The 72,089-nt window shown below is 41.5% G+C and overlaps 1 protein-coding gene and 1 long non-coding RNA gene across 2 annotated transcripts; one reads left to right on the forward strand and one right to left on the reverse strand.

Moving 5' to 3' along the window:
- Positions 1-11,845: 11,845 nt before the first annotated feature.
- On the reverse strand, positions 11,846-14,478 carry MSC (musculin). The gene is made up of 2 exons (XM_043601190.1): positions 13,966-14,478; positions 11,846-13,042 (listed from the first exon to the last, which is right to left on the reverse strand). Exons 1-2 carry the CDS (start codon positions 14,476-14,478, stop codon positions 12,956-12,958), a joined length of 600 nt encoding a protein of 199 aa, XP_043457125.1. The 3' UTR covers positions 11,846-12,955.
- A 16-nt stretch (positions 14,479-14,494) lies between these two features.
- Positions 14,495-45,316, forward strand: LOC122495482. The gene is made up of 3 exons (XR_006300473.1): positions 14,495-14,605; positions 15,308-15,367; positions 42,942-45,316. It is a non-coding gene; the product is annotated as an uncharacterized LOC122495482 (long non-coding RNA).
- Positions 45,317-72,089: the final 26,773 nt, after the last annotated feature.

Here is a 72,089-nt window from a genome sequence, read left to right on the forward strand (position 1 = left end):
CTTTTTCTGTGTTAATTGAGATGATCATGTGAATTTTTGCCCTTGATTCTTATACTGTAATGTATTACATTAATTGATTTGCTTATGTGAAAATCACTTTCCATTCCTAGGCATCTATTTTTAACACTTTTTTTTTTAGTGAAGACATATATAAAGTTCTGTAAGAATGTAAATGAAGTAGAATTGATTCTGCAGGTCAGAAAAGAAGGCATTGGGAGGGTGAAAGGGTCGAGGAGGAAGATAAGCCAGCAAATGACAGATAGCAAATGACCTTGAATGATAAGGATGAAAGCCAAACTTACAAGCAGTCTTTGTCTAATCTCTGATAGATGAGAAGCCATATCCAATTTCCAAAGATCCACCTTCACTTTCCTTATCTGTATAACGAATATATTATTTTGGTTTTGACTCTCATTATTCTAATTTTTTATCATGCTCATATCATAAACTTTTCCAGTGGAGTTATGCAGTTTGCAGGCTATAAATTTTAATTGTTGCATAGCAGCCCATAGACAGGTAATCACAGTACGCATTTAGATTCGTCTTTCTTTTTCATTATTATTAGCATACTCTGATGAGAACAAAGTAGATTATTTATGAGACGCCTTCTAGATGTAACATGTTGTGGCTTTCTAAATCTATGAAATCTATGCCACTGGTTCCTTCTTAATTCTACAAAGTCCTAGTCCCTAATCCCGGGTCGTGAGGGAAACTCCCTATCAGGCAATTTCATTAAACATACCTTAATTCTTGTATGACTGAATTCATACTGTCTCTTGCTCTGTCCTTGCGAAGATGGAAAATAGTGAATTACCTGTTCCTAGTGGAAAGTTGTGTCTTTCTCAACTCACTCAAACAAGTATCCATTATGCACATCTAAAACTGATTGGCTATTCCAGTCAGAGGAGGGAAACCATGGCAGGACACTTGTGAGAAAGTGCCACAGTCACAGCTTTTCGGGTTCTCCCCACCTCAGTTTTTCCCCTTCAGCTTTTTTTTTCTCTGATCTTCACAATGGCCACTTCCTGCCTCCATTGCAGGGCCCTCCCAGAGTGTGTAATCCTGTGAGCTAAAAATCCCAGGTGAGGGTAGATCTAGCCTCTTTTCAGCTCAGCACACATACATTCGACATTCTGCAAATCATCTTCATTAGAAGCTAAAGAGGAAAACAAGACCAAAAAGAAAAGATCTCTTTATAGATGAGTGCCTCTCTCTGGGTGGTTTTTGGCTAGCATTGCTGGCCAGGTACGCAGAGCCCGGCCCCTTTCTTCACTCCCATACTATTTTAAGCACTCAGAACTGGGTATAACTGTGGTTCATCTACTATCCCAAGTTAACACCCGAAGCTACAGTAAGCTTGTTGGTGAGCACCATTTTCCCACCAGCTTCCTTTCCATCTGGGAGAAGTATTTGGGGAGGCAATAGGATACGATTGGTTAAGGGATCAGATTCTGAGCTAGAGAGAACCAGGTTTAAACTCTGACTCTACCAATTATTCCCCGTGTGGCTCTCCGCAAGTTATAAAAGCTTTGCGAGCCCGTATTTCTTTCTGTAAATTAAAAGAATAACATACTACTGATGGTCTAACGAGAAATTTAAAGGGGGCACCTGGGTGGCTCTGTCGGTTAAACATCTGACTCTTGATTTCAGCTCAGGTCACGATGTCATGGTTCGAGAGTTCAAGCCTGGCTTTGGGCTCTGCACTGACAGTGTGGAGCCTGCTTGGGATTCTCTCTCTCTCTCTTCTCTCTCTCTCTGCTCCTTCCTGCCTCACAATAAATAAATAAATAAATAAACTTAAAAAGAAGAATATTATCTGTAAAGTATACAGCACGAGAGTTAGCATGTTGACGGTATTAATTCGTCTCAATTTTAAAGCTTTTGCCTTTTATTGTACTCATTCAAGTTTCCTTCCCGTCTGGGGGATCCTGAGAACCACCAGATCATGTACAGAGCTGGTGTGTTTCATGAGCAGCAGGAATTAGCATAACTCATAAAGCAGTAATGACTAATGATACCAGTGTCATGGTTGTCCGTGATGACTACGCATCTCAGGTGGCTCCAGAGAATGGACTTTCCCAAATCGTCATCCTTTCACAACAGAAAAATGAGTTCAGCCAAAGAGTAGCAGGAACTATTTTCTGTTGCGAATAATGTATTAAATATTCACTGAGTACTCGCTTTTGTACCAGACAGATGGGGGTTATACTTTCATAAAGATACAGAATGAAAACCCGTGATTCCTGTTCTGAAGACATTTACAACGCAGTGACAGAAAAAAAAAAGAAAAGCCTGCTCATGGAGAACCCAGGCAAGGGCATAGTTTCCTGACTTTGTGTCTCTGTAGTCAAATAGTCCTTGTCTCTCTTTAAGCTTTTAGTTGTTGGTGTTCCCCCCTTCGAATCTGAATCCCTACAACAGGACCAAATTTGATAAGAACCCCCTTAGACCAAAGGGCAGTGTTCCCAAATGAATGGCATGGTTTCTAAATTCTGTACTCTTTTAAACTCGCCCTTTTAAACTTTCATGATATATGATGACTCACGATGACTTTGCTGTTCACTGTCTGGCCCAAGTTAGAAACCCTGTAGTCAACGTTAATTTCTTCCTGTCTCTCCCCACCCACATCCAGTGTATAAACGAGTCAATTTGATTCTAGCAGTAAAGTGTCTCTCGAATGCACCCCTTGGGTCCCCACCTCCACTCTCAATCTGGGATCTCTGTCTGTCTTGCATGTCCTGTCTAGTTCCTACTTCCTTCAGTCCATCCCACACACAACCAGCCAGTGAGGCTTCTAAAAACCTTCTAAAAACCTAGGCTCAGATGAATCACTTCTCAAGGTATGAAAAAGGCATAAAGGTGTGAGTCTAAGGTACCAACAGTATTTCTGAGAAGTCGTGGAGAAAGGTAATGAGTGCCGCAAGACAGTGGTGGGAAAACATCCTACCGAAAAGGGGGAAAAACTTGCTAGGTTCTTGAAACAATAGACTGCATTTTGGTATTTCCCAGGCTTCTAGGCATTTAAAAAAAGTCATCATTTTTTTTTTTTTTCTGAGGATTCTTTTAGTTGCATGTGATGTTTTCCAACTATAATCTTTATTTGGGTCAAATCAAACACGATCATAGAATGCTTACTAAAAGTTCTGACGAATCTCGTTTTATCATTTTTTAATACTAGTGAATATCTGCCTTTAGAAGGAAATAGCTTAAATACCACAACTGCTGTGCTTATTTGATTTCTCTAGCATACTGAAGAAGCCTTTTTGTACACTGGTGAGATGAGTACTTATAATAGAAATGGAGGGTAAGTCTGCAGTGAAGTTTATGGTCAACACTCAAATCACATAGAAACAGCACAGCTCTGTGTAATAAGTCAAAGGACACCTGAGGGGCTTGAGCTCATCTCAGACGCTTAAAAGCAGGTTGACTTTGTCCATCTGCTCAGGCTTTAGGCCTCCGTATTTGTAACATACACTGCGAGCGTCCGAATCGATGCTGTTCAGAAGGCCCGTAAGAAAGAGAACATTTTAGCAATGTAAAGGACTTAAGGCTCCATCTAGCTCAGGTGGCTCGTTTTCAGTGAGAAACTGAAGCTGGAAAAGCAAGTGATTGCCCAGGGCCACCCAACAAGTCAGGTCCTCAGAACAGTCTACTTGTCACCCCAGGCAGACTCCCCAGTGCTTGGCTGGGGCGCATCGAAAGCAGCTGCAGAAAATAGCTGTCATAGTGCCAAATTCTTATCTGCTGGTGTCCTTCAGATTGGGTGGGCTGCATGCCAAGGGGAAACTCAGAGTCTATGAATTCTAATCCTGGACAGTTCTGGTCACAGGGTCTTAAATTTCCCTCCAGAGCAGAAGTTCTGGGACAGATCACAGGGGAATGAAAAGCATGAATGCATCCTGTGGACGCATCTGAATCAGTGCATGCTGTGGGTGCTAGTTTTAACCCCGACTTCTTATTGTGGCCATATCATCAATCTACACATCTTCCATCCGGCTGTCCTGACCACGCGGATACATATTTTACCAATCTATTCTCACACTCCAAGAGGAGCTAGATGTATGGCTTGTCGTTTACATCAGTACCTTGAAGATTTAAAAATTCTGAGCTTGCCCAACTTTAGAAGACAACTGAAACAGAATCGTAGGTAAAGTCTCAGATTTAAGGAAGAGGAAGGGACTCTGCATCATCAGGGCTATGTTCCCACCTCCTCAAAGCATGCCAAAGGGACATGCAGATCACCTCAATGTGATGCCCGTGTGGATGCTGATACTAACAGACCAGCATTTGTTGGCTAATTACTATGCCAGGCCCTGGGCTAAGCGTTTGACATCCACCATCACCTATAATCTTTACCAGCCCATCAGGTAGGTTCTATTATATCTTCATTCTACACGTGAGAAAGCTGAGGCTCAGTGATTTTAGGTCATTTATGAAAGTCCACGCTCTTGACCACCATACTAGACATTAGCCCCGGTTGCCAGACTGGTGTCACTTACGCTTTCTTTCTGGTAAGCCCTACTCTTGTCTTGACCAGTGCCCACCTCACCGGTCAGCATCGTGGGAAACCTTCTGTGCCTCTCCAAGGAGGTGTATTCTGTGCTCCTCCGCCCAGAACGCCACCTTCTGTCATAGCACTGGGCACATTGTATTTCAATTATTGGTGCATTTGTCCATTTCCTCCTTTAGAGCGCTTTGAGGCAAGATGACTTCATTTTATCCAACACTGTGCTGGCTCATAGCGGACGATCAGTATGTTCCCTGGATAAAGAGCTGAGGTGAAAATTTACCTGATAAGATGTTTTTGTTATTTATTGCTGAGGAACGACGACAACAACAACCGCAACAGCAAGCTAAATTTAGTAGCTTAAAACAACAAAAATGTTATCATCTCTCAAGATTCTGAGGGTCAGGAATTAGGACAGGGCCTAGCGAGGATGGCTCACCCTTGCTAGCTGTCCTCAGTAGCTTCTTCACTCTCCACTAAGACACCTCCACAGTTGGCTGTAATGGCTCCCCTGCGATCAGCCCAGCCATCTGGGGCCTCAGGCCTCACTGTCAGCTGGGATCCCAGTTCCCCTGAGCGTAGTCTCAGGGCTTTCCTCTCATGTGGTATCTTCTGGGTTATTGGACTTCTTACATGGAAGCTCAGAATCTCAAATAAGTAAAAACAGAAGCTTCTAGTCCTTAAGGCTTAGACCTGGACCCATCAGTCCTGCCAGTCACTTCTGCCACCTACCATTGGTTGGAGCAAATCACTGGATGGGTAATACACACGCGTGTGGATAACGGAAGCCTGGTTCCTCGAAGGCCATCTTTGATATCTAAGTCCCTCTACTTCAGCAGAGGCAACTCCATCCCTGCCCATGTCTGCAAAGAAATGGATGGCTCGGAGGATGACTGAGTCAGGAAAGAGAATAGCTCAGCCTATGCCTTCACCACAGTTTGAGGGAAAACTTGTAATTAAAGCATATAAAAGTTGGAGATTCCCAGGGAGGTTGTGCACATAAACAGCCAGTGATCTAGGGGCAGGTAAGAGACACCTAAACTGTTCTTTTTAGAAAATTACATATAGCCGATGTCTAGCAACGCACGGGCATCAATATGTATTATAACTAGGGTCTTTCCTCCCCGTACAGCTCTCTCTGTTCTCTGCATGTGTGGTTTAACCACCTTGTCCCCTCAAGCCCCTGATGCCTTGGCTTCCAACTCTTAGAGCACCGCCCTTTGTGATTTAGATGTTCCTTAATTGGATTTAGCTAGAAGAGTTTCTGTTATTTTTTTATTTTTATTTTTTTTACATTTATTCATTTTTGAGAGACACAGAGAGACAGAGCATGAATGGGGAAAGGGAAGAGAGACAGGGAGACACAGAATCCGAAGTAGGATCCAGGCTCTGAGCTGTCAGCACAGAGCCCCATGTGGGGTTCGAACTCACCAACCGTGAGATCATGACCTGAGCTGATGTCGGAGGCTTAACCGACTGAGCCACCCAGGTGCCCTGAGTTTCTGTTATTTTTGCACAATGATAGATAGTCCCTCCCTACTCCTTGGCTCCTGGAACAGTTTTCCTTAAGGATCATCCAAATCCCTTGGACCTCATGTGGCTGAGCTTTTTATTTTATGGGATCCTTTCTTTGCCCTTGAAGAAGTTTGCTTCCAAAGCCTTTGAGTTTTTGTTATTGTGTGTTTGCTTGTTTTTGTTTCTCTTGTACTCAGGTTTTGCATGTCAAGGCATTTAGTTACTTCAGTGATGTGTCCTGTATAAGCTAATCAATATCACAAATAAATATATTTGCCTGCCACTTGGCAAACTTACAGATAGAAGAAAAAAAAAAAAAACCTCTTTGTTGAGGATCAGTGGAAATGATTCCCACATTTCCTTAAATAAATTTCTTCATCAGGACAACACAATGCTATGATTCTAACATAGCCCTCAGAGAATATTAATATATGGGCAAAAGAAATGGGATTTTGCAGTCACGAGTTTGGGGCATCACTTTCTCTTTCAGCTGAAAGCCAGATCCAGCCCTGAGACTAGAAAGGCTTAAAACACAAGGACCTAAAGAGCTGGGAATGGGGCAGAGAGTGGGAAACATTTCAGAAATCCTTCAGAAAGCAACCTATATGACACCAGCTCAGGCATCAGCCCTGCTCTGCTGATTTTCCTGGCAAGATTAAGGCAGTATTGCATAGGGAAAGTCTGCCCCATCTAATTGTATATCTTAACCACTCTAACAAATCTTTCTGATCCTGTGTTTGCTCCTATCTCTAACCTAGACGTGGTCTACGTGTTCCTGTCCTGCTAAGATTGCCTCACCGTCAAGAAAACATGGAATCCTATCTACGAAAAGGGCCTTAGGAATTACCTACGTCAGTGGTTCCCAATTTTTTCTTGTCTCTGGTCTCCTCACATTTTTAAAAATTATTAAAGACCCTGAAAAGCTTTTGTTTATGTGGTTTATATCTGCTGATATTTACTGGGTTTGGAATCAAAACTGAGAGAAAATTTTTTTCATTCATTTGAAAATAATGATAAGCTACTTACAGGTAAACAAGACAAACACATTTTTATAAGCTTATTTATTTGTTTTGAGAGAGAGAGAGTGAGCAGGGGAGGGGCAGAGAGGGAGGGAGAGAGAGAATCCCAAGCAGGCTCTGTGCTGTCAGCATGGAGCTGAACACCAGGCTCAAACTCACAAACATGAGACCTGAGCGGAGACCAAGAGCCAGATGCTTAACCAACAGCTTCCCAGTTTGTTATAGGCACCAATTTGTTATAGGTGCTCCATAACAAACACATTTTTAATGAAAAATAACTATATCTTCCAACACATTTTCATGGGAAGAGTGGCATAGTGTTATATTTTTGCAGATGTCCTTAACATCTGACTTAATAGAAGATGGCTGGATTCCCATTTCTGCCTTCTACATGATTCTGCTGTGATACACTGTTTTGGTCAAAGTAAATGAAGCCTCACACAGATATGTAGTTGTAAAGAGAAGACGTATATTAATGGTCATTTCAGGTTAACGTGGATAGTCTTTGACACCACACCAAGACTCCACCAGTGTAGTTTCTGAAAGGTGGGCTGCAGTGTGAAATCTGAAGTCGTATCAATGAGCTTTTTGTATTCTATTGCATCAAATCCATTGGTCTACCTTGCACAACTACCTGAGTCTGTTTCTTACACCACTGGTGATTTTTGACGCTGAGTGTGATCATCTTTATTTTTCAAGAGGAAACTAAAGAAAAATTTCTTCTTAGTGGCCAAAAAAGAAAGATCCATTAGTTTAGGAAAATTACATGTGGACTAAAACAAGCAAGGTGATAACAGTGGCAAAGGGATGATGGGAAATTTTTCAGATGAGGAATAAGGACACCTGAACTACTGTTAGAGGAAAGAAAATGAAGAATACAATTTTTTTTAAATTAGCATTTATGGAGCATTTCTCAAGTGCCTTATAGAATTATCTCATTTAATCCATTTTCTGTGGGGTAAGATATATTGTTCTTGCCTCAGGAAGAGTGGCAAAGTACCCAAAGAAGCAGAGCTACAAAATTGTGGGATTAGACTGGAACCAGCTACATTTAATACGGTGGTTTGCAATCTTTTAAAAATATTAAAAAAAAAAAAAAAGATCCAAAAAGCATATAAATCTTTTAACAAACTAGGAATGGTCAAAGACAAAAGCCTCTTGCTTCTTGCTCCCCACCCCTCCCCATTTCTACTGCTAATAGTAATAGTCAATACAAGATACCGTATTTTCACCAAACGGAAAATCACTGCTCTTAACTGCTCCATGATCCTCTTTACCACAAGCAATGAAGGACCCCAAAGTTGGTCCATAACCTATCTTGCTGATAATAGAACTAACAAGGGCTGAGATAATTGGAGATAACCACTACAGTAGTGCTAATTGTGTTTACACAATTACATGTGGATTTCAGGTTTCTGGCGACTTTCTAGACCTTCTTAGTGTCATAGACTCACCTTTCACCGTTGTGGGAGAGAGAAGAAAGATAATACAGAGGGCAGATGGAATATAAGAGGAGATTAATGGTGAGTGCAAACAAGTAACCAGTGGCATCGTGGGGGGCCGGGCGCATGGTGGGGGGGGGGGAACCGCCCTCAGGGGGTAAGCAGAACTGCCCAGTGAAAGGAAAGTAGCCAGGTTCTCTGTTATAAAGGGAGGAAATCCATACATTCTAGTGAATTTTCCCAGAAGTTAGGTCTTTGGCAGTGAGAAGACAATTATTAAATTATCTATTTATTGTTCTTCCAAACATAACTAAAATGACTTTCTCAGTTATTGTTTTTTCAAAATCAGTAGCCAAGCTATTTACCTATTGCCTATTAAAATAGGATGTGTATTAGTGTTTTTTATGGAGGGGAATATCTTTAAAAAAACTTATTAAGCATTTATCAAACATGAGGGGAAACTGTACCTATAAAAAAATCTCCTTTGTAAATTGCGATGGTCAATGGCACTATCTGTTGAAGGAGCCATCAGACTAAAGTGAAGTTGTAACTTGAAGTCCAGGGCAAAAGAATACGCACAAAATCAATTCAACATCCACAACCAAGAGAGACGCCTAGGTGTTTCAAGATTACAGTGCCGAAAGCATTTCTTTTAAAATATTCATCTTAGGAAGAGCCTGTGAAAGGGGATTTTTTGTTCTCTTTGATTGAGTCAGTATCACTAATAATAATGCTTTGGTCTCTCAAAAAGCCCCCTGAAGACTATTTTTCAATTTACTCATTTTTATTTGCTATTCAGTACTTTTTGCATTATAGTCCTTACAGCTTTTTCTCTCAACTCTTCTCACACAGCAGCAGAATCGAATTGACATAATCCTTCAGAGAGACGTTCTTTTTTTCTTAATCTTCTCCATAGCCAGCCTCAACTCCTATTTCTTCAACCCAAATTCCTAAAGGAAAATAAAGGAAAAAGAGAATAAGGAAGGCTTTGGGCTCCCTTTCTACTACTCAGAGTGCACGATGGTCATGGTCCATCAATAAAAGACTGTTCCAAGGTGTTTAGACCTCTCCTACAGCCACTGTTGTCCAAGAAGCTTGAGCAATTGATACAGATTCACTGAGACTTACTAGAAATTGATCTCTTTCCTTCTTCTTCTTTTTAAATAACATAATTCTTGGCATTGGACTTTTTAAAGAAACCGTGGAGCAAAAATAATTCTTTTTTTTTTAACGTTTATTTATTTTTGAGGTGGGGTGAGAGGGGCAGAGAGAGAGGGAGACACAGAATCTGAAGCAGGCTCCAGGCTCTGAGTTGTCAGCACAGAGCCCAAAGCAGGGCTGGAACTCACAAATTTGAGATCATGACCCAAGCAGAAGTTGGACGCTTAACCAACGGAGCCACCCAGGCTCCCACGGAGCCCCCCAAAAATAATTCTGAAGATTTTTTTTCTTCCCTGTAAAGTGGCAACAGAAATGAGTTTGCATGGTATGACAGTCTGGACACGTGAATCAGTAAAGAAGGCCACTTCAGTGTGGGGAGTGCTGATAGAGGAAGGGCAGGAAATCTGTGAGTTTGCCCCTGAACTGCCCAGAGAGAATATAGACACAAATATTTAAATTTTGTTTATGAAAATTTGCCCAAATATTTTGTTTATTCAAATGCTTCTTCTTTTCTGTATTTACTACAAACACAGCCTTTTTCTTTCTTTCTTTCTTTCTTTCTTTTTCTTTTCTTTTTTTTTTTTTTAACTTTTTCTGTTTCTGCTTTTGTGGGACACTTCTGTTTTATGGTTGTAATCCAGGCATTTTAAAGCTGGGCCACGAATATTAAAGACTGGAATCCTGAAATGCCCCACCTGTTTAAAGTGTCCCCTTTGCCAAAGCATGTCTCCCCACTTTTTTAAGGAGTCATTAGAACCCGCTTATTAGAAGGGTTGCATAAATATTTTCACATTTATTTCTGATGGCACTCTTCCTAGGTAGGCACTATTATTATCACCATTTTGTAGGTGATAAAACGGAGGCTTAGAGGGGTTGCATATGGTCACTATTCTGTGGGTGGCAGAGCTTCAATTTCTAGTTGGGTTCTGTGGACATTCAAGGTCACCTTAACAACATACCACACTGCCCCCTTCCCTTAAAACGGATCGGATCGAATGTGATGGAAGCTTTGGAAAAGACACTAACAGCTGGCCTCCAGGAGACACCCCACCCCCAAGAAGCGGGCCACCCAGAACTTATCAGGGGGCCTAAGTGCCTTTAAACCACCATACTAGGGTTTCCCATCACTAGTTAGCAAACCTGAGTTTGCTTTTACCAGAGAGCCCCTAATGCCACAGAAACCAAGAAGTGTAATCCTGTGCCAACTTCTGCTGTTGTGGCAGATTAGATCCTGAGGGCCGGGTCCCTCCCCCTGTGAATAAAGCCCAAGAAAATCGTCTCCGAAAGCAGTTATCCAGAGTTTTGGTTTAGTTTAGTTCAAAACAGGAAATCATGCTCCCCTACCTCCCTCTCACCTCCTAAACCCCAGCTGTATTTTCTCTTTCTGGTCCAGAAAACTGCCTTTCGATTTTATTAAATAACGAACATACTCCAAATTGGGCAGTTGTTTAGGTAGTTTTCTCCTTCACACTTTTCCAACTTTTCTAAATGTTCTACAGCGAGAATGCAGCTTTAAAACAGACGGGCGTTAAAAAATAAAATAAAATAAAATAAAATAAAATAAAATAAAATAAAATAAAATAAAATAAAATAAAATGACTGGCGTTTGAAAAACCATATGATGGTTTTCCAGGTTATTATTTCTTGAGAATATTGCAGTGAAAAATGGAAGAAAATAACAAGGAAAATGAGGTGGTGTACATTAAAAGCACTATATAAACATTATTTAGGGGAAGAAAGAAAAGCTCTAACTGAAACACAATTTGGCGCCTTGTATTATGGTTTTATTCTGCCAATTAGACCTGAGACCTACTCCCCACTCCAGTGTGTGGGCTGTAGGGGTTTAAGCTGGAGAAAGCATCCGGGGTGTGTGTGTGTGCGCGCGCGTAAGTGTAAGAAGTGTACCTATATTACCCTGTAGAACATATACCTTTCAAAGTAGCCCTGGCCCCAAAGACTCTTCTGGTGTAACAAGCCTCTGGTTCTTGTCTTCCAGTAACCTCGGCCTCCAGAAGAATCAAATCATAGCAAGTAATGAGAGTTCCATTTGGAAGCGCAGTAATTTAAATGTGATCACCACCCGTTCTGCAGAGAAAGAACCAATGCCAGCGCAGGGAGCCAAGAAAGCACCTTTAAATGAACTTCCGGACCAAACTAGGTAAAAGGCAACAAAGACCACATTCTGCCGCGCCCACGGCCACTCGGTTTTCACAACGCGTTTTATTCATAAAAAAATAAATTTATTTACATTTGCTAGTTGCTGTGGTAGTGCAGCCTCGAGACAGCGGCGCATTTCCCCTGAGCGGGGTCACTGGGTGCGTACAGCCTCAGCGGACCACCCAGCGCACTCCTCCCGCGAGGCAGAGCCTGGACGGTGGGCCGGGGGAGGCGTCCAGAGCATGGAGGCGGCAGGCCCGCTGGGGATGGTCAGGGGCCGGAGGAGGGGTGCTGCAAGGAGGCGTGGGAGGAAGGACTGGACGGAGGCCTGAAGGGGACGCGAGCCTGGTGGGGTGCGGGGTGCGGGGGTGGGAGGCTCTAGTTTAGACGGGAGGCGGGTAGAGACAGAAGCCTGGCTGGGAAGCGGCGGGAGCCTGAAGGGAGTGAAGGGCTTGACTGCAGCCGGGAGGCAGAAGCGCCGGGAGCGCTCCGGGCCAACCCGGGTCAGGTGGTCTGGGAAAGGGCGCCTCCGTCTTTCCCTAGACGGAGCGGGCGTGCCCCTGCCTCCCGGAGGCTGGGGTCCCGTGGGGGTACAAACCTGGCCCAGGTGTGCCACTCCCCTCTCTTTGCAACTTAAAAACATGCCCCGATGTTGGTCTCGCGTGAAGACTGCTGTCTGTAAAGCCACTCATCCAGAGCACGTTCTAACCACTGCCTCACCGTAACATGCCTGTGCTGGGCAGGGCCCCGCCATCGTATACGTCTATCTGGCTCAGTCGGGAAACTAACTCGTAGGCGGTTTGGCAGGACAGCGCGGGGGTCAGTCTACACTGCTAAAGCCCGAGGCTGGATCTGGCTGCGCGTTGTAGAGACAGAAGGAAGGTCTTTTGGAAAAGAAAACTGTCGTCGCCAGGATCCCCAGCAGCCGCAGCCCTTGGCGCCCTGCGATGACGGCCACACGGTCGGCCCTCAGGCTCTGTCCCCAACGCCCGCCTCACGTCCTGCTCACAGTTCGGGTGGGTGGGGGGTGTCGAGGAGGATTTAGCAGAGTCCTATGGCACTTTCCCCCATTCTCTGGGGGTTCTCATGCTCCCTTTTCTCCGTGGCCCCCAAACACACGCGCTTGAACAGTAACTCCAGCAAGTGACTTCGATCTAAGCGGTGGTCCCACATAATCTGTTGGCTGCGGAAACTTCTTTGGTGTCGGTGTCAGGTCGTCCTGAGACCACGAACGGCCATGTCTGTAAAGTCAAAAGAGAATCAGACATCGAAGGAAAAAAAAAATACCGTCTCAAAGCGAAACCGCTCTCTTAAATGAACCCTGGAATACCCCTGGCTTTGAGTAGCTCAGATTTTATCCCTGTTCTGGGAATTTGGGTATCTTTTCTCCAAACTGGGATTTTAATTTTACTGGATTTTGATTGCGTGAGACGTTAAGACTTCCGTCCACGCTTCCTCCTGGACTTTGCCCTCAAGATGATTATGTGAAACTTGCAAAAGTTTGGGATTTTGTGTTTAATTCCCTTCCCCCAGCACGCGCGCGCGCGCGCGCGCACACACACACACACACACACACACACACACACACCATCATCAGCCCTCCACTCTAAGTAGGAACTGGAATAGGTTCTTTCTCAAGCCTGGAAAGTTGGCAGGTTAGAAAGGGACTTTCCAGACAAATCCCTTTTGGGGAAACCTCTGCTATTCTGCAAGAACTTTTTAACATCCAAAGGCTGATTAAATAGAGCTCGGCCTTCCCTCCTTCCTTTCAGTAAGTAGGGCTCCTTAAATGGAACCTGTCTGACTCTTCGATGGAAAAGCTTGGGCGACAGAGACTTGCCATTGAATCTGCAACCGGGTCGTGGACGCAGATGGCATCGAGATTCACCCCGGGAGTAGGATCTAAGCCAACTGCTGTCACAGGGCAAAGTACCAGGTACAAAGATCAGAATGAAGAAGCCCTGAAGGGTGCACGGTTCTTCCCCAGGAAAACGGCCTGGCCCCTCCCTTGACTGGGAGAAACCAAACTGGACTCCTCACTACCCATTCCAGCACCCCCCCTTTCGGGTTCTTGCCAGGGGGCTGACCCTTACTGGCACGCGGGAGCTCGCTCCCTGAGCATTTCCCGGCCTCTCGCCCCGAGCCTCGCGTGCGGCGCCCCTACCAGGTTCACCGGGTGCACGTAGCCGTTCTCGTAGCGGTCCTCCTGCAGCAGCTGCCGCAGGTGCGCGATGTAACTGGAAGCCAGCCGGAGCGTGTCGAGCTTCGAAAGCTTAGTGTCTGGGGGCACCCAAGGCAGACTGGTCTTGAGCCTGGAGAAGGCTTTGCTCAGCACGCGCATCCGGGCGCGCTCGCGGGCGTTGGCGGCGTTGCGCTGCGACTGCTTGCAGTCGGCCGCCGAGCCCTTGGGCGGGAGGGGCTTCTTGCCGCCGCCGCCGCCCCCAGCCACGCGCGGCCGTTTCCTCTTGCAGCCCTCCGCGCCGCCGGCCGCGCCCAGCGCGCACCGCTCTTCCTCGCCGTCGGGGTCTTCCTCCTCGGCCGAGGAGTTGTCACTGGGCGAGATGTAGCTGCGCTCGGCGCCGCGGAGGGGCGGCCTCTTGGAGGCGGGGACCGGGTACCCCCGCTGCAGCCCCCGCAGCTCCATCTCCTCGGGGTCGCTCACCGAGCCGGTGGACATCACCGCGTCCCCCACGCCCACGCGCGTCCGCCTTCCTGCCCCAGGCCAGCCTCGCGGTGTCGGCCTTCCGCTCCCTCTGGCGGAGGCGGGGGGCCAGGCAGCGTTCGGAGCGAGACTGGAGACCCGGGTAGGCAGCCCCGCCGGGGAGCGAGCCGTGCCGCGGACCCGGGAGAGCGCGGGCAGAGGAGTCCGCGCCCCCGCCCAGGCCCCGCGCGCACTAGCGCTAGCTGCGCCTTTTGACAGGACTATTTATTTGTACTCCTCGGGACAAACCACCCGGGCAAAGAAGAGGGGGTTGGAAAGGGGGGGCAAGAGGTGGGGCGGGGGCGTGGAAGGGGTGGGGACCGTTTGTCTGCGCTCAGGATCTGCTGTTGGGGGCAGGGAAGGGGAAGTCTCCGCTGAGCCGCGATTTGGGGCCCCGGGTCCGTGGGACCCTCAGCTTGTCAGTGAGAGATGTGTGTCGGGCAAGTGAAGGAGGGGACCTTGTTCGTACCCACCCCACTTCCACGCCCAACTAGTCTTAGCGGTGGCGGAGATTGCCAGACGCTTTGAATCCCTAGGATCGCGACCTCTGCTTCTCTCCCGGGCTTTTCAGCGGAACTGTTTCCCAAGTTCATAACGCATCATGTAGGACTGCCTATCCTGGGCTTGCCCGACCACAGCTTAAGAGCAAAGCAAGCAAACAGCACTGACAACAGTTAACCTCTCCCTTTTCCGTCCTCCCTTTCCCCTAACGTGGCTTCATGATTTACAAAGCACTTTTAGTACATCGGTTCGGTTCGTTCCATTTTCAAACATCTGTGACTTAAATGTTATCTCCACTTTGCAGAACTTCAAGCTAAGCCACAGAGATAGAGATTTAAGTAAAGGACCCCCAATCACCGGGCTGGTAAGTAGAATACGGACTGGAGATCTGTGTCTAGCATCCCCGGCCCCTCGGTCTTTAGTCGCTAACACGCCTCCCTCACCACACATCACAAGCCGTTATATCCATTATTTTCCACTGTCTTGAGAATTTCATGCTTCGTTTTGTTTGTAATGCCACAATGCGTAAGATAGAAGCTCTTGCCCCAACTCTTTGCGTTGTAGTCTAGGGAATCGATTCCTATTTTAGATTGTGTATTGAAGAGCACACTCCTGGATGCAGAATGCTAAGTCAATGCAATCTCAAAAAAAAAAAAAAAAAAAAGACAAAACAGCATCCAGAATTATGCCAACCAAAAATAAGCCCTCTGCGCACTCCCCTCCCCCAAAGGAAACAAAACAAAACCGTGGCCTCATTATTTTCTAACTCAAAGGACCTTTGCAGTAGGTGCTCTTGGAATGGGTACTTCACTTTGGAAGGAGGCCAGCTACTGAGTGCCTGCTGTGCGCCAGTCACTGGGCTGGGCGCCATACGACTGCCCACGGGAATTAAAAGAAAGCAACAAAACAACAAAATGGTTAAACCACTGCGAGGTTGGGGTATGGTAACTCCGTTTAGCAATGAGGAAATCGAGTCTTCAAACTGGAGTTAGGTGTTTACTTGTCCTTTCCCTGAAAGCTCACAGGCTCCCAAACGGAGCCAAGTGCGAGGAAAGAAATGTGCAGTCAGCCCAGGACGGAGTGGGCAGAAGCCATGGGGCCAGCCTCCCTCCACCAGCAACTCCGCAGAACAAATGCTCCAGGCTTCGTGCCTGAAGTGCCACAACAGGTGGCTGGCCTGGGCTGACTTCATCACTCAGGCATCGTCCACCTTCGTATCCCAGGCCAGGCCTCCCTGGTGGGGGATGTTTCACGCAAGCCCTCCTGGTCGCCCTCATTTGTAGAGGTTTTCTCCCTATACATTTTGTCATTTTGTTAAGGGATGGGGCAGGGGCTCCTCTGGGGATCATTTGAATGAAAATATCGCTCATTTTCCGTTCTCTCTGGGCTGGGAAAAGGCAGAGAGTATCCACAGAATGTAGAGTTCTTCATAGGGGTGCTCGAACTTGAACTTGACTTTAGGTGCCACAGGCCAAGGAGGGAAGAAAAAGTGAGAAGGGGGAGCGAAGGATGTAAAAAGGAGATCGTAAGCTAGATTTCTGCATCACCTATTGGTGACTTGAATTTATCAGTATAAATACATAGACTCACACATTAGAGGCAGGCATATAGGTTTTAAAAATCTGGATTGTTTATACAGGTGCAGAACAAAGTCTTTCTTTAGAAAAGATTAATGGTGGGCAAAGTGCTAGTTTTTCTCTAAACAGTCGCAAAAATCTGTACCCAGTCTCAAAGCTAAGCAGGTCATGGCCAGTTTCTCTTGCTTGTAGGAACTGACTGACCCCAAATGTTCCTGCTTATTTTTTTCATAGCTCTTTCCTTTCCTGTTTCTCTTCTCTTCTTTGTGCCTCTTTATCTTTCCGTCTTTCCATTCTTTTTTCCTTCTTCTTTATCTCTCTTCCTTCTTCCCTCCTTTCCTGTGTTCTCTTTCAAGAAAGGCAGCTATTTTCATCTTCTTTCATTATTCCTTTCCCTCCTTTTCTTTCTAGTCATATTTTTCTTTTACTCTTTTTTTTTCAAGTTGCAGACTCCCAATAAAGATCAGGAAGTGTATCTTCAAATGCATTTCATATTAGTGTATAACTGCAGTTTGCTTTAAACATGTTTGTAATATATGACGTCTGTCACCTCTTTACACTTTGAATATGCTTTTACTTTCCCTTCTCTCTCAATACAACAGCCCCATGAGCTGAACAGTGCAAGTACAATTATCTCTTTTGAAAGCTCAGCTATTCTAATGTTTTGGCAAGTTGTACACTGCAAATGAATCGTAAAGACTTTATTTTTGTATTTTAAAAAATGCATATTGAAAATAATTCCTATATGCCCATGCTTTGCAACATGTTTCCTTTAATTTTTTTTTTAAAGTTTATTTATTTGAGAGACACAGAGAGAGTGCAAGTGGGGGAGGGGCAGGAAGAGAGGGAGAATCTGCTGCAGGCTCAGCACAGAGCATCACCTGGGGCTGGAACTCATGAACCATGAGATCATGATCTCAGCTGAAATCAAGTCCAGTGCTTTTCCAACGGAGCCACCCAGGCACCCTGCTTTGCAACCTTTTAGATTTGTGGCCTGAATATACAAATGTTTATGGTATACATTAATCGTCTTGAAATTCTTTAAGATGTCCTTTTTAAGTAGGCAAGGGAGGCTGGGTGGGCTAAAAGTTACATTATAAAACAAACATTAATACATTTAATAATGTTTTCTAATCCTGGTTTTCCTGCTTATTGGCTGTGTGACCTTTGGCAATTTCCTCTTTCTGAGGCCCAGTTTCCTGATCTATAAAATGAACTATCTGTCTCATAAGGGAGAGGAAGGGTATGAGCAAATGCCTGGGCCAGAGCCTGATACATGGAAGAAGTTCAATAAATGCGAGTTATTTTCATCACTATTAATTGCTTTGTCCAATGTCATATAGCTAATAAGTATCAGGTCAGGAACTGACCCAGGTTTTGTACTCCAGGACTTGTTCTGGGTTTTCGATGGCCCCAGGATGCCATTTGCTTTAACCGCAAGCTTCTAGGGTTTGAAGTACGTGATCCCATTTCCCATAGATCTTGTAGGAGACCTCACTGAGAGAAAATGGATGGGCCTACATTTCTTTCTCCAGGTTCTCTTCCCGTAAAGTCACAGCACTTCTCCAATCCTCACTCTCCTTATTTAAAAACTGGAATAACATTCCTAAATCAGTTATTGAAAGGCTTACATGAAATTGTGGTGTATGTGAAAGCACACTCAGATGTAACACGGAAAAGGCACTTAATATATTAAAATATTTTTAAATGCAATATTTAAATATTTTAAATGGTTTAAAATGTTAAAAATATCTAGGGGTGCTTTGGTGGCTCAGTTGGTTAAGCATCTACCTCTTGGTTTTGGTTCAGGTCCTGAGCTCATGGTCTTAAGATTGAGCCCTGTATAAGACTCCCTGCTGAGCTTGGAACCTGCTTGAGATTCTCTCTCTCCCTCTCTCTCTCCCTCTCTCTCTCGCTGCCCCTCTCCCACTCGTATGTACATGTGCATGAGCTCTCTCTCGCTCAAAATAAATATTTAAAAATGTATTAAAAATATCTAAAACTTAGGTTTTCTAAAAAGGTAGACCAAGGAAGGTTAATAATTAGAGACCAGAGAAAATAGGCCATTTATGGCCACTGCCCCTTCTAACTCTGTTGGAAGACTAGATGCAAAAGTCTGAATTTGGGCTGGTCAAGTGGGTTTAGGGTTTTGGGAGAGGAGCAGTTGCATCTACGTTCTGGGAACACCAGGCCAAAACATTAGAAAGTAAATGCTTAAGAAATGATTGCTGTGACAATGCATTTGAATGGAAAGAGCCCTCCCTACATGACCTTCCTGGTGGTATCTTCCTAAAGTCTCCTGATATTCTGAGCCATCTGGATGGCTGAAGAAATTGCCATATCTTTGACCTACAAAAACAGAGTCTCCAATTGGCCAATATGGAAGCCACTAGCCACAGAAGGCTATTGAGGACTTGAGCTGTGGCTAGTCATGTACAGTAGAGTAAAACACACACCAGATATTGAAGACAAAATGAATAAGATCATGTAAAATACCTCATGAATATGTTTCCAAAATTATGTCTAACAATGATGGCATTTTGGATATATCGGGTTGAAACAAATGTGATTAAAATTATTTTCACTTGTTTCTTTTTGGTTTTATAATGCAGCTACTAAACATTTCGATTTATATATGTGGCTCAGATTATTTTCTTTTGGATAATGTAGGGATTAACTATGCTACTATAGATGGAGTGTATAAGGTTCACTGTGAGACCAACTCCCACCTACTCAGGACACACTCTCGTGGGAAAAAGCATGATCACTCGGGAAGCACACATGACATCACGTATCTTGTCCCTCATCCCTGTCATCTCCCCCCTGCACCTCACCACGCGTCCTCAACCTCACATAATCCATCTGACCCTAGAACGTGCTGAGAAACACTCTGCCCTACTATGTAACAGAAGCCTTAGCCCTGGAGAAGCATTGAGCTTGATCCCCCCCAGGCATAACGGACACTCTGCAGACATCAGCCAGAGCTCCATGGCCCAGTTCATTAGGCTTTCGGTGCTTAAGGAGCAGGACACCTAGGCCAGCGAGGTGAAAGATCTGGGGAACGCTGTGCACGGGTCACGTGGACTGCTAGTCACGTGGTGTGCCGGTCACACGGGGAGCAGGTCGGTTGGAGGCACAGTTAGGCCAGCCTCACCCCAGGCCCTGTCTCTTCTTTCTTCAACTACACGAAGCCACGTGCCCAGCTCTAGGTCCCCTGCAGCCTCTGTCCCTGGTCGTCCAGGATGTCCCCTCCACCCCCACTCCCAGCCCAGGAAGGAAAGGGACTCCTGACGTTTGGGCGCCACCAAGGAAGCGGCCAAGCACCTGTGGGAACACTCGGAATGGACAAGAGGAGTTCTCTGTCATCTACGACACAACCAGTCGTCCACTGCTGGCTTCTTTATCCAGAAGTTGTGTCAAGATTTTTGCTTCCTTGGAGCCCCAACAGGCCTCATTGCGTAGACAGGCCAGTGCCTGGACACATCAGGTCTGCGGAGGCTCGAGGGCGAAAAAGTCTGAGTATGTTTCAGAGACCTGATTTTCTCTGCCATCAAGAGGGAAGGAAAAAATCTTCACTGACTGTCTTGACAAGTAAAAATGCAGGTGGCTTTGGGAAAAGATTTTTTTAAAGCAGTATCTGCGGATTGAAAGCATAAACTCTTCTGCCCCTGGCATGCTGTGTATCTCCTGAAAATGACTTTGACTGCTCCACTAGCAGAGTGAAGCACACCAGCTCTCAGGAAGAAAAAGCCCTGTGGTGAAGGCCTCCGAAGGAGGCCTGTTTGAAGAATCTCTGGACCTCATTGATTTGGGGGCATTCTGAAGGGTGAGCTAGTCTGAGTGCAGTCTTATTTTTTAAAGAATCTCTTGGGGCGCCTGGGTGGGTCAGTCAGTGAAGCGTCCGACTTCGGCTCAGGTCATGATCTCACCGTTCGTGGGTTTGAGCCCCGCGTCGGGCTCTGTGCTGACAGCTCGGAGCCTGGAGCCTGCTTCGGATTCGGTGTCTCCCTCCCTCTCTGATCCTCCCCTGCTCATGCTCTGTCTGTCTGTCTCTCTCAAAAAATAAACATTAAAAAAATTTTTTTTAATCTCTTGAGACAGACTTCCACTTTTGGGCAGAAGCTAAGAAACTTCTGTGCCAGGAGATTTTTAGTGTTTATCGGCCGTACTTTGGAAGTGTGAAAATATTTCATTATCAAAACACCCCTTGAAATGTAGCACACTGCTCTGGTCTCCAATATGCGGTCCCAAGCCTTGTTAATTGTGGAGTTAACCTGGGAGAGAATGACATCCTGCCATGTGGCTCCTCCCCGAAAGAGCCCCCTTTGCTGTGGACTTTAGAAGATTTCTGCATTCGTCAGCTGAGTGGTCTTGGGACACTTGCTCACCTTCTTGGACTTGTTTCTCTGTGGATAGCCCACCTCCCAGAGACTTCCCAGCGTTCAGGCACCCCTGGACAATGTAGGGCATTGCACAAGGTTAGTTCTTGTGTTATTGTCTCCATCCTCTCTCCTAGGGTCCCATTCTTTTTGTACCCCCTGGAGCAAAAGAGTCATTCCCCTGCTGAGAGTTGCTTTCGTTTTAGCAGCCCTCCAATCCTCCACGACCCTCGCCCCACCCAGTGCCTCATCCCCTACAGAACACCCAAGTGAAAACTAAATGCCTCCTGGCGCCAGAAGGAAGTTCTCATGTAATAGATACTTTGTGGTGTCAGAGAGCAGGGATTCTGTGCACTTTGTCCACCAGGCCCTTAATCAGCTCTTCTGTAAAAGAGGGGCCTGGCTTATTTACATACAAACTTTGTTTCTCCAGGCCCAAGCCCCTCTGACCTCCAATTCTAAAATGAGCTCTCATAGATGATCAGAAAACAGGGAAGTGTTTTGGGAAATGTGCCCACTTTTTCTTGATTTTCCCCCCTTTGGCTTATCTGTGCGGCTCTGCCCAATTAGCAAGGAAAATGAGCCAATTAACTTGCAGCGGGGGAGAAAAATCCACTCTGTTACATTCCTCTTAAGGTCTGATTCTCAAGCAGAGCTCGTTGGGGATGTTGCAAACAGAACTACCTAAGGAACCCTCACGCCTGGTTACATCGCCCTGCTCCCATCCCTTCTTGGACTGCCACATTCTGGCAGCTTCCTTTAGGGAAGAGAGGGGCAGAATTAAAAAACAAACACAACAACAACAACAACAAAAAACAACGAAAGACTTAACTGTAAACTCCATGAAGGCAGAGACTGTGTCTTGTTCATCTGGGTATCCTCAGTGACTAGCAGCTTAAGAAGGCACTACCGAAATATGTGGTGATTGAAAACATTCACAAACACATGAGCACAATCCAGCCTTCACCCATAATTAATGGAAGGTGCACACTCAACCCGTAATTTGCCCTTCATTTAACCAACTCGGTTTATTCCTATGCACTCTACCCTACTATCAATACTTACAGAGACCCAATTACATTTCTCACTAACTGAATGGACTTTTAAGAGTTATTTCCTGTTTTCAAATGTAGCTTATATATCCGTCTACTTTTCGTATGATATACTTGCCACAGTCCCAGGGTTCATTCCTACTAGCAGGATTACATTTATTATGAACATCCCAGCAGCAAGATCTCTTCTTATAAAAATGAACTCTAGCTTTAAATACCATTTGTAACTTTTTATTCCTGATTGAAAAAAAAAATCAGAATTTTTATAAAGTTGCAGAGGATCACAGACCTACAAAACCTTGGATTACGCTTTTTCTCATAGAATGAGGAGAGAATGGGACCCTTGAAAGTTTCATGGGTTAGCAGAGAAGGAGGACTCAGAAAGACAGGAATCTGTGAGGTGAGAGGAAAACCAAAAGTGAGTAGTGTCATTGAAAACAGGGGAGGAGTTTCAGGAAATCATGGGTGGGGACTTCCAGTTGAGATGCTATGGTAAGATCACGTTTTGAAGCTTCCCTTGTGCTCCAAACACATGGTAATAAGAGTTAAGATGTAAAAATAGAAAACTAAAAAGACATAGTCATGTTCAAAAGCAAGAAAAAGTATCTCTGTGCACCAGGACTGGAACAGAAACAGAATGTGGAGTAGGGTTGAAGTTCCTGGTGGGTCCTCAGCGTCTCCTTCAGGCAGGAGTACTCCAGAGTTGAGAACCTTTGCAGAGAAGAGGAGCCTAGCCGTCCCCTGTGAGGACGGAGACTCCCCTGGGTCACTCCTTAAATTAGGATGCTGGAACAAGGTGCTTGCAGCCGCTAAGGAAACACACAGAAGCAGGCCTAGCCAGTGTATTGGCTCTGCGACTGGGTCATTTTCAATTGTTTTAGTCTCTTAATTATGGGTCACATTTTTCTGCTTCTTCACATGCCTGGCAACTTTTTTTTGGGTGCCAGACATTATAAATGTTGTCTGTTGGGTTCTGGATATCTCTGTATTCCTGTAAATACTGTTGATCTTTGCTCTGGGATTCAGTTAAGTTACTTAGAAATGGTGTAATCCTTTTTGGTCTTCCTTTGGAGGTTGGTAGAAGGAATCAGAGCAGGGCTCATTTAGGGCAAATCATTCCCCTACCAAGGTACGAGTCCTATGAGCACCCAACCCAATGCCCTGTGAATTCTGAGACTTTCCAACCCAGCTGGAGCGGGTATTATTCCTGGCCTGGTGTGAGTACCTAGCACTGCTCCCTTTTATCTCTTTTGGTGGTTCTTCCTTCAGCCTCTGGTAGTTATGGATCAGCTGAACACCCCAGGGGGCCCTCTGCAGGTCTCTGAGTTCTGTCCCTGGGTAGCTCCCTGCTTTCTGGTACTCTGCTCTGTGAATTCTAACTGCCTTGTTCTCTGTAGTCTCTCAGCTCTGTCCTCTCCATTCAGGGAGTCTGCCTGGGTTCTCCCTTTCTGCTCCTTAGCTTAGAATGTTCTGTGATGGCAATAGCTGGAGAAACTATAGCGATTTTAGGGCTTGCATTATTTGTTTCCCTTCTCTTAGAGTCCACTAACCACCAACTCATGCCCCATGTTTTGAGAGTCTCTATTTCTTATATTTTGTTTGTTTTGTGGTTGTTTCAGGTGGAAAGGTAAGTCTTATCTATTTTGGCCACAACTGCAAGTCTTTGGACTTCTACCTTAGTGGGAAACTAATTTTTCCTTTTTTTTTTTTTAAGGATGAGAGTTGCTTAAACATGGTTGTATTTTGATGAAGAGATTAAAGATATTAAAAAATATGAGAAATGGGCACGCCTGGGTGGCGCAGTCGGTTAAGCGTCCGACTTCAGCCAGGTCACGATCTCGCGGTCCGTGAGTTCGAGCGCCGCCTCGGGCTCTGGGCTGATGGCTCAGAGCCTGGAGCCTGTTTCGGATTCTGTGTCTCCCTCTCTCTCTGTCCCTCCCCCGTTCATGCTCTGTCTCTCTCTGTCCCAAAAATAAATAAAAACGTTGAAAAAAAATTAAAAAAAAATATGAGAAACAGAAAGGGATAGTGATGGGCTAACTTCTCAGAGGAGGTGGAAAGAATAGGGACAGGGGTTGGCTTTGAAAAACAAGAAATATACCTCTCTGCCTAAAATGAGATGAAAATAACGTGGGTTGCCAATGTAGATCAGCAGAGGTTTGTAACAGGAAGTTTGAGAGGTAAGCTCCCGATGGTCTCTGTTTTCTCAATAGAGTATAAATTCAGGTTACTGACTTCAGATAGGGGAGTAGGCATGAGGTATCCAGATTTTAAACAGTGAGAAATGTGAGAAGTAACCATCTTAGAGACTATAAGAAAGGTCTGATGAGGTGTAAGGAAAATTATTTGAAAGAATTGTTAAGGGCTCTGATGAGGTTGACTGATTAGCATTTAGAGCCATTAACAACTGTGAAGTAATCTAGCATAGTGGCTGATACGTAGTGATTTTCAGTTAGAAATAGCTGAATCTTGATAGTAAGATTGCCTGTTTACATCCTTGGTAACAAGAACTGGCAAGAATGAGCCATTAGTGGGTGAGTTAGGTTTTGATGAGGTTAGAGAGGCAATTTAGGAACATGGTGTCTAGGGGAGACACTCACAGAGATTTAGATGAAGCCTCTATAGTTGGAGACCCCTGATATGCAAGAGAAAGACAAAACGAAGGCATACTTACATAGTACATATATACATATATATATGTATATATGTACATGTGTATATATATATATATGTATATATGTACATGTACATATATATATATGTATAATTTTATTTGGGGGTTAAGTGAAGAGGGAAGGATTTGGAGAGAGGCGGTAACACTATGTTGCACAAGACTTGAGGGTGCCATTGACATAGAGTACAATGTGAAAGAATCGGTATATTTCTTCTATTTTTTCCGTTGTGCTTTGTCTATATAAAAGACAAAAAAATCTATAAATGCAGGCATACATGCATATATAAACACAAACTATTCTGCAAAATTTAGGTTGAAGAGTATTAGCAGATTTCTCTCAATACGTCCCACAGCCACCTAGGTCACAGCAAATAGTGGGTATTTTACATCAATACTAAGCCTCTGATTTCTTAATATTAGCCATAGGGTATGGACTGGCATGTGATGTATAATTTAATGGAGGGAAAAGGTGAAATAGGTCAGATTGTCTGTCCCGCCATGGACCTTATTTTCTTATTCTGCATACTAAATTTCAGTATCTCCTCACATTTTACAGTAAACGTATTGAGGTTACCAGAGGCAAAGTCCCTTGCTGAGAATCATGGAGATAGTTGAAGGGGAATTCAGAGTCCCGGGATAGGAGTCTAGCACTCTTGTTACCATATCATGCCCATGATGGCTAATTTTATGTGTCAGTTTGGCTATGATACAATATCCAGATATTTGGCCAGACATTATTCTAGATGTTTTCATGAAGGTGTGTTGTTGTTGTTGTTGTTGTTGTTTGTTTGTTTGTTTTGGGTTTTTTTTTTTTAGATGAGCTCAGCATTTAAATCAGTAGACTTTGATTAAAACAGATTATCCGCTGTAATGTGAGTGGGCCTTATCCAATCGGTTGACTATCTTAATAGAAAAAGACTGACCTCCCCAGAGGAAGTGTAAATTCTGCCAGGAGACTGCCTACAGACTTGAACTGAACTCCTTCCCTCCATCTCTAGCCTGCTGGCCTACCCTGTATCTACTGTTCTTGGACAAAGTATGCTAGTCCTAGTCAATTTAGTAAGCAGGATAATATGTAATGCTATGCACTCTGTGCTTAAATTGAGAAAATTAAAATTATGAAGGGATATTGAATCTCATAGTTCTTGAAATTTAGTCCAATGTCATGGAAAAATTATTCTATCCAGGGAGGAAAATGTTCCAAGTAACTATAAAATATCAAAACATTGACTTTTCATATTTCTTTTAATATTATTATGCTACTTTGTCAAAAAATATAAATTTTAATTAGAAATTTTTCTTCATGTCGCTTGGATGGATATAGCCATCTTTTCTTTTAACAGAATTATCATTTTCAAATCACAAAATTCACCCTTTACAAATATGCAGTTCATTGGTTTTTAGTCTATTAACAGGTTGTACAACCATTATCATTATGTATTTCCCAGACATTTATGTCATCCCAAAATGAACTCCTATACCAATTAGCAGTCAGTCCATACCTCTTGGAAACGACTAATCTTTCTGTTTCTGTGTGTTTGTCTATTCTGGACACTATTACATAAATGGAATCATCTAATTGCATTTATAGGCCATTCATATTATAAGTCACAGACCTTTTGTGCCTGATTTACTTCACTAAATATGATGGGTTTTTTTTTTTCAAGGTTTACCCATGCTTTTCATGTAATAGCACTTCATTTTTATATGGCTAGATAATATTCCATTGTTTTTACATACCAAATTTTGTTTATCCATTCATCAATTGATGGATGTTTGGTTTGTTTCCACTTTTTGGCTATTGGGAATAATGATGTTATGAATGTTTGTATACGGTGTTTTGTAGAACATATGTTTTCAAGTTTCTTGGGTATATATCTAGGAATGGAAATGCTGAGTCGTATAGTAAGCTTATATTTAACTTTTTGAGAATCTATCAAAATATTTTCCAAGGCAGGTATACCATTTTATATTTACAGAAGCAATGTAGAAAGTTTCCAATTTCTCTCCATTCTCACCAGTACTTTTTATTGTTTTTTGTTTGTTTGTTTTGATTATAGTCCTCCTAGTGAGTATGAAGTGATGATGTTTCATTGTGCTTTGATTTGTATTTTCCTAATACCTAGTGATGTTCAACATCTTTTTGTGTCCTTGTTGACCATTTGTGTATTTTCGGAGAAATGTCTATTCCAGTTCTTTGTCCAGTTTTAAATTGGATTGTTTGTCTTCTTGTTGTTGAATTATAAGTATGCTTTATTTATTCTGGATAAATACATGATTTGCAAATATTTTCTCCTGTTCTGTGCGTTGTCTTTTCGTGTGATTCTTTCCTTTAAAGCACAAGAGTTTTTGACTGTGACAAAGTCTAATTATCTGGTATTTTCTTTGTTTAGGTTTTGGGTATTATGTCTAGGAAATGATTGTCTAATCTATGGTCACAAAGATTCACTTCTGTGTTAGCAGTAATGTTCTCCCTTTAATTCCTGATTTTAGTAATTTGAGTGCCATATCTTCATTTTGGTCATTCCAGTTAAATGTTTAATTAAGTTGACTATTCTTTATTTCTTATTCTCAGTTTTATTTATTTCTGCAGTAATCATTGTTTTGTCCCTTTTGCTTATATTTGGTATGGTTTATTACTCTTTTCTAGTTTCTTAAGGTAGAAGGTTAGGTTATTGGTTTGAAGTCTTTTTATTCTTTTTTAATATAGGCATTTATTATAAACATGGTGGATAATTTTATGTGTCAGTTTAGACTAAAGGGTGCTCAGATAGCTTGGAAAACATTTTTTCTGGATGTTTCTGGGAAGGTGTCTCCAGAAGATTAATATTTGAATCAGTAGAGTGCATTAAAAAATACTGCCTTTACCAACGTAGACGGGTGTCATCCAATTCCTTGAGGATGTGAACGGAACAAAAAGGTGGAGTAAGGACAAATTCACTCTCTCTGCTTGAGTTGAGGTATCTGTCTTCTGCCTTTGGACATCAGCTGGGCTATTTCTTAGGCCTTCAGACTCAATCTGAATCACACAACCAACTTTTCTGGTTCTCTAGCTTGCAGATGGCAGATTTGGGGACTTCGCAGCCTCCCTAATCTTATAAACCAATTCCTATAATAAATCTTCTCTCACATATATATACTATTGATTTTGTTTCTCTGGAGAATCCTGACTAATACAACAGCTATACATTTCCCTCAAGCACTGTTTGTGTTGTATTCCTTAAGTTTGGTTTGTTGTGTCTTTAGTTTTTTTCATAAGTATTTTTAATGTGTTGTATGTATCACACCATACCTAAGTATAACATTTTATTTTCAAAGTATTTTCTGATTTCCTTTGTGATTTCTTCTTTGACTCTTTTTTTTTAAAGGAGTGTTGCTTACTTTCCACATATTTTTGAATTCCCAAATGTCCTATTACTGGACAAATACTTTGTATTATTTCAATCCTTTTAAATTTATTGAGACTTCTTTCCCGATGTAACATACATTCTATCCTGGGGAATGTTCCATGTGCACTTGAGAAGAATGTGTATTCCACTGCTGTTACATGCAGAGTTCTATAGATATCTGTAAGGGCTACATGGTTTATAGTATTGGTCAAGTATTCTGTGTCTTTGTTGACTTTCTTTCTAGTTCTGTCCATTACTGCAAATGAGGTATTGAAGTTCCAACTTCAATTATTGTTGAATTTGCTAATTATTCCTTTACTTCTTAGAAATTCTGTTTCGCATATTTTGGGGCCCTGTTGTTAGGTTCTTCTGGCTGCTCAAATATCCTGTTGAAACCCCTTTAGTGAACTTTTCATTAAGTTTAGATATTTTTCAATTCCAGAATATCTTTTGGGTTCTTTTTAGAATTTTTTTAGTCCTTAGACATGGTTTTCTTTTAAAAGCGCTTTGCACATATTTAAAATAGCTAATTTAGGGGCACCTGGGTGGCTCAGTTTGTTAAGCATCTGACTTCAGCTCAGGTCATGATCTCGCAGTTCGTGAGTTCGAGCCCCGCACGGGCTCTGTGCTGATGGCTCAGAGCCTGGAGCCTGCTTCGGATTCTGTGTCTCCCTCTCTCTCTGCCCCTCTCATACTTGTACTCTGTCTCTCTCCCTCTCAAAAATAAATAAACATTAAGAAAATAAAAATAAAATAAAATGGCTAATTTAAAGTACACGAATAGTAAATCCAGTGTCTGGACTTCCTTAGGCATAGTTTCCTACTGGTTGCTTTTCTCTTCCTCCTGAATGGGCCATACTTTTATTGTTTGTTTGCATGCCCCGTGATTTCTTTGTAGATAACTGGATGTTCAAAATAACATAATGTGGCAATTCTGGAAATCAAATTCGTCCTCCTTCCCAGGGTTTGCTGCTGTGTGTTGATGTTTCTGTTTAATGACTTTTCTGCATCAATTCTGTGAAGTCCGTACTGTATGTCAGGTGTGGCCACCGAAGTTTTTACTTGGTTCGCATAGTGGTCCACTAATGATTGGACAGAGGTTTCCTTAAATTTCTGAACTGCTAAATCTCCCAGTCTTCGCTGAGGGGCTTTCTCTGTGTGTTGGGGCACTACTTCAATGCTTGGCCAAATAATTTACAATTTTGCCTTAGCCTTCACTTCCTGCTTGCACAGAACCTCAAGGTCAGCCAGAGGTGAGAGTTTAGGGCCTTTCAGGTCTTTCTTAATCATATGCACAGTTCTGGGAAGGTGCACAGACCTACCTGCGTTTGTGACTTTCTCAATCCCCAGGAGCATCTCAGGGCTTTTCAAAGCCTCTATGGAATTCTCATTCCCCAGAGTTTTCCTTTTAAAGTTTTGGTTAGCCTATTATTTCCCCCAACCGTTATTTACCTCTTTAGGCTGCTTCAAAGTTAAACAATTGCCTGTAATGGCTTCTGATAATGTGCCTGGGGAATAGATTTTTTTTGCACTGAATGAGCTCTGAGTCAGGTTAAATAAAGACATCTTTACAAGTAGGGTCTTCCAGGAACTAACAGGTCAAATAATGACAATTCTCTTGGAATGAACTTTCATAGGAGTGCCATTTTCTACCTTCCAGTGGCTTCAAGGCTGCTGGGTTTCACTGTGATTTTGAGCTGTCCATTTTCAAGGCTACTGTGGCGTCAGAGAGGAGGTATGGGAATAGGGTAAGTTAAAATGCCACAAATCACACAGTCCTTTCCAAGATTCAGATGTTTTTCTTAAAAAAAAAAAAAAATACTACCCAGGTTCTGGAAGCCTTTGGTTAATTTCTAGCATTCTGAAGATATTGATTCTGACAATTTTGGTGAGTTTTCTTATTGCTTTTATGGAGAAAAGACTTTTTGGAGGTCCTTAATCTGCCATTTTTGCTGACATCATCCCCTTTCCCACTGAATCTTGATATACATTATGTATGTCATTAGATCCAATCATAAGGGCAATAAATTAAGTGCCAATTCTCCTGTTCACCTGTAGGAAGGAGAATGTTAAGAAGTCCCCCATATGTTGAGGAATTCGTGTTCAGTCTTTTCTGAAGTTTTTAACTTCCCCTGATGCAAGAATCAGGCAGACCAGTGGAACCAAGGAACAGCTAGCTGCAGGGATTCGAAATGCGTGTTTAACACATTCTCATAGGTAAACACTCTCCTGTGCATTTGTGTTTTAGCCTCTTCATCTTCTGAATAGCTTGTCTGCAGTGAGACTTTCCCTGGCGGGGGCTGAAACATTCTCTTGAGAGAAGTGGGTGTAGGAACAGCTGCTACTCAAAGGCTTTCCCTCCAGATACGAGAGGAAAAGCTACTTAGAGGAAGAGGTGGGCTTAACTATTTGCATCTATGCTTAGACAACTTGATATTCTCTGATACTTTTACAAAACAGTCCCTAGGTGAATAAAAATAAACAAAAAGTATTTAGCTTCTTTTATTCTTATCTCCCAGCTATGTTCACATACAAGCACAAGTCTGTCGCTACTCCCGAGTGGTGGCGATTCTGGAAATCAGTAGTCATTCCAACTCTGGAAATGACAGTAGTCATTTAACATGTATTCAATCAATACATTCTGTGATGAGCCCAGTTAAATGAAGTTCATTCTTTCAGCAAAGACACGGTGAGCATCTACTACGGACTAGGCATGTGATTACATTTGGCCATCATTCTCCAAGAATTCCAGAATTCTATTTCTTCTATATCTGGTTGCAAACCATGAACTATAGAATTGACTGTATTTTTACTGCCCCTTCTTTTAGTATAAACACAGCACAAAGTGATCCAGTGTCACACAAAATATTCAAGATTTTTGTGTTTCCTTCTCTCATGCACAGACGCATGCACACGCACACATGTGTGCATGTACCCACACACAAAGCGAAATAGAAAAACTACCTATAAAACCAAGGGATGGTAAGTGAAAATAGTTTCTTTTTTTTTTTTTTTAATTTTTTTTTTTCAACGTTTTTATTTATTTTTGGGACAGAGCGAGACAGAGCATGAACGGGGAAGGGGCAGAGAGAGAGAGGGAAACACAGAATCGGAAACAGGCTCCAGGCTCTGAGCCATCAGAGGGGCTCGAACTCCCGGACTCGAACTCCCGGACCGCGAGATCGTGACCTGGCTGAAGTCGGACGCTTAACCGACTGCGCCACCCAGGCGCCCCAATAGTTTCTTAACCTCATACCACTTCCTAGTATGAGACAAGGAATACTAGAGAACGGGTCATCAGTTAGTTCTTTTTCCCGCTGGTGTTCCTCAACATGCAGAGACATACTTCGATATTAATTTGAGACAATGAGATTGTGGGAAAATTTTCCTCTTGAAGGATTCCACCTCTACACCAAATATGTTCGGGGTACCATTTCCAAAGAGATCTCATTACTTTGTCTGGTTTAGTATTCGGAGCGGTGAGATTGCCAAGGCTTTCCTGTTTACTGGCTGTCACCTTGTGTCCTCTCTGTCCACAAGCAGACACAGTTTGCATGTGGCTTGATATTCCCAGTTATGTGGGGGAGGGTGGGAACACTGACAGCTGCCAGAACGGCTGTGGTGGTGGACGGCTGGATGCAGGTGCATATGCTGCCTCAATTTGACAGGCTTTCAGGCTTGCATTATCTCTAGTGATATCCAATATCCCATCCAATAATGTCCTTAAAAACAACAGAAGCAGCACACTTACGCGTATTCACCAGGGCGTAGAGTTCCATAACGTTCACTCAGATCTGCACGGATAAAACATCTGCAATGTGTTATTTTTGTGATCTGCCTGGTCACAGTGTCACAGTAGCTTAGAAATTAAATCATGCACCTGACATTATGATACTTTGTTATCTGAACGATTTTCTTTTTGCCTACATCCTCTGTAGTACATAAGGATTCGACCTCTTAAGGTTTTATAACAGTTCCTTGCCAGAGTTGTACAAGGGATAGGTAGTCACTGCTGACCGAGTTATTCTTCTCGCAGAACGTTAGTGTGCCCCTGACTTTGAGGTTCTGTTCCAGTGTCCGATCGCTTCAGTTTAGTCCCCCTCTGCCACGAACCCACTAGGCTGTGGTTGAGTCTCTTAACTTTCTAAATCTCTATTTTCTTGGCTGTAAATTAAAATGAATAATCCCTGCCTGGCAATAGCACAAGGCAGGCGGAGAATGAAATGATGAGGACAAATGTGCAAGTAGTTTGGAAATGGCTCTCAGAGGTAGACCAGAGCCAAAAATTACCTCTCCTCTCTGTCAGGTTCTCACCCATAAGAGAGGAATCACTAGCCAAACGGGGGTCGAAAGGATCATCATTTTAGGCAAAGAAGTTGCGAATAAAATTCTCGGCTCTGGGAAGTCGAGATTGGAAAATGTGGCTTAAACCTGAGGTCCAGATCGGGTTTCCTCTCACCCAACCCAAAGAAAAACCTCTGTATTTACAAAGAGAGCCCAGTCTGCTGTGCAGCCTTCCAGTCCCACTTACTTGAAGTTCAGAGACGGCTTCTGGAGGGCAGGAGGAACTGGAATGCAGAGAGAACGGCAAGCATCCCTACCGACTGGAGTAGGTTCTCCCAACGTGGGCTAGTACTCAGAGACAGGAAGTACTATGGCTGGCACCAGAGTAGGAGAGGGAACTCACTGCCTTAGCACAGATCTGTCAAAGGGAACTAGATGCCGGGCCACAGGTGAGCACAGGCTCTAGTGGAAGCCAGGCTCCCACCAAACAGATTAGCACCTCTCCCCGCTGAGGGGGGAAACAAGCAAAGGGAGAAAGAGGTTGGGAGTGTTGTCATTGTCTCTCTCCAGAGTGAGGAAGAGACCGTACGTCTGCCCCTCTGTAGATTTATGACGGAGAACGAGAGTCTCTCCCTCTCAACCGACCATGGCAATGAGATGTGCACATGGCTTAAGGTTTGCTTTTATAGGGTTCGCCTCAGTGAAAAGTCTGAGGAAGTTGTTTATATAAGGTACATTAGAGGCTACTTACACAGTCCCCTAATTTTACAGTAAGAAGGGGCCAAGAACAGGTTGGTGACTGGCTCAACTAGTTGATGGCAGTCGTCTAGTTCTTAGGAAGAAGATTAGATCCGGAAAACAGGGCACTCACCAGGGAAGGTAGGACTTTGGCGAGAGGATGTGGGTTGCCAGAGAGCAGCCGGGTACCCCGGGGAACAAGGGAATGTGTTCTCATACAGGAGAGGGAAGAGGGAAATGGATGTGAAGGAGATGAAGGTCATAAGTTTGTTTAAAGCAATTTTATGCAAATGTTAAATTGTAGCTATAATGGAGATAACCAAGTTAAGCCACTAGCATGATTTTCATTATGTGAGGAAGGAATAAGTACTTCCTTCTCACTGCCCTTTGGAAGGTGCATTTTCTTCTCGGTAGTATTTATCCTTCAGTCCTTATGATGGAAAAAGCACGCAGGATTCCTCTGGGAAGTGGGATTCTCAGTCCACCTGTTAAAAGTGGGGCTGGCCTACTCCCAATGCTAATGGGCCGTGTGCCGACTTAGACCTGGGCAGTCAGAACATTTCCTTTCTCTACCTCGGGAACTGGTTCCAGGAAGGGCATGTGACCCAGTCCGGGCAAATGACAATCTTTTCCTGAACCTCTTACAAATGAAAATTCCCTTTGCTGGAGAGTTTGCCGCTGAGGTCGTGTAATATAAACAAAGAGGTACTGTTGACCGTCTTGTCACCATGAGGAAGGAGTCGCTTTGAGAATGAAGGCAGCCCAGAGAAAAATGAAGCTGCAAGATGGAGAGAAACCTATGTTTTATTATATCTTTGAGCGTCTTAATCGGACATATCCAAGGACAACGTCCCACTACAGTTTTCGGTTACATGGGCCAATACGTTCCATACATCCCTTTTGTTTTGGTTTAAAGCACTTTAATTAAGATTTCCGTCACTTCAAGTCAAAAGAATCCTAATTCACTTTCTCTTTGGTACCTCTCAAAATGTTATATGAGGGCATCTTTTTTTCTCCTCTTCTTTCTTTTTCCTCTTTATTCATCCAGGTATATCTCAACCTGAATAATAAAGCAAAGAATCAAATCCTGTTTTTTAAAGGTCAGGGGAATGTTCCATTTTTCAACAGTATTAGGCTATGTCTTTACCCAAGACTGTCTTCAGGTTCATAGCATGGTTATATAAGAAAAGAAAGCTTTTTATAGTTATTTATTGCTGCATCACCCACCACCCAAAACTTTGTGCTTATACCAACAATCATTGTATCATATTTGGTGATTTTGTCTGTCAGGAATTTGTCTAAGGATCAGCCAGGCGATTTTTCTTCTCCACATGGTATCGACTGGGGTCACTTGGAGATGTTCAACTGATGGCTGGCCTGGCTGAGACAGGCCAGGATGGCTTATGCCTGACATCTTGGTGAGGATGGCTGGAAAGCTGGGTTCAACTGGGGATCCTTCCCATTTAGCCTCAGGGCTTCTTCACCTGTTCTTTCACGGTGGCTCAGGACTTCGTGAGTGATTGTCCCAAGTGGTCCTGGGTGTCAGCTGCGAGACCTCTTGTAACCTAGACTCAAACGTCAAAAGATGTCATTTTCACTTCATTCTGTTGGTGGAAAGAGGAGGAAAAGAATTAGATAATTAAACTCCATCTTTCAGTGACAAAAGTCGCAAGTTGTCTTGTTGCCGTCTTTAATCTACCGCAGGGTGGGTAGCAGTGAGAAGAGCTTGAGCTTTGGGCTTGGACAAACCTGTCTAAGCAGAGCTTCATCATTCCCTAGCTGTGATTGTGGAGATTCCGTGTAAAATAGGGAATATTAAAACATCATGTTGAGAATCAAGTGAAACAATTTGTGTCAAGTGTCCCAGGACAGTGCTTGCTACCTAGTAGTCATTCAGTAGGTTGTATTTGGATTTCTTTAGAGAGATCTAGAGCCTTGATTATACGTTTTCTTTCTGCCACTTTGTGGAGGCACTCATGAACTCTAGGGGCCTCTTCTTGGTTCCAGAGCTGACAATGTTGCAGATTGTTGCAGATACTATCAGTCTGCCTGGGGCCAGGATCATTTACTTCCGTAGAGGAATGGCTTCAGCAGAAGGTAACAAATTCAGCATCTTTCTGCGGGACTGCAGTTCCTCTGCAGCATGGGCTTTCTCACCTCACTGTAGCCCTGGCCACAAGCTAGACTCAGATCAGGTCTGAGTACAGCTCAGCATGTGCTGACATTGAAGGGCATTAGAAAAGCCAGTTGAGGGGCCCCTGAGTGGCTCAGTTGGTTGAGTGTCCGACTTCGGCTCAGGTCACAATCTAATAGCTTGTGAGTTTGAGCCCCGCATTGGGCTCTGTGCTGACAGCTCGGAGCCTGGAGCCTGCTTCGGATTCTGTGTCTCCCTCTCTGCCCCTCCCCTGCTCACGCTGTGTCTCTCTGTCTCTCGATAATGAATAAACATTTTAAAAAATTAAAAAAAAAAAAAAAAAGGAAAAGCCAGTTGAGAGCTCAGCAGTTCATCTGTGTAGAAATCTCATCTGTGACATCTGGGATCCCCGTCAGCCTCAGAATTCCCTTGATATTGACGTCAGTGTTCTACATTCGTGAAGTCCCTTCGTCTCGAGCCACCACCCCCCTCCTCTCTTTATGTCATCATAATCATAACAAATTGGCTGTACATGCTGGCTGTCTGGGAGGGAAATAAATTTTATGGTTCTAGTATAATGGGAAGAAAGGAGAGACACGCACAATGCTTGTACTTGGAATGACTAAACTCTGGGAGCCGTTATTATCATCCCCACAGCTGAGTCTGTGGGTTTGCATTTGGTATATAAATTCCTCAGGGCTACTGCTGAAAGTTATGTGCGGAAGGGTGTTACTGATGAATGAGGAGTCTTCTGTATGATAAAGCTTAATATTTTATTCGGTGCTTTGCATAAAATTAGTGAAGTGTCATGAGTATATGGATGTTGCCATAATTTTTCAGTGGGTTGAGAAAAATAGTGCCTTTTAAATGAGGCTCCCCCTTTAAAGTTTTGTAAAATAGCGATTTGATTATCATTGACTGTCTCAAGATATTTGTGTTGTCACTTCTTTAAGTCATCTCATGTTGCAACATTGAGGCAATCTGGAATGTGGGTTTGCAGTTTCTGTTCTGAGGAGCAGGCCAGCTGGGAGCCCCACACAGATAATGTGCTCCGCTGCTGTGGGAAAATAGAAACCTCGCTCATCACTTAATGACCCCTATAGATTCAATAATTTTTTAAAGTATATTTTAAAATAGCGGTTATTGAAAAATCTCTATTTTTTAATAAGGATATTTCAACTCAAATATTTGAAAGAAAGATGATCAATTATATATTTTTTAAATTGGTTGGAATGTCAACCAGGTCAACAATGGATTTTTTTTTTTTTAGTATTTATTTATTTTTGAGAGAGAGAAACAGAGCACAAGAGGGGGAGGGGCAGAGAGAGAGGGAGACACAGAATCCAAAGCAGGCTCCATGCCGTGACATCTGGGGCTCGAACTCACGGACTGTGAGATCGTGACCTGAGCTGAGGTCGAAAGCTTAACTGACTGAGCCACCCAGGTGCCCCAACAATGGATTCTTAAACAAGGTATTATATATCTTATCTATCTTACTTTAAATTTTAAGGTCACATTAGCTAAGGATATAATTTTAAGAGGATATATATTGGGTTGAAAATTACAGTCAGCCAATGGTGTATTACCACATTATTTTTCTGACAATTCAGGCATTAAACTCAATTTATGGGAGGGAAAATAATCCGAGTTTTGTTCTTCCTCATTAAGTACTTCATTGATGCTGTCAAGCCATTTGAGCTGTGTTTGCTCCAGTAAACTATGGACACAGCAAGACCTCTTTTATTCTCTTAAATGGAAGTGTTCATTGGGTAATATTTGTGTAGTGGTTTGAATTCCTCAAAATATGCACATTGTTCCCTAAATTCAATTGTATGTGCTAAATGTCTCATAAAACACACAAAATCATTTCCCACTATACTTACTTTAAAACAATACAATTTTTGAATATATAATGAGGCCTGTTAACTAGAATATCTACTTCCCTTTCACTTTAGCAGCATTCCCAAGACCTACCTATTGTCTCTGTCTGAGTACATTTTATCATACAGACAAAATAAGTATCTCTCCACTAGTGGAAAACCAGTCATACTGAACCAATTAAAGCAAGCAAAGGAAAGAATTAGCCGAGAAAATCTGTGGTGCTTTACGGATGAGATGGCCTATACAATATCGTACCTCACATTATCATAACTCACAGACTTCTTACTTTCTTAATGAGTGACAATAGCAAATCTGGAAAACATCTGCCTTGGAAAAGAACACTAACTGCTCTCTGCTTAAAAAATGTTGCTCGGCTATGACCGTACAGCAGCCATGCGTATCATATTGTGGTATGAGATGTCTTGGTTGTGAGAAATTAATATTTTCATGTTTGATTTCAAATGGTCTAGACCAGAATTCTGGCATAATTCAAATCAATGTAAAGCGATAGTTCGAATAAAGAACATGATTTACTATTAGCAAAACTTCAACACCGCTACCTAGTTCCCAGCGATCGTTATGACTTGGGTGAAGGAAACTTAGCAAACTTTTGTGATTTTGTGCCATCTAAACAGAAAGTCTGCCATATAAAAAGAAAATCTCAAAATAGCCTCTCATTTATATAGCTGACCATTTCAACTGGTAAACATCTTTTGGCTGCACAAGTAAAATATATTTTTTAAGAATCCCATTACCCCCCATAAAAACCTCTGCCATCAGAATAAGTTTATGAACATTCCCACCTGTGTTTTCATCATGGGCAAGAGTATCCTTCCTTTCTTCTCAGTACCAATTGATAAGTGTTTGGAAGATGAAAGAATAACACTTTTGGAAGAAGGAACAAGAAACAATTCTTTTGGAAGAAGGAACAAGAAACAATTCTTGTATCAGTCTGTGTTTTGCATGACCTCCCGAATTTTTCCAAGTTATTGTCAAGTAGGTCTGTAACTTAAAAGTAACTGCTCATTTATTTTTATTCCTCCTTCTAGTGAGAGGTAAGATCACAGAGTAAACTGCTTTCACACTTTGGATACATGTTCTCATTGCACAAATACTACACTGTCAATTTGTAAACTGCTGCAGAATCATGGGAGTTTGGAAAAATGATAACTAATTCTTTTCTGGCTTAGAAGATAAATTCAGTCATGGAAAAGAATTCATTTTCAGACCATCTCAGATATTTGTCATCTTTTTTTTTTCATTTCAATAGCAATGCATTATTACTACAAAGTGTGAAAAATTTCATTCAAGAGTGACTTTATCCAAGACATTATCTAATAGAACAGCTGGTACTCTTGTTCACATTGACCCTGTTTTTTACAGACCTTTCACTTGCCCTTGTTATAAGGCAAAGCAGGGTCTAAGTTACTTGTATTATTTATTTAGCTCATAGTCTGTTATTACATTTGATGACATCATACACAGGAACTGAAGACAGAGTTTTCCATGTGCCATTTGAGTCTTAAATTACATAGTTAATTTAATCTCATTTTTAACTACTGAAAATACTCCCAAATTGTGCAGTTGACATTTTTAATATATCTGTGTACATATAAAAATACATGTATATGGTTTCAGATAATTCTACTTTTGGTCCAAAAAGCAGATTTGAAGTTCTAATCTTGTTAGTTGCAGAAGACAAACCTATCAGTGTAGAAAGAAGACTGAGTTGAGTTTGGCGGTAGCTTGTGAATATTTCTGACTCTAAACAGAATCATATACTATTTACAGTTGTCTTTTGGATGCAGGTGCATTGTGGGAAAGTAACCCACCACTGAAGTCACACAAATCCTTTGCTTCAAGTCTTTCAGTCACATAGTAAGAAATTAACAATGCTGTATTTGTTTTCTTTTTAATATTTCTCATATTTCTTATTCTCATTCTGTAGGAATGCATTCTAATCCAAGGACACATTCTCATGCATTCATTAATCCTTGTGCTCCAAAACGATTCACATGAAAATTCAAAATCAGATGGTTTCATGTGTTCCAACTTAGCTTTTGCTAAAACAGGGTCATCCTTGAACTTGTCATCTGCTGAGGTATTGAATTCCCTATTTGACTCAATTACATGATCTTAAGAATGTGGCCATTTGCCATTTCTGTCTCAACTCTGAACACATGTTTTTGCATCTAACTGTTCAGCTTTAGGAATCCCTCAATTATAAATGACCTACTGAAAAAAAAAAAGAGTAAATCATTTAAGGAGCTACCTAAGTAATACATAAAAATGCTTCTGTTTAAAGATAAAGTATTATTAATGTAATTTTCTGGTGATGACAAGTTTTAACTCTTTAATGTCTGAATTTAATTTTAATTTAATTTAATACTACAATGTCTGAGTTACAAATAGTTTATAGAGTAAAATATTTCTTTCATTGTAAGAAGAATTTTTATGCATTTAATGAAGTTGTAATCAAGGCAATATTTTGAGAGAAGTAGTTGTCATTTTCTTCTAATTTAAAACAGTATCCTAATGTGGAATAATTTAATTATAAAAAAATATTTTGATATGTATTTATTGTGTTACTCAGTTTTCTTTTTTTATTATTTTGAGAGAGACAGAAAGAGAGAGAGAGAGACAGAGAAAGACAAAGAGAGAGGGAGAGACAAAGAGAGAATGAGCGGAAGAGGGGCAAAGAGAGAGAGAGAGAGAGAGAGATAATATCCTAAGCAGGCTCTGCACTGCCAGCACAGAGCCTGACATGGGGCTTGATATCACCAACAGTGAGATCATGACCTGAGCCAAAATCAAGAGTCGGACACAACCTACTGAGCCACCCAGGAGCCCCTACTCAGTTTTCCTTTAAAATGAAGTAGACTGATATTAGTTTCAGATATTTATAATTAAATGATTGAATCCAATTAAACATGTATTTGTCTTCTCTGCTGGACTAAAAACTCTTGAGGGCACAGATTATGTCCTGTTCATTCCTCAGATGAATAGTTGACTAGGACAGAGTTTGGCAGATAGTAGGCGCTCAATAATGTTGAACTGATCTGAATGAACCTTTATGTGGCCAGATGTAAACCTATTGTATAACCCCTATTGATTATATATATATATATATATATATATATATATATATGATCTTGAACTAAAGAATCAAAGATAAGCTCATACTTTGCACTTATTTTAAATGTATGTATATATATATATAATTTTTTTGGCTTTTCAGATCACTTTCACATAGTTATATCATTTGAACCTTTTGGGGTGGTGGGCCTAAGAAATTAGTCCATTTTTCTTTTTTTCTTTTTTTTAAGTTTATTTTTGAGAGAGGGAGAGGGAGAGAGAGAATCCCAAGCAGGCTCCACACTGTCAGCACAGAGCCTGACCTGGGGCTGGAACTCACGAACTGTGAGATTGTGACCTAAGCCAAAATCAAGAGTCTGCAGCTTAACCTGTTGAGCCACCAGGTGCCCCAGTCCATTTCTCTTGTTTGAAGTCATACTCCTGGTTAATTTCATAGCGGGAACTGGAAACCAGTTTTTGTTTTGTTTTTTTTTTTTCCTTTTAAAAACTTGTAGTTTCTTTACCCTATTCTTACTCACCCTTTTATGAGAAATATGCGAGGTGGGTCAAATTGCCTCTTTGCAAAAAAAAGCCTTGTTAATTCAGCTTGCAGAGGAAGAGTGTTGAACAAACTCTCACTCCTACCCACACAACAGGAAAAAAAAAAAGTCAAGAAGCTGGAAACTAATGACTTTTCTTGAACCCATGAGAGAATTGAGATTGCAGGGCAACAGCTCTCCTGAGATGTGGGGAGAGACAAGTGCTTGCAAAGAAAGATGTTGTCAAAGTCCAAATAAGCCAAAAAGAAGACCCGATGAGGTATTTTTAATGAATTGCTAAAGGCTGAGTGGGAATGTAAAGTTCCTGGAGGCTGAAGACATGTGTGTATATAGGAAGTCTCACTCTTGAAGGATTTTCCTCTAGGAATTCACAGGGAAAGTTGGGGAGAAGCCCAAGAAAACATCCCCCGTGATACTGGCTGAAGCAGGGGAAAGAACAGAAGCTGCTACGGACTTGCAGCCAGACTCCTCTTCGCTATCACCTCTGAGGAACAAGAGCCTTAACATGCAGGGAAAAGGGAACAAAAGTGTAGACAGAGGTCCTTGGGAGGGGGGTGGGACTCTGTGTCGGCCCATTATAACCTCTGGAGAAGGAGCAAGAATACTTGAGAATGTCCCAGATGCAAGACCACAATGGCTGCCTACATCTGAGGCTTCTTAAGAATGCCTCCTTCTGCCAGTCTTCCTTCTTCAACACAGTTGAGACTAGTGGCAACACAGTTAAGAGTGGAATACAGCTAGGAGAGCTGGAAGAGCCAAATTCTGTCTCTCTTGCGCAAAGGAGAATGCCAAAGCCCCTGGGAGATCCAAAGCCAGTAAGGAAGCAAGCTTCAAACCCAGACCACCTTCTGACTAGATTAAAATGAACACCTACACTAACAACTCAGCGGAAGGAAAGGTGTGCTCATCTCCAAGCATAACAATTCTTTATCTCCACATATATCGTCTTGTATAATAAGTCCAACTTTCAACAAAAAAACGTATGAGGCGTACAAAGAAGGAAGACAAAACACAGTTTACAATGGTGAAGAAGTTAACAGAGCCAGACTCAGATGTGACCTACCTGTTGAAGCTATCAGATGGGGAATTTAAAATAGCTATGGTTAATATGTTAAAGGCTCTAGTGGAAAAGGTAGACAACATGCATGGTCAGGTAGATAACGTTGAGCAGAGACCTGGAAACTAAAAAAGAATAATTCAGTAACAGAGATGAAGAATGCCTTCAACAAATCAAAAACATAGCTTTGACATAGCTGAGGAAACAGCAAGTGAGCTTGAACATGTAGATCAATAGAAATTGCCCAAAGTGAAACACAAAGAGAAAAAAAAATGTGGAAAAATAGAACACAGCATCCAAAAGCTGTGGGACAATATCAAGTGATACAGCCCAAGCATAAATGGAAATGCCAGGAGAACAAAGAGAGAAGAGGGCATGAAAAATATTTGAAGAAATAATGAGTAAGAATTTTCCAAAAACCCAGCCCCGGTGAACATCATATCCAGACTTCTGAAAGCCAAAGACAGAAAACCTTAAAGGCAACTGGAGGAAAAAATGATACTACATCAGGGTAACAAGGATAATAATTACAGTGGACCTCTCAGTAGAAACCCTGCAGACAAGAAGACGGTGGAATGGTGTCTGTAAAGTGCTATAAAGGAGGAAAAAAACTGACTTAAAAATATATTTCAAAGGTGAAGCAGACACTTTTCTCAGACAAATAAAATTTCAAACAAACCTTTCAAATAACAACAAGTCTTTCTCAGACAAAGACAAAGAAAAATTAATGTGATTTAATAACCACAGATCTGCTCTATAAAGAATGTTAAAAGAAGTTCTTCAGGTAGACGAGGTATGATATGATTAAAAAAATACTTGGATTTATGCAAAGAATGCAGAGTGGAGGTCAACGGGATATTTTTTTCTTATATTTAATTGCTCTACAAGCTAACTAAAGCAAAAAGTTGTATTAATGTGTTTATCCTAGTGAGAAAAGAGCAGTGCATGACAACAGTGGTACAAGGAGAGGAGAATTGGGGAGTGTATCGTTACATTGCGTATGAAGTGGCATAATGTTATTTGCAGATAGACTCGCAGGCCATTAAAAGTTAAATAAATGTTAAACAAGAGGTATCAGTCCTCTGTGGAGAAGACACTGAGACCAGCTCCTGACTCACCACTTTTCCTTCTTGCTCAGGAAATCATGCTGCAGCCACGGGGCAGTCATGGCTCTCAAGGATGCCGGAAAGACTGGTGGAATCAGAGGGAGGCAGTTCACGGAGTTAGAATCACCCAAACCATCCACGACGTAAAATCCCTGGAGGTGTGCACGACTGGACCAGAGGTGCAAAGGAAAAGAACCTTCAAATGAAAGGACTGGCTGGGATGCCTACCAAGACTGAGAATCACCATGAGAAAATTTGGTGGTGAAGGATCCAGGCATGGCAGCATTTCTAGATGCAGATCATTGACTTGTGCCGTCCTTCCAAGATTGATAAGCACATTACTTCTATCGGCATTGAGCCGGGGGTAGAGATTGAAGTGATTATTGCAGATGCTTAAATCAACCATTTTAATAATTATCCACTGTTAAAAAAAAGAGGCATAAATAACTAAGAGGCATAAATAACTATTAAAATGGAATAATAAAAATCTCACTAATTTAGAGAAGGCAGAAAGTGAACCAAATAAATAAATAAATAAATAAATAAATAAATAAATAAAACAAGAAAAAATAGAGCATATAGAAAACAGCTAGCAAGATCATAGGTTTTAATCCAACCATCACAATAATCAGTTAAAAGGCAAAGATTGTTAGGTTGGATATAGAAATAAGACTCAGTTACATGTTGCTACAGGAGACTTACTTTAAATATAGACATAAACAGGTTAAAAGTAAAAGCATATACCATGCTAACAGTGTTACTCCTATCTCCCGCAAAACAAAACAAATCAAAACAAAAAAAAAAAAAAAAAAAAAGAAAGAAAAGAAGGAAAGAAAAAAGAAAAAAAAAACAAACCTGGAGTAGCTGTGTTAAATTTAGTCAAAGCAGACTTCAGAGCAAGAAGCATTGTCGGATATAAAGTAGACCATTACATAATGATAAAAGGATAAGTTCTCCGAATGCACCTAACAGTCCTGAAGGTGAACGTATGTAATAGCAGCGTTTCACAATACACGAGGCAAAAACTGGTGAGTCTGAGAGGACATACGGACAAATCCATAATTATCACTGGGGACTGCAGCACTTTTTTTATACTTGCTCACAGAACAAATAGCCAAAAAATCAGTAAGGATATAAATGATCTGAACAGCACTATCAATCAACTTGACTTAAGTGGCATCACTACACCAAAGAACTTCAGAATACACATTCTTGTTAAGTGCACATAGAACATTCACCAACATAGACCATATTCTGGGTCACAAAACAAATACATTTAAAAGAACAGACATGATACCAAGTGTGTTCTCAGATTATTACAGAATTATATTAGAAATCAAAAAAAGATATCTGGAAGATCTCTAAATATTTGGAAATTAAACAATGTATATTTCTAAATAATCCATGAGGCCAAAAGGAAGTAAGCCTCAGGGGAATTCTAAAATATTTTAAACCCTCAACAATAGGAAAGCAAGCAACCCAATTAAAACAGGACAAATGATCTTAACAGAGACCTCACCAAAGAAATAGACAGCTGCAAATAAGCACATGAAAGATACTCAACATCATTTGTAACTGGGAAATTTCACATTAAAGCAACAATGAGACACCACTATCCACCTATTAGAGTGGAGATAATAATAATAATAATAACAATAATAAAATAAAATAAAAATCTGACAATGCTAATTGCTGGCAAGGATGTTTAACAACAGGAACTCTCATCGCTTGTGGAAATGAAAAATGATACAGCTACTTTAAAAGACAATTTGGCAATTTCCTACAAAGCTAAACATAGTCTTATCTTTCAATTCCAAAATCACACTCCTACATATTTATCCAATTGATTCTAAAACATATCCACACAAAAGCTTACACATGAATGTTTGTAGCAGCTTTGCTTATAATTGCCCCACAAAAAGTCTTAAATGGATATTGGTAAGTGAAAGAAGCCACTTTGAAAAGGCTCTATATTGCATGATTACAATTATATGACATTCTGGAAAAGTCCAAAGTATAGGAACAATAAAGTGATTGGTGTTTGCCAGGAGTTCAGGGGTAAGGAGAAAGGAATGAATGGTTGAAGCACTGGGAATTTTTAGGGCATCAAAATTATTCTACATTCCACTGGGGATCTTGTGATAGATGTGAGACATTATGCATCTGTCAAATTCACAGAACTTTACGGCACAAAAAGTGAAGTTAAATGTATGCAAAGTTAGAAAAAAAAATCTTATAGGAGATTGGGGGAACCCAGGATGGAATACAGAATGGGACAAGACAATCCAACTGCTTTACAAATGTATGAAGGGGGAAAGGTGTGTAGGGGGGAAAGATACTGAACTATGTAATTTTGGAAATGAGTGTAATATGTAAGACTGTACTCGAGTTGATAAAGTTGTTGACCATAGGGGTGTAGTTTAATAATTCTGATACCACTATAATGTATCCTGGGATTAAACAACTAAGCAAATGGATGGCAATGGTGGGAGATAGGTTTTTCACTGCTGACAAAGGAGTTTAGAGACAAGCAAGAGGAATAGACTAAAATGATCCATGGGGTCTAATTTATATTAGAGTTGGGGACATCAGTATGAAGTTACGTTTAGCGTAGTGTAGATACAGATGGTGACGTATAGAAATGCACACATACAGGTTAGGATACACATACATATTTTCTTGCTCTGTTAGCTGAGGGCCTGAAACAATGAAAACCCTAGTAGCAACGAGTATAACTACCCAGATCTGGGCTTGTAAAATTGTTTTCTAGTGAAAGGAACAGGGCTTCTTAGAGAAATGGCTGATTCTAGGATTGGGCAGGAAATATAGAAGATGAGTCTGGAGCATCTTATAGTGGCATAAGCTAAAAAACATAAATAAAACCAACAATGATGGGATGTGTGAAAGAGACACAAAAGTCAACGGAAAGAGCTTCCAGTGGCCAGAGCTAGAGCAAGTTGAGCAACAGAATAAATTGTATTGGATTATAACCCAAAACATAAAGTGAATATTCATGAGTCACACTGATAAATGAGTTAGTGAATAAGTGAAGAAATAAATGAGGTAGAATAGACAAATCCTCATACAGAAGAATTCCAAATAATTTATACAGGTATTCCACTCTCAAGGAGATGGTACATAACTTTCCACTCCTTAAGGGTGGACTTTGTAAACTTTGTAAACTTTCTTCCCAAATATACAGTATGGAGAGGGGAGAGAAGAGTAAAAGAGTAAGTCTTCTGTGGAGACACATCACAAACACTACCTCAGCCAGGTGATCAAGATTAATATCAACAGTGATAAGTCATGTTCACACTATATACCCTTGAGAAGATGTAGTGAAATTTTTACTTTATCCTATGGTCTTCCTCCTCAAAACTTAGAGCGGAAATCAATTAAACTGGAAACAAAAAGCTAAAGAAAATCAATGGAGCTTAAAGCTGATTCTTCGAAGAGATCCTAAAATTGATATACTTCTAGTCAGGCTTAATCAAGAAAAAGAGAAGACAGAAATTACCAATATCAAGAAGAAAATAAGAGATATCATTAATGGTCCCACAGAATTTAAGGTATAATAAAGCAGATATGAACAACGTTAAGTTTCTGATTTTAACTATTTACATGTAATTAACCAATTCCTTGAAGACACATCAAATTCCTTAAAGAAATTATTAAAACTCACTCAAGCACAGATAACCTGAATAATCTCATAACAAGGAAAGAAATTGGATGTGTAGTTAAAAACCTTCCAAGAAAGAAAACTCCAGGCCCAAATAGTTTCCCTAACAAATTGTATCAAATATTCAAAGGAAGAAATAATACCAAATTCCTCAAAATGTCTTCCAGAAAACGGAAGAGGGACACTTACTAATTCATTCCACAAGACCAGCATTACTCTAACACCAAAACCAGAGAAAGAAACTACAGAACGGTATCTCATGAATATAGATCAGAATTCCTCAATAAAATATTTTTAAATTACATCCAGCAATATATAAAAAGTATGATGTATCATGATTAAGAGAGGTTGGTTTAACATTGGATAACCAGTTAATATAATCTGATGCATTGACAGACTATAGAGAGAATACCATCTCAATAGAAGCAGCAAAAGCATTTAATAAATTTCTACGTTCTTCCATGATAACAGCACTTAGCAAACTAGGAATAGAAAGGAATTTCCTTGACCTAATAAAGGGCATCTACAAAACCAAAACAAACAAACAAACAAACCCAAACCAAAAAACAAATCTACTTGCTTGTATCATATTGAATGATGAGACATTAAATTTTTCCCCTAAGATCAAGAAAGGCAAGTATGTCTCATCAGTCCTATTCAACCATGTATATAATAAGGCAAGAAAAAGAAATGTGGTACATAGAGGTTAGAAAAGAAAAAAATAAAACTGTCTCAGTTCATGGACAATGTGTCTATGTAGAAAGCTCAGGGGGTTTATACAGAAGTGCCTGGAACTAATAACACAAGTTAGCAAGGTTGTAAGATGAAAACTCGATATAAAACAGTCAATTGTATTCCTCTTCATTAGCAATAAAAAGAAGGGGGGGGAAACTATTGATTCAACAATTCAGGTGTTGATTCACACAACAATACAAATGAGGCTTATTTGCATTTTGTCGGGTGAAAAAAGCCAGACTCCAAAGTCCGAATATTTCATGATTACAATTCTATGATACTCTGGGAAAGGGAAAATTATTAGAATTAAAGCAAATCAGTGGTTGCCACAGTTTCAGGAGGGAATAGGGGTTGGTTACAAAGTGTAAAAAAAATAAGATGTTGGGGGATGTAGGATGGAATGAAGACAGATTATAACTGCATTTCAAATGCATGACATAACCTCACTGAAGGGGTTAGAGAAAAGGGAACTGACCTAAATTACTTTAGAAATGAGTGTTTGGATATTCTAAGGATAAAGACAATAAAGAACTGTACATAGAAATTATATTCTAGTTGGTAAATTAGAGCCTCATGGGGTTAGCAATTCTGAAACTAACTTACATTTATGTGAGGGTTAAGCAAATACGTGAATTAACTGTATTAATAAGAATCAGATTTCTCACTGTCAGAGAAAGAAGTTCAACATAAGCAGGGGTGGGGAAGCTAACTCTGTTCCCTAAAAGGGCCTATAAGCCATGAGCATACCTAGTGCCCAGATCTTAGTTCTAAATACCATTTGGGGAGAAAAAAAAGGAAGTGAGAAAATGACTGTTTCTATGGCTATATTATAAGGTTGATGATACAGTGTGATGACAACAGTATTGACCTTTGTGGTATTCTCCCCCAAATCTATATTCACTGTCTGATCATGAGAAAACATCAGGCCAATACAGATTGAGGGTCAGTCTACTAAAATCCCTGACCAGCACTCTGCCCAAGTATCAAGGTCATGGAAAAAAAAAAAAAAGATTCAAACAGTCACAGATGGGGTGAGACTAGGGAGAATTGATGAATAAATGCATCTTGCTATACTGGATGGATCCTGGAACATAAAAGGGACTTTTAGTGGAAAAAACTGATGAAATGTTTTGATAAATGTACTATACTTATGTGAAATATTAACTTTAGGGGAGGCTGGGTGAAGAACATACAGAAACTTTCCGTACTGTCTTCGCAGGCTTCCTGTAAATCTAAAATTATTTAAAAGTAAAAAGTAAAAAGAAAGGCATGTTGTAAAAGGTTTTGATATAATAAGTGAGGCTATTTAATAGTTCTTTGATCTAAACAGAGAAACTTACAAATTAGCATAGCCACAGACATTTATCTAAGGATAAGAGTCATAAAATAATTCTGGTGCAATATACTTTATGCTAGAAATACAAGTAGCTTTATCTATCTCACAACTGTTTAATATCTATTCTTTTTTTAAAATTTTTTTAATGTTTATTTAATTTTGAGAAGGACAGAGACAGAATGCGAGTGGGTTAGGGGCAGAGAGAGGGAGACACAGAATCTGAAACCAGCCCCAGGCTCCTAGCTGTCAGCACGGAGTCCAACGCGGGACTCGAACTCATGAGCTGTGAGATCATGACCTGAGCCGCTCAACCGACTGAGCCACCCAGGCACCCCTTAATATCTATTCTTTTTATTCCTCCTAATAACGCAATCTCTATGGTTACACTATCCAGTGAAACTCTGCAGTGATAGACATATTTTATATCTGTGCTGTCCAGTATGGTAGCCACTAGCCACATATGGCTGGTGTTCACCTATTGTTCACATATTGAATGCTTGAAATGTGGCTAGTGTGACCGAGGAGCTGAAATTTTAATGTGATTTAACTTTAATTTAACTTTTAAGTAGCTACATGTTGCTAATGCCTATAGTGTTTACCAACGCAGCTCTAGATAATAAGCCCCTTTAGACAGCAATTTGTCTTACTCAGTTTTTATCCCTTGTGGTGCAAGCAGGACTAGACATATAGGGTAAATAAAATGGACGTAGCCAGTTTGGGGAGGTTCTGGTCTAGTGTGGTGGATGTTATCCTGCGTGCGCAGTAGAATCACAGGGAGAGGACTTTCAGTGAAGTTTAATTTTGTGATCTCCACCCCAGAAAATTAAATCAGAATCACATTGGGAGTAGGGGGCAGTCAGGATCAGGGAGGAGATGTCCAGAGACAAGTATTTGTTTTAAAAGTTGCCAGGTGATTCTAAGACAGCCAGTGTTGAGAAATGGTGTTTTCAGGAAAAAGAGAATATATAACGCAATGGTATAAAATGAATTTAGAGTCCTTACCTTTCTGCAGTGCTGAGACTTCCTCACGTTATCTAACACCATTGCAAAGTAAAATTATACTTTTAATTTTTTTTAATGTTTATTTATTTTTGAGAGAGAGAGAGAGAGAGCGCGAGCGCTTGAGCAGGGGAGGGGCAGAGAGAGAGACAGACACAGAATCTGAAGCAGGCTCCAGGTTCCCAGCTGTCAGCACAGAGCCCAGTGCGGGGCTTGAACCCATGAACTGCGAGATCATGACCTGAGCCGAAATCAGAAATTTAACCAACTGAGCCACCCTGGTGCCCCATAAGTAAAATTATATTTTAAGCATATAATTTTAAAAAGTAAATGCCAAGTAGTACTTTAGGAAAAAGAGACATTCTATCATCCTTTAGGCTGATGTAACTTATGAAAAAAATACGTCTCACTGGTTTAGGCCATATATATGTATATAAAAAATTTATATATTTTACATAAATTATTTACATATATTTTATATATATACATATATATATAATATATATATATAAAATAAAGGAGAATAAGATACCTTGAACATGTATCTCTGCGGTTCAGAAAAACCAGATAGATAAATCACAAATTACAGATACCAGAAGTCTAAATATTCCCAGTTTACTGTTTGTTGTAGTAGAAAGTGCTTAAAGAAAATCAGTGCTAGAATTTTTTTTTTTTTGGTCTTTATAGTACCTAGAAATCTAGAGAGTAAGTAGATTTGTTACCCGGGCTCTGAATGGTAAATTAACAAATGAAATAAAAGGTTTGCACCAAGCCAGAGTAGAAGCCAGGAAGGTGATCACCATTATTCTCTCACTCCCTGTGGATTTCTTCTTCAAATTCCTGGATCTCTGTCTTTAATTTGGTGTATAGGTTGGAAGATTATGTTTAAACCATTAGAGGATTTTAACTGGAGAAAGGTGAGAGCTGAGGGGTAATTGTTACTGGATGACAGTATAAGGTGCTATCAAACATTCAGCTTCAACTTGGATAATCATTTATCTTCTCTGCATCTAGAATGTCAGCCATAATCATAATCAATTATGTGTTCCTTTCCTGTTGACTTTTTCCCTTTTTTTTCTAATAGAGTAAGTGGGGGTTATTTTTGGTGGGGGGAGCACTGAGAGGCATAAAAACCCCATTAGTCACAGAGAATTATTTGTTGTATAGAATTACTTATTACTGATGGTGAACCGTTTTTATGGGCCATTTACAAAGATTGGGAAATGATTTACCTAGTGTAGTGGGAAGAACATGGACATTGTACAGACAGACCTGGTTTTGAATCTCAGCTCTGACTTACCACCTGTATAATCTTTGGCAGGTTTACCTCTGTGAGTCTCAGTTTCCTCTTCTGTGTAGTGGGGATAATACCAGTCTTAAAGATTAAATGAGCTGATATTATAAACTACATGACAGACACTTAATACATTCTCGTTTTCCTTCCTTTATGACACCTCGCACTTCTCTCTACAAGATCCTTCCTCTTGCTCCCTCCGGCTCCCAGGGGTCCCACACTGGTCCCCACTATGTCTATTCTGCAACCTTGCTTTCACCCACCCGTATTACCTCTCCTGTGGTCTTTCAGTTTCCTTTAGGTTTCAGCACACTGTTGTTGCCACTCCTTTCACCCCACCCCTCTCCTCCTCCCCCTCCAATATTTATTGAGTACAGTGTTAAACCCTTTAGATGTGCATCTGCCTAATTAATAGTAACACGATGAACTGTGTCCACTTAATCTCTACACCAGAGTTATCTCTATTTTACGGAGGAGGCAACTGAACCGGAGAGAGATGATTAGTAGGACACATAACTAGCCAATGTGACACAGCCAGTCCATCCTCTTGGCTGGCTCCAGTTTGCCCACAGGTCCCAATAACAACCTCTTAGGAGAGAACACAATACTGATCACAATTGGGTCCCAGCCTTATCTCATCACTGTGCTCTAAGCTCCAGCCACACTCAGAGCTATTCCTTGGGTCTTCCCTTCCCTTGGGTTACTCCCTTTCCACGTGCTATTCCTGCTGCCCTGTCCTTTTCTACCTAGTAAACTTTGGCTTCTGCTTTGTAGTCCGGCAAAGATGTCAGACCCTCTGAGGATCTCCCTGTGTGTTGCAAGGCCTCCAATTTTCCTAGCCTATTGCACAGACCGGTAACCATAGTGCTTTTCATACTCTTTGGAAATTAGTAATTCATTTGTTGCTTTCACTGTCTTCACTATTATCATCCCTGAACTGCTCTTGGGGAGAATTTTTGCCACCTAATTGGTGTTTAATAATGGGGTCTGGGTTCAATTGAAATTTCTGTTAAGATTAAATGATTTAGATAATTTTACATTCACATGCAGTTATTAAAAAATAATAGAGACCCTTGTACAGACTGCTTGTTTTTCTCCTATGGTAATGTAAAACAATAGTATAATATGAAAACCAGGATATTGTCATTGATAAAATTCACCAGTTTTATTCAGATTTTCCCAGTTTTACTTGAACTTGTGTGTGTGTGTGTGTGTGTGTGTGTGTGTGTGTTTATTAAGGTTACTTAAAAATTGTCACCTGTGTAGGTTAATGTATCCACTACCTCAGTCAGAATACTGAACAGTTCCAATGTCACGGTGCTTCATCCTATGCCCTTTTATGACCATATCTCGATCTTTCCACCCCTCCCCTATTTCCCACTGAATCCCTAGCCTCTGGCAACCATTTATCTGTCTTTACTGTCTAAAATTTTGTCCTTTCAAAATGTTAATAAATGGAATCATACAGTATGTATTATTTGGGGACTGGTTATTTTTAACTCACTGCAACGGCCTAAAGATTCATCCAAGTTACTGCTTATATTGCAGTGACTACATATACTTCATTCCTTTGTATTGCTCCGTAGTATTCCGCAGCACACGTATACTCCAGTTTGTTTAACCATTCGCCTTGGAAGGACATTTGGGCTGATTCCAGTTTGGGGTTATTAGGAATGAGGTTGCTATGAATATTCACATTTCGATTTTTACGTTACCACAAATTTCAATTTCTCTGAGATAAATATCCAAGAGTGCAAATGCTGGGTCATAGGGTAATTACATGTCCAGTTTTATAAGAAGCTGCCACGTTGTTTTCCAAAGTGGTTTATATCTTCTTCCCAGCACCTTATAGTTCCACCGGTAATGCATAAGTGGTCCAATTTCTTTGTATCCCACCCATCCTTTGGTACTAGCATTATTTTTTCTTTTGGCCATTCTGATCTCTCTGTCTCTTCCCCGCTCCTTCTCTCCCTCTCTCTTTCCCTTCTTTCCTCCTCCACTCCTTTCTTTCCTTCATTCTGAGCCTTGCCCCTTCATCGTGGGCAGTCTGCTACTGTAAGGGTGTTTTCCAGTACGTGCCCACTTCTCTCCTTGGATACTTTCTTGCCTCCTGTGCATAGCCAAGTAGCATTCATGGAGGGAAGGCAGGGGTCTTTAATTGTGGGACAGAGTGCTGACCACTCTTCCTGCTATGGTTTCCCTTTTTAGCACCCATGGCTCTTCCTTATTCCCAAGATTCCTTCTTCAGATACTGTTCTAGGAGACCTTCAATATGCTTTTCATGGACTAGCCTTTGTTGTGTTTAGCCAGATATCTGTTGTTTCCAGCCTAGGATTCTGAATGATACCATTACTCTTTAAAATGTAAATGGTGTTTGGGGTGCCTGGGTGGCTCAGTCGATTAAGCCTCCGACTTCAGCTCAGGTCATGATCTCACAGTTCATGGGTTCAAGCCCCGCGTCCAGCTCTGTGCTGAGCCTGGAGCCTTCTTTGGATTCCGTGTCTCCCTCTCTCTCTCTCTCTGCCCCTCCCCCACTCGTACTCTGCCTCTCTCTCTCAAAACGTAAATAAAACATTTAATAAATAAATAAAAATAAGTAAATAAATAAAATGTAAATGGTGTTAATCATTAGTTATTCATAATGAACATCTAACATGTATTTCAGTGTCTATTCTTAGTGATATACAAACACATGGAACTGTGATATGGAACAGAGCTAAGTATAAAAGGAAAATTATGTAGGGCCAGAGGGAGAACAATTCTATTTACCTGGGTGGAGATGGGGAAAGGAAATCAAGAAAAACTTTGTAGAAGATACAGAATTTGAGTTAGGTCTTAAAAAGCAAATAACGTTTGGGCAAATCATAATCCAAATCGAACAGCCATTTGCTGAATCTTGGTTTTGTGCTCATCGAAACAGACCACATGATTTCCGCTGAATATCTTTTCTGCATTTTCACTACCTCTATATTTACCCATTCTATTTAGATAGAATATCTATTCTAAATAGGTAGATACAGATCCAGTGCTCTGACGCAATCTGATTACATTAGATTGCTGTAAGTATATCCGTGTCTGCCCTGAAAGAGGGTGATGGCAATTGTAACCAAATGGTCAGGGGAAGAGAACGCAATCTGACATGTTACTACTAGGTTCTTTACAATATGATACCCAGAGGTTGGGGGGGGGGGGGAGTTTGAATTTTTTTTTTTTTTAGTTTTTCCTAAAAACATACTGAGTTTTATCCAGTTGAGAGCAAGACGGAGGTATCAGTTTTAAAAGTACACCTTTGAGTTTGCCAGCAGGAACTGCATCACTCCCAGAGGCCCTACCCACCTGTGCTGTGCTTCCGGGTGGTTAGGAGTGATAACAACGAAAGGAGCATGAGGTAACCATGTAAAGAACTTCTTCGTGTGTTACAGACATTGTTTAGCATGTTTATTGTAACTCCTGAAGCCGGAGAATGGATTCCTACATGGAGTGTTATGACCTCACTGAATATTGTATTTCCCTTAGCTCTAGAAGCAATGGAATCTGTATCGAGTCATAAATTATATAAGATAGATGAAAGTAACATCTGAAATACAGTTAATAGATCAAAGAGAACAGATTTTAACTTATATGAAGAATTTAATTTGTGACACTGTTGAGCAATATGAATCACAAAATAATGATAAATCCTGGAAACATACATTACCACCCACATTTTTTCATTATGACATATGTCATTCCCATAGAAGAGTATAAATAATATATATGCACACTTCAGAGAACAGTAAAATGAATCGCCATATTCCCAACACCCACTTTAAGAAATAGAATGTTCCCAATATATTTACAATCCTCATTTTCCCTGTTGGGTCCCTTTTTCAACCTGCCCCCCTGAAGGTTGTGGTTGTGAGCCTAAATTTTGTGTTTATCATTCTCCTGCATTTCCTTATGATTTTATTACATATGTATGCCTCCGCACACAACAATATATTTTTTTAATGTTTATTTATTTTTGAGAGAGAGAGAGTGTGTGTGTGTGTTTGTGTATGAGTAGGGGAGGGGCAGAGAGAGAGGGAGACACAGACAGAATCCCAGGCAGGCTCCAGGTTCTGAGCTGTCAGTACAGAGCCTGATGTGGAGCTCAAACTCATGAACCATGAGGTCATGACCGAAGCTGGAGTCAGACACTTAACCGACTGAGCTACCCAGATCCCCCCCCAACACAATAATATTTTTAAACTTTGCAAACTACTGAGGCATATATAAATGGAATCTGTTGTATGTGTTCCTCTCTGGCTTTTTTTTTTTAAGTGTTACATTGAACATTTAATCATGTTGATGCCCAAGCTGCCATTATTCCTGTTTATTGCTATGTAGTGTCTGTAATAGTGTCCCACAGATATTCTTATCCATTCGAATGTCACAAACATTTATTTCAGGGCCTACTTGTTGTGGATGTAAGCATACAGAATGTGAAATAATTTAGAAATACTGTTTTTCCGTTATAGATGTGAGCTGAGCTAGAAGACATTCTCTAGAATAGTATAAGTTGTTTCTTCATTACCTGAGTAATATATAAATTAGTTTTGCAAAATTTTTACAAAACAATACTTTGAGGGGTACCTGGTTTGAGCATCCAGCTCTTGATTTCGGCTCAGGTCATGATCTCATGGTTTGTGGGTTCAAGCCCCTCACTGGGCTCGGTGCTGACAGTGTGGAGCCTGCTTGGGATTCTCTCTCTCTCTCTCTCTCTCTCTCTCTCTCTCCCTCTCTCCCCCTCTCTCTCTCAAAATAAATAAACTTCAAAAAATTTAAAAAAATACTTTGATTTCAAGGGATGCTTTTTTTTTTCAACGTTTTTTTATTTATTTTTGGGACAGAGAGAGACAGAGCATGAACGGGGGAGAGGCAGAGAGAGAGGGAGACACAAGAATCGGAAACAGGCTCCAGGATCTGAGCCATCAGCCCAGAGCCCGACGTGGGGCTCGAACTCACGGACCGCGAGATCGTGACCTGGCTGAAGTCGGACGCTTAACCGACTGTGCCACCCAGGCGCCCCATCAAGGGATGCTTTTTTGATGCTTTCTAGTCCATTCTCTTCTGTTCCATTTCACTTTATTTTTTTTTTATTTTTATAACATTTTTTATTTATTATTTTTGAGAGAGACAGAGCATGAGGAGGGGAGGGGCAGAGAGAGAGAGAGACACAGAATCCCAAGCAGGCTCCAGGCTCTGAGCTGTCAGCACAGAGCACAACGCAAGCCTGGAACCCCCCAACTGTGAGATCATGACCTGAGCCGAAGTTGGATGCTTAACTGACTGAGCCACCCAGGTGCCCCTCCATTTCACTTTATTTTAAAAATTCTGGTTATGTCCCTTTATGTCGATCTCTAGAGCCACTAATGGGTCATAGCCCATCGGCCTCAGTTTTGAAAATACTGCACTGGCACTGGGAAAGGGGCTGCTGGATGGCAGAAAGTGCCCCAGCTTTACTGGACAGGGTCAGAGTGCTTTCCAATCACCTGGACTAAGTCACTTCCCCAACAGCAGCAGCACATGTGTTCCCTTTGTTCTACAGCTTTGTTAACATTTGATATTGTCAGATTTTTGCATTGTCTGGTTCACTACACTCCATGTTTTTAATAAAAGAAAGTTGAACAGGAACCTAATTTTAAAGCTCACCACTGATAATGCAAATTAAGGTAAATCTACTCACTCTGTCAGTAAAAATTACACATTCAGACGACATCAGAAGTTTCCATTTGTGGGCAATCTAGTGTGTGAGATTATTTTAGGAAAAAAAAAAAGTGATGTGTGCTAAGTGCATGCACTAAACAATGATCTCGAATCAGCTGTTCCCAAACTGACTCTCTTGGTGGCTCAAATTGTCCACATCGATAGTCAGTGATGAAACACATCAACCTACAGTTGCAAAAAATCTACTTGGGGTTTTAATCTGAGCCGACAGAAATTTTAGCAATTCTAATAAGCAAGTGAAATGTGGTTTCTGGAGTGCATGTCCACCACATATTGAAGGAATCCCTGCTGTTGTCTTTGTGCTCTTTCTGTTTAAGCGTGGACAACTCTATAATTCCTTGACTTGCCCACTGTCTTCAGTGAACGATAGGAAGCCATTAGGATAATCTGCTTCTTTCACTCTTACTTCTATTTTTTTTTTTAAACATTGTCTCTTTTTTTTTTTTATTTTTTTTTCAACGTTTTTTTTTTTTTTTAATTTATTTTGGGGACAGAGAGAGACAGAGCATGAACGGGGGAGGGGCAGAGAGAGAGGGAGACACAGAATCGGAAACAGGCTCCAGGCTCCGAGCCATCAGCCCAGAGCCTGACGCGGGGCTCGAACTCACGGACCGCGAGATCGTGACCTGGCTGAAGTCGGACGCTTAACCGACTGCGCCACCCAGGCGCCCCTCTTACTTCTAAATCCTTGACATAAATTTCTGGTGAACCTGTCGCTCACTATGGGTAAATTAGGGGCCTGGAGGCACAGTAACTTGTACTCGATGACTTGTGTCTCTAACCGGCCTGTGGAAGGTTCAAGGAGTGCAGAATCTCTAGATTTCCATGCACACAAACACAATCCTTCAGAGGCTTGCAGCATCCCTGCGCCCTCAGTCATTCCCGTTGTTGAAGCAAATTAGCAAGACCAAGGAAGTCAGTTAAGTTATCTTCTTGCAGACAGGCAGCAAATTTATTTATGGCAAATTCTTTGGCCGCTTGCCAACATAAAACATGTTCACACAAAACCGGCTGGGGAGGGGAGGCGGAGAAAGGAAGACGGAGAAGCTGAACCCTGGCCCGTAACATCATGAGGGCTTCCAAAGATGACAGCTTCCACAGGAGTTTTTAGAAGAGCTATGTGAGGGGAAGTTTCATACTCTGGCTTAGGGAAAAAAAAAAAGACGTATCCTAATATTAGGTGGACCTTTATGCTGCCTGGAAAATGATATTTTGCAGGATTTTAATGACTATGTTCCCTTTGGCAGAGCAGAACATAACACGCACGAAAGGGGGCGTAACACTGGTAGGAGTTCAGGTAGGAAGTTTTGGCCTGGCTCTGTTGGCAGTTTGGCAATTAAAAAAAAAAAAACAATTTCCAGGGGTGCCTGGGTGGCTCGGTCGGTTAAGCCGCCAACTTCGGCTCAGATCATGATCTCGCGGTCTGTGAGTTCCAGCCCCGCGTAGGGCTCTGTGCTGACCACTCAGAGCCTGGACCTGTTTCAGATTCTGTGTCTCCCTCTCTCTCTGACCCTCCCCGCTCATGCTCTGTCTCTCTTGCTCTCAAAAATAAATAAACATTAAAAAAAGAATTTCCATTTAGAGCTTGTCAGGAGATTTTTAGATTCATAAAGTTTCATCTATATTCACAGATTAAATGCAACCTTACAGCACCTGCTGCCATTTAACTCTCCGATTATGTTTCCTTATTTTTTCTTAAAAAATAAAATAAAATAAAATAAAATAAAATAAAATAAAATAAAGTAAAATAAAATACTGGTCACTACTAGCAGGACTCTATGCAGAGTATTTTCCATTAGTTAACTGTGAGTTCTTAAAACTTACGGTTTTAATAAAATTATTTGAGTATTCACATTTATGTTTTAAAGAGGTAGCTCTGTTTAAATGTGAGTTGAAAGGCTGAAAAAAAATAAACTTTAGTTTATAGGCTAAACTATAGGTTTAACACAGATTGATATTCAAGTAACAATGTTCATTTATCACTCATTCATTTAACACCATGCCAGACACACACCTAACATTTACGAAGAACTTTGTACTTTGCAAAGTATTCTCATGAGTCATTTCATGAAAGCCCAGAAGAACTCTGAGAATGTCTTAGTGGGTCTACTCAGATGGGGAATGACGACATTACTGGGCTGCTGGAGATCTGCTCAAGCAGGCTGAACCTGACCATGTGTGCCAGGGTGCAGCCGGCCGGGGAAGCAGGGTGTCTGAAGGCATTGGGACCTCGGTCACAATTTACTCCTTCCTCCTCTCGTTCTATCCTGAGCCAGCCCCAACACTTTGGATGGCAAGGATGAGATAAAGACAACACTGATAGTGATTCCCCATTCCATCTTCTAGGAATATCCACCTGAATTCTGTAGCACAACCAGGAGGAATTTTTCATGTTGGAAGTTCACACGTGGTGAAACCTAGGTGGAGGGCACATTTTTTGCTGATTACCTATCCCCTGGTCCGGGAAAACCCAGGTGATAATTTTTGTATTGACCAAACTGCCTCATTAGTGTTATTTTTTTTCTTTTTAATAACTGCGAGACTCCTGATTATTTTGTGGCTATTTTAGCTGCTACATCAAGTAAAAAATTTCCCAAACGGGTGATCCCAAGTTGGAAACATTGCTGAATAATTATGGAAAGGAGTGATTCTTAATTCTACTCAGGAGGTATCCAGAACAGCGGGAGACTATGCCGAAGTCCTAAAAAGCAGATAAAATAACCTACGGACAAACCAATCAGTTAATGATTTGCACTGAGGGATTCCACTAATGAAGCCGGCAGCCTGTTGTGAAGACAAGCGAGCTTTCTGCTTTTACCTTTCGTCCGCAAACATATGTTCGATAATATCTTGCATATGTTAACAGATTACAGAGAAACAGTTGCCAAGTCTTTCACCCCCGTGTTCCTGGCAGTCCTAATGGGGACAGATACTCTGGCAAAGCAAGGAGGGAAAAGAGGAAAACGTTGGCCACGATGAAAACAAGTAGTGGGTTTCATGTCCCCCCGGGGAAGTTTGAATGGGCACATGTGCCTCAGGTTAAGAAAAGACCAAATAAGTTTCAGCTGCTTTGGGGTCTGCATCTTGTTAGAAGATGGGAAAGCGATTGACCAAGGACTTGGCTGAATGCTGAAGACACGAGGAATTATAGGAATTCTCGGTTTCTCTCAAGATTCAGTGCACAGAGTGAGGTCTCAGCAGCTGGAAAGCTGGACACAGGAGCAGTGCCCTCAACGTCTCACCTGCCTAGTGGGGAAGAGTAACAAGCCCAAGGAGGACAGCCAAGGACGGAGGATAATGCAAATCCGTTGTTTTCTCGCCTCCAGCTCGTACATGTGCAGACCATGAATTGTTCGACCCAACATCCATGCCCAACTGTGTACTTCTGCTGTAGCACCTGGGAGAGCTTGCCTTCACAGTCTTGTCTCCCCTGCAGCTTGGTGGAGACATGGGAGATAAGCAGAAGACTGCAGTGGGGTGGTAAGTGGAGGTGTGGAGTAGGATTCTGGAAAAACTTTTGCTTTCCTAATAAAAGGGCCAGATGTGCCTTCTTTGCTCCTAATCCCTTCTTTTCATCATTCTAGTTTAAGTGGAATGTGTTGCCAGAATCTGGGGGTCACTGTCTTATAAAGGAGGGAAAGGACTTTCGAGTCACTGTCCCTGACATTGTTGAACTGCTAAACTAACACCAGCATTTGCCTACCTGTAGAAAGAATTGTTGTATGAGAAAAATAAACACCTATTTGCTGGGGTCACTGTAAAACTTTTTTGATACTTGCTGTTGAAACACTCCTTACCGTATGACATGTGCATCATGCGAGTTTTCTCTTGATTAAAACTCCTCATAGACTGCTACAGTGAACGTGGTCATCCTGCATCTCAGATATTTCTGGAGAGGCTGGGGAAGGCGGCAGAGGCCACACCCCCTGACAGTATTCCGTGACTCCACCTGGAGGAGTTAATAAGCTACCGCTTGTGTGGGTGAGCTACAACATGTAATGACAGGTTATCCAAAAATGAACTTACTGACTCACTGACTTTTTTTTTTCTGAATTATGATTCCAATAATTGATAAATTCAGTATTCATCTGCTCTCATGTCATTTCCATTCCTGCAGTTTGGACACCGTCAGTGGGGGACACTGGGTATGGAGAAGAACCTAGAGAAGAAAGCCTGTAAGAAAGAGAGCTAGAGAAAGAAAGACCATTGTAGGAGGGGTGGAACAGAGGTTCCGAGAAAAATTATGTTCTATTTATTGTGTCTTCACTTGGTTAATATTTCTGGCACGTTTAAAAAAATTTTTTTAACGTTTATTTATTTTTGAGAGAGACAGAGACAGAGTGTGAGTGGGAGAGGGGCAGAGAGAGTAGAGGACAGAATCCAAAGCAGGCTGCAGGCTCTGAGCTGTCAGCACAGAGCCTGACGTGGGGCTTGAACCCATGAGCTGTGAGATCATGATCTGAGCCGAAGTCAGATGCTTAGCCGACTGAGCCACCCAGGTGACCCTGGAAGGTTTTCAATGAGATAGCACTATTCATCTGAAAACAACAACTGTGTTTCTGTTGTTCTTGGTTTATTTTAGAATCAAAGCCCCGAATTTACCCCAAGGGAAACTTTTCTTCTGAAATTTGCAACTCCTGCCTCCCCTCTACCCATATTCAGAAAGGATTAGAAACCTACTAACAATGTCTAATCTTCTGAGCTCTGTGGCTCTGTTTTCAAGCAGAGGGGGATCAAGTTGGGTGATCTATACCTTTGGAGAAGGGATGGCATCTACTGAGTTTTCCATTTTGCTGAGTGAGATGAAAACAAAATAAAACAGGCACCCTTCAAATGAAGGGCTGAAATCTGCAAAGGTTTTTCCATTCAGCTTAACTGTAACGTGTCTTTCTGGTGTCAGATTTGGCAAGGACTTAGAAATTGAGTTCTCCCTTCTGTGGGGTATTGTGAAGGGAGATGGTTCTGGGGCCAAATGTGAATGTTTGAGAGTTAAAACTCACTGTAAGTGTCTTCTATGACTATATTATTTATTTCTGCTCTTTTTACCCCTGTAAAGTCAAATAAATCTTCAGAACTCTTCACATTTCAAACACAATATTTTTTCATGTCCATGAAATGATTTTCTGGAAGCTCTCAAGTATCCTAGCTCAGTGCATGTGGCTTTTATGTCTGTTCAGTGCTTACCAAGAACTTTATTAGTTTTGCCTCCTGAGAACTCTGGGGCTGAACTCCTATCCATGCTGTTAACCTGGTTAGATATTTAAGAAAACTGGCAGAGACTTATCAGAGGCCCTCTCCGTGAGCTCTTGGAATGATGATTGTGGCAAATGGCTGAATCACTCTGTCCTTTGTGTATGTTTTTAAAGGCTTCTTTAAACCTATTTTAAGATGAAAAAGGAAATGGCTTCTTAGCTATAGCCACTTTAAGGTATATCTCCCAGTAATCTCGTATCTATTTTATAATTCACTTCCTAATTTACAAGTGATACTGACTTGTGTGTCTGTGTGTGTGTGGAGCTTGGACTAGTCAAGGCCTGGAAGAAAATCTGTAACCTACTCACATGTAATACCCTTTCCTGAAATGGTGCTCCAGTTCCAGGTAGGTCTAGAAGGGGAGCACTGACATGGGCTCCCTGATTGAGGGAACCGGGAAGTATTTGATCAGCTAGGGAGCTCGGGCCCATCTTTGATACATTGTGTAGGAGACTCACTGCATATAACTGACTTATCTCCCCAGAGCTGGCTGGGGCAAGACTCGGTGGGGCTGTACCAGTAGAGAGAATGGTAGGAAAGGGCTTTCACTAAGAGCCAGTGACTCTCCCCTCTGTCACCCTGAAGATACACTTACTTTGGCTTCTTGCAGGACTGTTTGGCATTTGGCTCAGAGGGGGATGATTTTAGAATCAAGAATGGCCACGACGATGATAAAGAGCTAGATTCTTGGTACTCACTTTAGCTATTTTTCAGGCTTCTTGAGCCTTGTATGCCAAGAGGGCCAAGTTGAAAGGGTTGTGCTGGCCAAAGATAGGGTTCAGAACTGCCCAGAGAAAACATCAGTGGCATATTCCAAAGTCATGTTTTTGAGAGGAGGAAGATTTGGTAGCTAGTTTACATTGATTTTATGAGTTAGTAAACTGTTGCCAGTTTGGAGATAGAGTTCTTTCTTTTTTTTTTTTAAGTTTATTTATTTATTTTGAGAAAGAGCGTGAGCAGGGGAGAGGCAGAGAGATGGAGAGAGAGAGAATCCCAAGCAGACTCCACACAGTGTGCAGAGCCCAATGTGGGGCTCGAACCCACAAAACCATGAGATCATGACCTGAGCCGAAATCAAGAGTCAGATACTTAATGGACTGAACCACCCAAGCATCCCATGGAGATAGTCATTTCTATCTAACAAGTCTCTATCAGCTAATTAACGCTATAGTTGTAAGAAAAACCGGTGATAACCATTTTTTTTAACTATGTATTTAATCTACAAAACAGAATACTGAAAAATCAAATTGTTGGTAAGATTATGCAAGTATGAAATTGGGGATTTTTAGATATCAAATATTGTTATGTTACAAGAACATTACTAGGGGAATTTGGGGAAGGAACAAGTTTTGTTAGAAAAATGTGAGAGCACATGAAATTTCCATCTCTGGATTTCTCTTTCCACTAGGGGTGAATGGTTCATTTTGAGGAACTGGAATTTATCTGGTTTTGTTCTGTTTGCTTTGTTTTTAAAGGCACAGGATCTATTTCTGATCATCGGAATAGGCACTTACCTAATCTTAGTTAATCTATGTAGAGCCTGAAGGAAAGGTATATTTGTGTTGTGAGATAACTCTGAAGACTTAGATTTTCCAGTGTTTCTTTTGAAGTTGAAATTTGTATTTGAAACATTGGGAAAAATCATACAGGGACGATAGACAGCTGGTAAAGAGTAAGGGTTTTTTTTTTTTTTGTATTAAATATAATTTATTGTCAGAGTGGTTTCCATACAACACCCAGTGCTCATCCCAACAGGTGGCCCCCTCAATGCCCATCAACCACTTTCCCGTTTCTCCCACCTCCCATCAACCCTCAGTTTGTTCTCAGCATTTAAGTCTCTTACTGTTTGCTTCCCTCCCTCTCTGTAACTTTTCCCCCCTTCCCCTCCCCCATGGTTCTTTGTTAAGTTTCTCAGGATCCACATATGGGTGGAAACATATGGTAACTGTCTTTCTCTGCCTGACTTACTTCATTTAGCATAATACCCTCCAGTTCCATCCACGTTGCTACAAATGGCCAGATTTCATTCTTTCTCATTGCTAAGTAGTATTCCATTGTATATATAAGCCACATCTTCTTTATCCATTCGTCAGTTGATGGACATTTAGGCTCTTTCCATAATTTGGCTATTGTTGAAAGAGTGAGTTGTTAATGCAGCTCCAGTGTGGAGCTCAGTTCCCTAGGGAAAACACTGGGAAATGGTGCAGGATTCGCAGAATAATTCCTCTGAGGAGGCAAGGAAGCTTGAATACTTACATACCAGTTCTCAACATTATTAACTGATTTTAAATTTTCATATGACAATGTATCCTGGATGGGATCCCGAGACAGAAAATAAACATTTTCTGTCCGCAGGCTGCCTCCAGGGAGTGTTAAGTCCCTGTCACCTGTACCTCCATAGTTCTGGCAAGAGTCCTCTGTCACTGAGAGGCAGACCATGCCCACTGGAAGTCATCTGGAGTAACTGAGTAGTGGGGCTCAGGAATATGAGGGAAACGCTGACAGTATCAGACACAATGGAAAGCGGTCCAAGAATCTGCACGTGGAGTGCAGGGAACATCACTGGGGCTGTTTTGCTGTTGTTGTTGTTCTGTTTTTTAATGTTACGGAGTCATCCACATACATGAAAAGTTTGAAAACCACTAATACAGGCTATTAATCAATGAATCATAGATTACCAAAGGATTGCCTAACGCAATTCTTATTTTGCAGCCAAGGGAATTAACGTCCAGACAGTTTAAATGACCAGTGAATGTCAAAGAACCGCTTTTGGTGCATGGGTCTCATGATTTAATGAATTGTGATGGACAGATGATCTGGTTATCATTAATTTGGTTATCCAGAAATTTCTAAAAGCTGAATGAGTGGCATGGAGGCACCCTGGCCTCCACTTTTAGCACATTTCTCCGGGTCCCTGCAGGCATCCCCACCCCCAACGCCGTGTGGCATTCCTTTCTGAGCTCCAAGACTTGAAAACCATTTTCTTACTTTACTCCAGAAGCTTACTTTACTCCATACCCTTCAGTACTTGCTTAGGAAAAGGCCTTGTAAATTTATCGATACTAAAACATAAAAGACTAAGTTAATTTCCTATTGAAGTATTTGTTCAGTAACAGTAAAGAATTTGCCTTCACTGATGAAGCTTTAACATTTTCAGGTGAGGAGAAGTTCATTTTGGGTTCAGAGGGCCTCAGTTAAATATTCATACACACGGATTGTCACATAGCTTTTAGACAATAGTGATCTTGTAGCCACGAAAGAAAGCGCTTTATATCTGATGAGATTGATTTACCCTGGGGCACAGCAACGGTTTTTAGAAGAGAGACTGTTTAACAACTATAATTCCAGGGAGTCACGCTAATATAATCGTTACTAGAGTTTTGCAATATGGAAATATCTAGTTGTATTTTTATACTATTGGGTCAAATACAAAGATAAAGCCCATTTTAGATTATAACCGCATATAAATGGCAACTATTCAGAAAGAATCAGAAAATATCCAAACTGCAACTATTTACAAATTCAGTATTTGCCTTTTAACTGCTGTAATGTTTCCCAAATCAGGTTTTGCAATAAATTGCATTTCATTATATTCACTATTGATAGCTATCTATCATCTTTTGAACTCTGGTGCACCAGACAAAATGTTAGGGGACTTATACGCTGTGATTCATTTAACTTTACAATAACCTTGCATGATAGATACTTTTATCTTAATTTTATGAACGTAAATGAACTTAGGCACTTAAGTAAAAGGTTCGAAGCCTGGCACATAATAGACATTCTGTTAATATCTTTGAACTCAGAATGAGTGACGATTTGTCCGAAGCCATGGCTTGGGCACTGGAGCCCGCCAGAGGGCTCGCAGCCTTCACGCTGGTCTGGCTGTGAGCACAGGGAGGTTTTCAGTAGCGAATCTGAAGCTTCGGAAATCAGAATCAGCTTGGCTTAGAGGATGATCTTCACAGTTCGAGCTGTTCAGTCCAGTTAACGTCCTGGGGTAACTCCCTCTTGAGAGCTGAGTTTGTCTTCTTCAGGTCCGCTCTGTTCGATGCTATCAGCTCACAACTCCGTCAAGGCCTCTGGCTCCCCCTGACTGCGCAGGGTCACATATTGTTCATTTGTTCCTGTGCTCATCGCCCATCTATTGAGAATCTGCTCTGTTCTGGGGAACTGGCTGGTTTCTAGAGACACAAAGAAGGAAAACTATTGAGTAAGATGGATACTGTGTCCGTGCTGTGCACAAGTAACCTAGAATATGACTGAGCAGACCACTTGTGTTCAGGGTTCCAAAGAAAAATGCTTTCGTGCGGAACATTTTAGTGGCTCAGTGAACTACTGAATAAATGAGAATATACCCCTCAGATAGTGGCTTTTGAACTTCTAGGTCATTTAATATAAAATGCTCGAGAGGTAAGCAAGCCGAGAGAGAGGCATTTTCTTACCTGCTGGGTCCCTTTCTCCCAGGCTAGCCAAGAATTCCTGAGCCATTCCTCACCACCCATCTAAGAAGGATCTTGGATCAGACCTACCCTGACATAGACATACCCATCATAAAACCTAAAAGGCAGGTAATTGGGTGTGACAGCCTCGGCAGACACCTTTTTTTTTTTTTTTTTTTTTTTTTTTTTTAGCTGGCGTTATTCCCAGAGTATGATTGTGACACTCCATTATGCTGTTTTGGTGGCGGAAAGTAGCTGTTGTTTTTGCAAGGTCTGTGCATGGTCTGGAACACGGTCTTAAATAAAAATACAGAATTGTAAGAAGGAAGTTCTTACAATCTGAAGGCTTCCCTACACCAAAGATCTATTTTGTCACAAAACAATGTATTTGTGATAGAGTATCTGAGTTTGTGCATAGCCTTTTAGGGAAGGCATTTCCAGTGCTGAGTTTTACTGCTGAAGGCTAGCCGTAGTGTCACGAAATACTTGAACTGTCCTTTACGAGTTTTTCCAGGGTTTCAGATAAAGTGTTTTTGTAAGGAACATTTTCTTCCCCCTTCAAGGCTCATGTTAAAATAAAGGTCAGGAAATTCAGTCGAGTAAACAAGTTAGCCACAACTTTCATCCAAAGGGGCGCGCATCACAGGCTGCTGGAGTTAGTTTAAACACGTTGGTTATGGTTATATATAGCACTTAAAGTCCAAACATTCACTGCAGTTCCACCATCGCTTACTCAGGTTGTCCCAGCTAATTCCTCTCGGACTGTTTCTTTGCCAAGTTTAAAAAGCAGTGGATTCTAAACTGTAACAAAGAATCAACTTCTCCGTTTTAGAAAAAGGTAAAAAGTTTTCCCTCACTTCTTTCCCTTAAAAAGGAGGCTTTTCATATGCAACGGATTTTGTAACTAAGGACATTTAATGGAACAATGAAAGCAAGAAGTTCATCGTGGTAGATGAAAGTTTTATCAATTAAAGTCATAAGAACATTTATTATTTTTTTGTATTTGTATTTTTTATTTATTTTGAGAGAGAGAGAGAGAGAGAGAGAGAGAGAGCACTCCAGCATACGAGCAGGGGAGACACAGAGAGAGAGGGAGAGAGAATCCCAGGCAGAAGTGTTTAGGGGTGGGGGTCGGGTTCAAATTCATGAACCCTGAGATCATGACCTGAGCCAAAATCAAGAGTCAGATGCTTAACTAACTGACTGAACTACCCAGGTGCCCCTGTATTTGTATTTTTAAGTTTTTATTTTAATTCCGGTTAGTTAATACACAGTGTTATATTAATTTCAGGTGTATATTATAGTGATTCAATAGTTCTATACATTACCTGGTGCTCATACAAGTGAACTCCTTAGTTATTGTTTTTAAAAGCCATGGAAAAGGAAAAGACAAGAAATGGCCAATGAATGTCCCTATTTTGGGTTTTAAGTAAAATTTTCTTTGAAGGAAAATATACATAGAAAAATATACAATTCATAAGTGTACCGCTTGATATTAAATACACCTGTGTAACCAGCACTCCTCTCTAGAACGAGATCATCACCAGAGCCTTATCTCCAAAGCCCTTCTTTTGTTCTCTGCTAGTCGATACCATTTCCTACCCGGAAGGGTAATCAGAACCCTGACTTCTAACACCATAAACTTCTTTTGCCTGTGTTTTTTGATACTTTGTATACGTGGAATTATGCAGTACGTATATTGTGGTGCCTGGATAATAGTGCTGGTGGGAACATGGTCGTGCATGTCGTTTGGTGAACACATGCGTGCATTTCTCTTGGGTGTAAAGGTGGTGGGTTATGGAGTTTGTGTATGTTCCCTTATGGCAGGTAAGGCCGAACTGTTTGCAAAGTGGTTCTACGTGCTTTCTTTTTATGCGTGCCTGTGCTGCCCTGTAATGCTTCTCCCAATCTCATTTGCCATGAGATTTTCTGAAATCGAAAAGATTATCTGAAAAACACTGTGCTGCGTATATTTAAAAATAATTTTGCCAATACAGTTATTTCGAGTGACACTTTGTGAGTTAAATCGTAATTGTGAAAACATATCTTCATAGGGGTACTAACAACTCCACCTAAAGGCCAGGCTATAAGTTCTGCAATGAAAGATGAATCACCATGAAGCAAGGCTATAGTCTGGCTTGGAAATAGAGTGTATATCTAATGTTACATAACCAAACTTTCCATGTGGCAGAAAGATACTAGGTTGCTTTCCAGGAAAATAGGTGGAAAAAAAAATAGGTAAAAAGAGTTCCTCTTTTACCATAAATACATCAGTTTTTAATTACAAGGAACTGAAACCAACACTGGTTAATTTAAAAGAAATTTGATTGAAGGATATTTAGTAACTCAGTGAGTCTCTCAGAGGGTCAAAGAACCAGGCTTAGGGACATTTCAATTCTCTACAGACCAACTGCCATTGCCATGGGGTACAGATCCCACAGCCTGCTGGGTAGCCAGTCCCCCAAGATGGCCCCAGTCAATCTCACACCCTGGTATCATGCTCTTGTACAATCTCCGTCCATCTCCACACACAGGGATGCTGTGTGTGACCAGTAGAGTTTGCAGAGGTGACAGTGTGTGACTCCTGAGGCTGGGTTATAGAGGACACCGAAGCTTCTGCTTGGTCTCTGAGATAACACAGGTGGGGACGTGGAAGAGGGGAAGCCAGCTGTCATGCTCTAAGGATATGCAAGGAGCCCTGTGGCTAGGAGCTATGGCCTCCTACTGGCAGCCAGCACTGACTTACCAGCCAGGTGAGTGAGTCACTTTGGAAGGAGACCATTCATCTCCATCTGCACCTGCAGATGATTGCAACTAATGTCTTACCTCCAAACTGCTGAGGGACTCATCTATGGCCGCTCAAATGTGCTGCTCTGAATTTTTGGCCCGCACCGTAGGAGAAAGAAATATCATTGTCTACAGCCATTAAGTTGGGGGGTAATTTATGACACAGCAACAGATAGCTAATCACCAATCATAGATCTGGGATACCATAGTTGGAACTGTTGCCACTCTTGCCTCCGGTAACTAGATGTATCTGCACGCAGCCTCACCGAGATGGATTCTGCACAGTCCCCTCTTCTTCAGTTTCTGGCTTCTGATCCAAAGTCTGGGATCTTTGGGGCGCCTGGGTGGCTCAGTCGGTTGTGCGTCCGACTTCGGCTCAGGTCATGATCTCACGGTTTGTGGGTTCGAGCCCCGCATCAGGCTCTGTGCTGACAGCTCAGAGCCTGGAGCCTGCTTCAGATTCTGAGTCTCCCTCTCTCTCTGTCCCTCCCCCCCACTCACACTCTGTCTCTCTCTCCTTCAAAAGTAAATAAACATTAAAAAATTTAAAAAAACAATAACAACAAAGTCTGGGATCTTTGCATTTGACTAACACTACCTGGCTTGATGTGCCCATATTTTAGTTGCATAGAAGACTTGGAAATGGAAGTAGGAACCTTTTCAGCTGCTAGAACGGAAGGGGAGCTCTGCCTCAGAAGGAAACTCCCTAAACCTAGGAAGACAGTTTTAGATACGAGGCCTCCAAGAAGAAGGCCAAATGTCTACTATGCTAGGGCTCCTCACAGTGTGCTCGTCTGTGAATTTGCTGTTGTGGGTGCATGATGAGATACACGAGGAAAAGGAGAACAAGCATTCAGAAACTTTCACAGCAGTTTGACATTGCCGCAGTAGTTTCATTGTATGTGACAAAAGTACTGACCCACAAGTTGAAAACAAAACATGAAATTGGTTCTTCACTACAGATGATTTGAGAAGCACCGGACTACACCATGGCTATCCCACAGCTTGTTTGAAAACACTGTGCCTCTCAACTCTGCCTTGGGGGCTTCAGGAGGAAGTGGCTTTTCCATGGGAATGATATCACTGAGTGGTAATTTTCTCTGAATTCCTTTAGTTAATCAAAGGTACTGACACTGTGCACAAACTTATTGCTTCAAAAATCAGGTTATTGGGAGGCGGGGAGGGCACCTGTGTGGCTCAGTAGGTTAAGCATCCAACTCTTGATCTAGGCTCAGGTCATGATCTCATGGTTGGTGAAATCGAGCCCAGCATAGGGCTCTGCACTGATGGCACTGAGCCTGCTTGAGATTTTGTCTCTGCCTCCCTACAGCTTGTGAGTGCTCTCTCGCTCTCTCTCTCTCTCTGTCTCTCTCTGTCTCTGTCTCTCTCTGTCTCCCTCTGTCTCCAAATAAATAAACTTTAAAAAAGTAAAAAAAATTAGATTATTTTGGCCTGGAGATATGATGATGGGGATAATAGTCATAATCCTGTAATCTCATAACAAATCTATGAGGTAAATATTATGGTGCCCATTTAACCAGTGAGATAACTGAGGCACAGAGAAGTTAAATGACTTGCTCAGTCACACAGCTTTTGCGTGAACAGAAACAGGCTTTGAACTCACGCAGCTTGGCTCTATTTGGAACTTGCGATATGGATCACTCTCCCATACAGCCTCTCTAAGGTAACAAGAAAACGATTGACAAGCTCCAAAATATTAAAGTCATGTGGATATGGACTTTGTTTTCTCTTTAGTGACCTTTGTAGAGATCGCTCAAAGAATTTTGAGGAAAATGCTATTTGCCTTAATTGCTAATATATCTTACCAAATATCTGGTGTCTGCTCTTTACAGTATTATAATGACCTTGAGACATAATAAATAATTACATTCCAGAGTCATGCTTAAGGCAAAGACTTTTGTGGTTTTGTCATTTATGAATATAGAAATATATAGAAATATTGGAACTACTGAAGTATCTCAGTATCTATAGGAGTATTGGAGTATCTTGAGATCAACACACAAATCTTATAAATGAGATATATTTATCTCACTTGATCCTGTAACAACCATGAGGCTTTTAGCAGACCATACAGCTGATTTCCGGAAGCCACAGGACCAACGCACAGTCATGAAGCAGTGGTCCATGGCCTCAGAGCAAATCAGGGCCAATCTGGAATCCAAGCTGAAGGCTTTTCCACACCATGTAATAATCTACCCCTAACTGACAGAGCCCTAACTGAGGGCTTCGAGCTCTATAAATTCTCAGCAGACTTCTAGGAAGTAGAGGATGGCTAGAAGTCATGTCCCAGGAGGATTAATTTGCAGTCAGAATCAACCAGCCTTTGGACTCATTTTTGTGTCGTTGGATGATTCTACCATCAGATCTGTTTCTCTGTATAAAATGTTTCCTGTTTGAGTTTCCTTTTGCAAATGAATGGATTTATTATCCTAGAGGAAGACTTGGTCTTGTTGTTCTGAGAAGGGAAAGATGAATGAAAGGTTATAGATCAAATGCATTTTATGTGGGTGACCTTGCCAGCTGGGAAATGTTTATGTGTATGATTTTATGGAAAGCAGAGGAACAGTAACACACATATCGAATTTATTGAGTCAGGTCTAACAGCACTGGGTAGGTCTAAGGAAACAGGCACACGTGTGGCGAGAGAGGGAGAAGAGCAGAGTTAGTTCACGTGGTCCCTCCCTTCTTATCTCACTTGGAGAAGTCCAACATGTGTGAGTGAGAATCTTCCATTCCATTAAGTGAAGTAGAAGAGAGAACAATGTTAGAGAAGACGGCATGGAAGAGCTGGACTCTTAGAAGCAGGAGTTGCATGATAACATTGCTTAACACTTACTGAATACCTGATCTCATGTAATTTTTACCACAGCCATTTGAAGTAGGTAC

Source organism: Prionailurus bengalensis, chromosome F2 (assembly GCF_016509475.1).
Source record: "Prionailurus bengalensis isolate Pbe53 chromosome F2, Fcat_Pben_1.1_paternal_pri, whole genome shotgun sequence".
Lineage (NCBI taxonomy): Eukaryota > Metazoa > Chordata > Mammalia > Carnivora > Felidae > Prionailurus > Prionailurus bengalensis.

Bases quoted from the DNA above. Each gene is read 5' to 3' on its own strand.
- MSC (XM_043601190.1), bottom strand. From the start codon at position 14,478: ATGTCCACCGGCTCGGTGAGCGACCCCGAGGAGATGGAGCTGCGGGGG. The intron at 13,043-13,965 runs GTAGGGGCGCCG...TTGACTTTACAG, and splicing joins ACGTGCACCCGGTGAACCTG to ACATGGCCGTTCGTGGTCTC.